The following is a 71,350-nucleotide window of genomic DNA, read 5'->3' as shown; positions in this document are numbered from 1 at the left end:
AATACAAGTGCAACTTAATTTATCATCCTCAGTCAAAAGATGGGTTTCAAAATCAAACAGAAACTGGCATTAGTTGTGTTCATATATCGATACAGATTCCATTGATCAATACTACTATAGGCTTATCAAATGTATGTGTATCAAATATATTCATATCAATCTTGTGGAATATGTGATCCTGCACACATTAAAACCTGCTGAGGATCAAAATCTATTTATCATGATAAATGTAAGATACGTCTGAGGCTTCATCCACAATATCTCAAAAATGATCAGACAATATCTCAGACAGCAACGTGAAGTGTGTGTCTGAATTCAGAGGTTTTTTTTTTTTTAAATCCATCTGATGACAACATTAAAAACAGATTTCATTTGTAATAATGTGAGTCTGAGGTAGAAATGAAGGAAACAAAATAGCAAACGAATTGAAGAGGAATTTCACATGGTCCTGTTTGGTTTTGTAACAGTGATTTCTCAACTCTGCTTAATTAATAGCTGATCATTTCCTGGACGTCTGTGTGGAGATGTCACATCACTGCAGGTTCTCATCATTTTCACAGAGCGGTTCAACCATTACAGCTATAAAGGGGATTCATTATAGCGCGTCCTAATTGCTGTATATTTCAAACGAGCTCTTGAATGTAGTGAGTACAGCGATAATGTTTCATGACGATTTTCATACGTCAAAGTCCTCTGTATTCTTTCCCTGCGTGTTTGTAGAGTGAAAAAAAGGGGGGCAGTTTGTTGTGGTGAACTGCTGTTACAAAACTGAAAGGCTTCAGACGAGTGTTAGACAGAGGAAGTCTTTGATAACAAAAGACACCTGCAACAGACACACACACCTTGTATAGTATAGAAAGGAAACAAGAACGAACCACAGATTTTGCTCTTTGTTTCCTATTTATTTTTAACCTGTAGAAAATTTGAAACAGAAAAGGTTGTGTTCCCTTTTCTTAAAGCTCCTATCAGAAGCTTTTAACTGGTTATGAAACAGATTAAAATTAGTTTGAAGCCTCTTTTCAAGCTGCAAAAGCAAACAAGGACATTTCAGTAAAGATTGAATATTTCTTGGTTGTTATTTTTAAATGTCTGAAAACCGTTGCTGGTTCCACCGTTGTAGGGGAGGAGTAGGTGTGAATAACAGCATCCTGCAGAAAGCATCCTGCAGAAAAAAAGCCTGTTAGGTGGGAGTTCTTTTTTGTAGTAGATGGACAATGATGAAAACGGAAACAGACCGCGTGGATCATCTGAGGATTTATTCAGCCGTGGTCAGACAACACAGAAAACACAACACACACGGCTGACAAAGTGCAGACCATCGCTGACCCATGCTGACCAAGATCTCACAATCATCGACAATCATGGGCAAAATGGCAAAATGGCAAAGTCTTCATCGCACAGTGTGGCTTATATTCTGCCTATCACTATAAAAGAATAAAGACGACATGACACTGATTTGTATACGTATCAGATGTAGACTCTCTGTCTAGCAAACAGTTGCTGACAACATATGGTTGGCTCCAATCCAAACATAGACCTGCTACAATTTAAATGTTTCACCATATAAGGTTACAGCTTCACAGACCCAAAAGAAGAATTACCCTAAGATGGTTGACACAATTTAAAGATACGTCCACAAAATGATCAAGATGAATGAATCCATGAAAATACGTACTAACAAAGCCCGTTTGTCATTTCCTACGGCAAAGATTCTCGTTAAGCGATGCATTTGACTGTTTGAATAAAGCAAGATGAGTCTTTTTGTTAAAAAAAACAACAACAAAAAAAAACAACTTACACATATACAGGACAATCAGCAAAGAGATAAAAAAAAAAAAAGGTGCCGCTTTGACCACAGAGGGCGCCAAAATCAACACAAACCCAAACCCAAAGGGTCCTCTCAGGAGCTTTAAAAAAAAACAACTCAACTACAACTACTTTGTTTTTTCTGTTCAAGAAAACCCGGGGGTTAAAGCAGAGGGAAGTGACGCAGTGAAACGTGGACGGCTAAACGGTAAAAAGGAGCGGTGGGAGTGTGACGGAGGACGCGACGAAGAGGAGAAGGAGAAAGAAACAGAGGAAGGTGTCAAGACCTTAGAGGAGACGAACATGTACCTGAGGACCCTGGATGGGTTTCTGATGGTTCTGTCCACAGATGGAGACATGATCTTCCTGTCCCACAATGTCAGCAATTACATGGGGTTGACACAGGTACACACACAAACACATACACACACACACACACACACACACACACATTTGTACATAAACACAATGATAGTGTATTCAGGAGTTTAAGGTGAACGTGTTTTTTATCTTCTCTGACAGACTGAGCTGATGGGGCACAATATTTTCGAGTTTACTCACCCTTGTGATCACGAAGAGATCACAAATAACCTACGCCTAACAACAGGTGTGTGTGTGTGTGTGTGTGTGTGTGTGTGTGTGTGTGTGTGTGTGTGTGTGTGTGTGTGTGTTGTGGGTGTGTGTGGGTGTGAGAGAGAGAGAGAGAGATTGTAGCACCATTGGTTGTACTTGTCTAGTTAAGTCTGGGTTGGTTTTTTTTTTCAAAGATCGTGCACAGGTTTATCCATGCAGCTTTCTAAATTATTTTTTTTATTTCTAGAGGAGATTTTGTTCGGTGGAAAGAGGGACTTTGTAATGAGGGTAAAAAGCGCTCTGACGCACAGAGGAAGAAGCACCAACCTGAAGTCAGCTACGTGGAAGGTTAGTAAGAAAGAGGACTTGAAACTAAAATTCACACTTTTCTTCGCCCCTCCTGCTGAACGTTCAGGACTTCATGACGCAGAAAAACCATCCTAATACATTATTCTGTTAACTTTATGTCCCCCACTTTCTCTCTCTCTCTCTCTCTCTCTCTCTCTCTCTCTCTGTCCAGGTTCTCCACTGTCAGGGCCAAGCGAAGGTGAGCCTGAACCCGTCTTCTGGTTCCTGCCTGCTGCTGACCTGCCAGCCTCTGCCGCTCTCACACAAACTCCTCAGCACACACACCTTCACCAGTCAGCACAGCATGGACATGAGGTTCACTTTCTGTGACCAGAGGTGATTCACACTTCACACACACTTCACACACATGCATACAAGGGAGATGTCGTTTATTACAGAATACAGACCACCCTGTATGTTTGCTTCAATTTCATATTAGGAGGAGCCTTTTTTAAAAATATTTTGCACTTTAAGAAGTTATGAAATCATAAAGAAGAAAATGTTGTTTCCATACTTTCTTATTCAGCTTATGCTTCTCTGTATTTTGTTCTGCTGGTTCAATGATAAAGAGTCAGTTTGACCTGCCTCCACACATTGTTCATGTACAGTAAATGCTTCAAATCAAATCCCCCTCTTTCTAGTGATGTACATGGAAGGAAAGCGTCTAATGCAACATTAAAGTTGGACTTGTGGAGTATGCATCCGCAAACTCAGAGTTTACTAAAAAGCACATAAAACAAACATAGAAATATGTTTTACTCACCTGGGAAAATGCTTTGTGCCACTTGTTTTGTTTTCTAGAACACAAGAAAATGATCCAAGTAAAAAAAGCTTTGTTATCTCGAGATTCATTTTCCCGATGTCAGCGGAAAATCAGTTTTGCTATCCAGAGAGTTTTCAAGAAAAAGACAGAAATGAATCCACTATCACATGAAAAGCAGAGTTTTTCTCTCAAGACAACTAGAGAAATGAATCAAGATCTCGAGAAAACTACTGAAAGAACTTATTTCAGGAAAATAGAGTATATAAAATGTATGCATGCTTGTCCGCTTAGGGCTTAGAGCTACTAAATCAGAAACAAAAAAAAAATCAAACGTTAAATTAGTGTTACAAGGATCACAGAAAAAAATGTAACTGCTCTTTTGTTCCTGTTTTTCCTTCCCCCTTTTTTATTTAATTTAAAACATGTGATTTCATTGTATCAGCAGACCTTAAAAGTGTTTGTGGTTGCTGCTGAATAAGTCAAATTGGCTAAATTGGTCGTCTTTGAAAAGAGCTTACTCTGCACTCAGCCTGTTTCATTCCAAAGTCAAATTCAGACTTTGTGTTTTTACAGAGTACTGTTGCTGTTAGGCTACGCCCCCGAAGAGCTGATGGGCCGCTCCATCTATGAACTGTGTCACACACTGGACGCAGGCTGTCTGACTAAAAATCACATGAACTGTAGGTATTTATGAACACACACACACATAATCACACACCTGTCAATAAGCAGCTTCATGTGTCTCTCTCTCTCTCTCTCTCTCTCTCTCTCTCTCTCCCTGCAGTGTGTATGAAGACTCAGTCCGTCAGCGGGAAGTACAGGATGCTGGTGAGAGGCGGAGGTTACGTCTGGGTGGAGACTCACAGCGCCGTCATCCCCAGCGTCAGACCCTCCAAGTCCAGACCTGGTGCCCACCACCCGCTCTGCATCCTCTGTGTTACCTATGTGCTCAGGTAAACGCCACATCTGATTTGAATCTTTCTGCAGACATGATAAACCATCCTTAGAAAGTTTGGTGGCCTTCTCTTGTGAATGGCTGTTCGGTCGATGAGTTCCCCCTAAAAGTCTCAACAACTGTGTATTTAAACGTATTTTACATAATATACAGTATAATAAAAAATACAGCGTACAGCTAAATAAAACTACATAACTCAACATATTTGACAACATACCAGAGGAATTGGTGACTCTAAATTGCACGTATAGGTGTGAATGTGAGTGTGACTGGTTGTCAGCCCTGAGGTTGACTGGCCACCAATCCAGGTTGTTGAGGTGTCTAAACGTTGGATTCAGACCCGCTGCAGTCCGTTGATTGGTTGAAAGAATCCCTTTATGTGTGACAGCGGTAATAAAGGACAAACACACAACATACCGTGTGAATTTGGAGAAAGCATTTTCAAGACTGTTCTTGATTTTTCCCACTCTTGTCAGCGTGACGCACAGTCCCATGGAACGACCTCGGAGATGCAGTAAGAATCATTGATCTTTGTTTACTGTGTCGCGTTCTTCTTCTTTGTTGAATTTATTTGCGGTCGACGCTGTGTTTCGCTGCTGTGATGTAGGGATGTGTAAGGGTAGGGTTGGCTGTGGAAACGCAAGCAAGATCAGTGTTCACCGTACCGAACCCTGTCGGCTTGATGGAAACGGGGCCTTATTGTTTTCGATATTGTTGATTAGGTGCTGGATTTCTTTGTTTAATAGCAGCTGGTAAAAATGTCTGAACAGAGGTAAATCACTCTTAAAATGTCCTACAAACTAACCTCAGAAAAGCAGTTTTGAGGCCTTTTGTAGACACATTACCTTTATCCACATAATGACATGTGAATAGCTGAATGTTGTATTGTTGTGTGTCTCACAGTGGTGTGGAGGAGCCGTCCCTGCAGCTCTCTGTGGACCAGACTGTCTCCAGATATCTGAGCTGAAACTGGAGTCCAAAAAAACACTGTCTGAAACAAACATCAATCCTCTCTACCTCTGTCTTTTCTTTGATTTGACTTTTATTAAAAAAATGTGATCTTCCAGATCTAGAAATTGTCTGTCTGTTTGTCATTCATCAACGTTTCTTCATTTCTAACTCGTCAAAAATGTCTACTCCGACCAAACCTCAGGGACATATTGTAGATTTTAAGAACAATTTTCATGAACAAAGTCAAGCAAGTATCACAACGTGGTATTTTAAATGTCTTACTTCACACGCGATCATGTTTGTTTTGCATTATGCTTGCAGCAGCATGACCTCCCTCTGTAAATGAAAGTGGAAGCTGTGAAGGTGTAGACGGTGGTTGACAGACGGTTGATGGGGAGTGGTGAGAGTAGAAAGGCAGTTTGACTTTTCTCTGACCTCTCAGAGCCTGACTTTACGTCCTGTGGGGTTTCCTTCTGAGACACCTGACACGAGGGGTTACATCTGACTGTCAATCCCAGACATGTACAAAACACAACACACACACACACACACACACACACACACACACACACACACACACACACTCTCTCTCTCTCTCTCTCTCTCTCTCTCTCTCTCTCTCTCTCTCTCTCTCTCTCTCACACACACACACACACACACACACACACACACACACACTCTCTCTCTCTCTCTCTCTCTCTCTCTCTCTCTCTCTGTCACACACACACACACACACACTCTCTCACACACACACACACACTCACAGTAAATATAGTTAGATGTGCATAGTGCTGATGAAGAGATGTGAGCAGACGCAAGTCAAAACCACAGCTTCCTGACGAGAGACACTCTACAGGAAAGTTCTCGTGGGAACTTGTTCAACTTTTTACCTCTTGGCCTCTTGACTCTCACACTGACACAAAGGAGAAAATATTTCTAGTTTCACTTCAACGGCCTTATCAAGTCAACAATCATCATGAAATTAGAAGACAATCTAAATGAAAGTCATGCAAAAAAAAAATCTAAACGAAAACAGGCAGTGTTGATCATTTATGAAGCTATCTTTAGAAGAACAGAAACATATTGTCTGCATCTGGATACAAAGGCAGAAATGTGTCTTTGATTTTCACTTGCACGCGTATATGTTTAAAACTCAAGGTAACATATTTAAAAGAGGAAGCACATTTAAAACAATTAAACACACTTAAAACACACATCATTTACATAATAAAAATCATTAAATCATTTTGAATAAATAATTCATTTTCTCCCACATGGAGAATTGTTTCCAAACTGTCACTTTCATGGTAAAAAAAAACATTTGGATCAATAGCATTATTTATAACTAGTTAAGAAAAAGAAGCCAAATATGTATTTGAAAACAAAACACTTGTTTCCTTTTGTACATTATTGAAAAATATATCAGTTCTTAAGCTTGTTTTGTTTAAGTGGTTAGTGCACCATGTGGGGAGACTGTGGTCCTCCAGGTGGACCCAGGTTCCAGTCCAACCTGTGGCTCCTTTCCCACATGTCATCTGTCTCTCTCTCTCTGTCTCTCTCTCTCCCATATTTCTGACTCCATCCACTGTCCTGTCTCTAAAACAAAACAAAAAATAGCCCCATCAAAAGAATCTTATTTGATGTTTTAACTCCTCTAACTTCATTAAAAAGGGCAGACATTGACGCTGGCATCAGGGCCTCCACTAGAGGGGGCTGTGAGGAGACAAATGGACAAATTCTGCTGACAGTTACAATAAATCATTTTACTGTTTGGTTTTATTCCTGTGTGAAAGTTTCTTTCTTTCTGTGTTGGTTTCTGTGTTTTTTGTGATGCATCCATGAGTCAAGTTTAACCGCAGTTCACTGATTCTCATTTAACCTCATTTTAACCTCTAAATTGGGATAATAAATTAAAATGTACCTGCACATGGCACAATATCTTCAAAATATTTAGAAAATTATCATGTCTTTAAAAAGTAGTTTGAACTGAACCTTTATTTACACTTTTCAATTTAATCAAGTCTCAGGTTCATAAACCGATCAGTTTCACAAAATCAATCAATCAATCAACAATCATTATTTATATCATTCGAAACAAATGTGAGCTCGAGGCGCTTAACAAAAGAGCAGGTACAAGACCCTGCCCGTATTTTTGTTACAAAAGAAAAATGGAACTGGGGAGATTGGATAAGACGCAGGAAGGGTTTCTCTTTTGTATTCCTCACGTTCCTGTTGTCCACATTTCCTTGCCGCTGAAGTGTAGGTCTCATTTGTCACAGACTTAACTGCACATGCATGTTTAGAATATAGGAGAATGTCTGCCCAGGTTGGTGAGAGAGGTGTGTTTGTATTCTCCAGTCATACTGTGCTACAGCATGGAGGGGGGAAAAAGACTCTTGCTCCATCTAGTGTTGAACTGCAGTCAGTGAAACAAAACAAACGGTGGCCATATTTCTTTTGAGCTTTGGACATGGCCTCATACTGTTTAAACAACCTTTAAAGACCTTCGTGTACATTTGGACTAGCAGAATGGGGAAATGTTTTCTTAGCAGATTGGTAATAGATTTGCTTTACCAGATATAAAACCACCTGTAAAAAAAAATGACTCTTTAATTGCAAATCTTTCTGATGCCCAGTGAAAAACAAAATAGTTCAACAAGCAACTCAGGTTTATCAGTAGAGGGCAAGAAACAGGTCTAAAAAAAAGGTACCTGATCTTAGTTGACTTGAAAACGTTTGAATCCCTAAGAGATCAGTACAGCGTGCCTACCGAGGAGTTCTGAGTCAGGCACTTTACCCTCACTTCTTCTGAGAATACAAACGAAGCATGAACATTTTGAATCAAGGTTTTATTCTGAGGATTTGAGCTTAGACAAACCTGAATCATGAAGAACATCATGGTGTGCACCGCTGAAGGTGACGATAGATGAAGACACATGGGGAGAAGTTCTGATGTTGTCCTCCAGGATGTCAAGATGTAAAAGATATAAGAAGATGCAACGCAATGGCTTCATATTTCTCCACATTCTTATCTTAATTTCACAAAAGGAGCTTCCCCAATTTGTCACAAATGAAAAAGCAATACTAGAACCACAATACGTTCTCTTTGGTAGTGTGAAAAAAAGCAATAATTTTGGATGGAAATATGTGGAAAACTAAAAATGGGGATAGGACAACAACCGCCTCTCAGCCCACTTTATGCACCACGAGTGAACCCTTTGAGGGGACATCATGTTGTACAGGAAGGCTATAATGATGAAGGGTTGGGAACTGTGGAAATCTCTGATATCTAATGTGGTCAGGAAGTTTTCATCTTTTTAAACCAAAATGAGAGAAACTTCAGAAGCTTCTAAATATGAAGTTCAGTTTGGCATCAAGATAACTGAATGAGCTTCAGGATTGTTTAGTTAATGTACAAGAACACTGTTTATCACGTATGCTGGCTTGATAAATGCAGAGGATGACTCCTGGACCGACTTTGCAATTAGTTTGTTAAAGTGTAAATTACACTCATAATTTGTTCAACAATTTTTAAGTTATTACAATAAATCCAAGTAAATAAAAAGTATGTTTATGCAAGTAAATGGTGACTATACTGACTTTCAGTAAAAACCTCACATCTAAGAGGTTAAATCGTAAAAAAAAAAAACCTCAAATATTTAATGACTGTCAACATGTGGTAACTCCTTGGATCATAATGTTGTTGTAAATAAAAATCCGATTTGAAAATCTCAAAGAAGAGATTCAAATCATAGCCTTGAACGAACCCAATCCCACAGAAAACAACGTGTTTGTTGCATTTATAAAAGCATTTATCTTCAACCTGTCTTCATTTCTGGGAGAGCACGTCGGTCCACTCTGCAGGATATTTACATTTCGCAACAGTGCCAATGTTGATAGAGCACTTTGAAGCACTTTATCTTCGGCTTGTTTTGCTGCTGCGGCTGATTTCCTTACAGATGAGAGTGCTTGATCTGTGGTGTTAGATCTGATCTGATCCTCCCCTTTTGTTTTATGTTTTTATGAGTGTTGTAAAGGCTGGATAGGATCTCTCTTGTTATTCTTCTTTAATGTATTAAGTCCTTTATGAATTAGCCACAGGCGCAGAGCCTATGGCTGGGCCCTTAAACTGTCTATAGGCTATATAGCATATGTTGTAGCCTATAGTAATATAGTATAGTATTCATGGTTCAGTATCTGTTGTATGGAGATGCAAGACAGGGCGAGACGAAGAGAAATGGTATTACAATGGGTGCTTTTAAAGTGACAGGGACTTTTCATTAAACAGTGAGTGACCTGTTGATATTTAAGCAGCACAAGTGCTGATATGTCTGCGCGCGTATTTGACCAATTATTAAGTAAAGCAGACTTAAAGACGGCAACAACAGTTTGACATTCAGTGAAGTTGGACGCCCATCCAGCCAAATGGACTATATAATAAAATCACACATAATCAACCCACACACGACAACAAATACGATAACCAAGCAGACACGGCGGTCTACAACACATGCAGCCACAAACAAAAGACTCTAAGTGTATGATGAAACAATTTACCAATGAAGTTTTCATCATAGACTGTAAATATTACAGTTTTGCAGGTTTTCATCAGCACTGTTGCTTTGGGGTGGAATCAATGACATTACAAACAGGCCACAGCACCCTGCTGGTGCTGTTTGCTGCCGAAGTTAAGAACCCCCTTGGCAGTGGAGGGGGGCCCCTCTCTGCTCTACAAAATACATTGTGTGTCTTGATTGCCCCAAAAGAAAATAGAGACTCAGACCAACTTCATTTGAAAATTCAACTAAATAACAAACTGCATGTTAAATTTGGCTCAAAGTGGACCCCTTGAGACAACAGTGGGCCCGGGGCGGCCGCACCTTCTGCCCCCACACTCGCTCCGCTACTGGTTAGCCATTCCCTTTTTTCCTCTCTTGGTGTTAAGTGAGCTCACTAACACAAACACCAATCAGTCATGTTGATTGGACGACTTCTTGAAGTTTAAATTATCATCTGTTATTAGACACTAGAACGACCAAGACAGTCATTTTGACTGTTTTTTAATTTTGCAATGTAATAACTTACTTAAAATAAAACCTATGTAACTACAGGACCATGACTTTTCCTAAATGTGTCTATATTTTACTCTAGCATTGTTAATTTATCAAAAACACAAAAGAGTTTTGAGTATTTCTACCTTGAAAGTCCATAGCGGTCATATTGACTGCATGCATTATAGCCAGTGTATCATTTCAGTATTCACTACTTTTTCCCGCTTTTGAAGGTGCGCATCGCCGTTGCCTAGCAACTATTGTTTATAACGCTCGAGCCAACGTGGAAAGAAAGCTTACCCGCCTAAAACCATATAGAAAGAATAGAAGACATACATTTGAATTAATCAACAATGAAAAGGCAGAATAGAGTAAATTAGGATCTGATTTAGAACAGAATAGAACGGAATGCCAGAAAGGAGGAGGATGACTGCCACAAAGGCTTTAGCCATGCTCCAGAGCCTTGATGAGGCAGAGTCTGATGGAGGCGCAGGTTCGGATACGGAAAGTGATGTCTCCTGGTCTCTCGAAACTTCATCTGACACCGGCTCTGAAACTGAACCTGAGAATGATACAGAGATCATTCCCATTCGCAAAAAACGCCGGCTGCTGTTTCCGTGGTTTTCAATAAACTATTAAAATTTCAAATTCATTCGAATTTAATGTTTGTGTTCCTGAAGTTTATTATACCTTTCACAACATTACAGATCCATTTATTCTTAAATTTGATAATGATTATTGAAATGATATGCAAATAATTTGTAAACAGTCAGAATGACCCCTATGGCCTTTCTAGTAGTGATAGAAAGCCGGTCGTTCTAGTGTTACAGTGACATTGTCCTGTAGGTTGAAGACACAGATTGGAGACATTTTTACAAGTCAGGACGATGAAGTTTGTAGATTAAAAGTCCGGTTAAGATGATTAACTAATGAAGTGCCACGCTTGTGTATGGAACACGATGATCCAGTGATAGATTTTTTTAGATACAAACCGCCAAAAATAGAGTTAGAAGTTTATATTTTTTTATTGAATAACTTGAATTTTTTCTTTGATCTTAAATGTAAAGTTCTTGCTAAATGTTAACTTTGTATTCTGTCTATTATTCTTTAAAGTAGATAAAGATTATTATTAATAATTGTAATTTGGAGTGGCAGTATAGCTCAGGTTGGCAGGGATTTGGATTTGGGTTGGGAACTGGAGGGTCACTGGTTCAAGTCCTGGTGCGGACCAAATCTGGAAATTGGTCTGGTAGCTGGAGAGGTTCCAGGTCACTTCCTGAGCACTGCCGTGGTGTCCTTGAGCGAACCCCCCTCCCACCAGCTCAGGAGCACTCTCCTTGGTCAGGCCCCTCACTCTGACATCTCTCCATTAGTGCATGTTCAAAGGATCCTGTTTGTGCATGAGTATGTATTTCAGCCTGTGTGAGTGTAGCATGTCAAACAACAGAGTGTAAAATGGAATTTCCCCGATATTCTAATAAAGTACATCTTCTTATCAGACCACGTGACCGTCTGCATTTTCATTCATTATTGAGTCACAGCCAAATTTAAGCCTTAACTCGGCCTCAGAAATCATTCACAAGGATTTCTAAATGACACACAAAATGCACTTTTGGACCTTTTTTTTGTTGTTCTCTGTATGCACAGTTGTACTTCATTAACTAGTCTTAAGGACGTTTTTTGAGCCGTCATGCCTTGTTATGTTGTGACCTTGTTGGTTTTCAAGGTGACCCTGGCAGTCATCTTGACATTCTGTGTCCCTGCATGTCCTTATCGCTCCAGTATGACCCACTCTGAGGCTCAGAGGGCGAAAAAGAAAGAGGTGGAAGAGGTCATGGGGGTTGATTCAGGGGTTTCATTTACTAGCATGAGTTCTCATAATTAAGGAGGAGACACAAAAAAAACAGGAAACGGACCCTGATCTTTCAAACTCAAACATGGCTTTCCAGTGAAAGCAACATGTGACCTGTCTGAACAGGCTGTTGTTAGTCCATCTTTACCCCCCCCCCCCCCCCCCCAAGTCACAACCCTCTGGTTGGGTGGGTGTTGTCAGGCGTTCAGCCAATGACTGGACGCTGCTCAGCATTTGAAACAGGACCGTGATAAATCAGTGTGTGTCAGTGCAAGGAGCAAAACACAGAGGGGAGAGGAGGAGGAGTGTGCGAGGGGGTAATATGATTAAAGATAAACAGAAGGCACACAAACAGGAAAACACCGGAATAGTGATTGAAGTCAATGAAGCGCTGGAGCTTTCATGCAGATGCTTTATTACAATTATTGTCTTTCATTGAGTAGAGTTTTATGGTGTAGTGAATAAGTGTTGGGGCTGTGACTTTGAAAGATTGGCTACACTTGAAAAAGAAAAAAGAAAGTTTAGTAAGCCAAAGCAACTTCAGAGAAGAAGTCAGCGGTTGTTGTTTTTTGCTGTTCCAGTTGTCGATTCATTCGTCGAAACTGTCAATATGACTGGAATCTCAATCACATCCTAATGGAGTTGTAGTTGAAACCCCAGAATGCTACATAAATGCTAAACTACTACTTTACAGTAATTACAGGAAGCTCACTGCCTTTACACTGAACTTAATATAGGGGGGGGGTTCTAGTTAAAGAAAGGAGGAAACTGGAACTGACCTCTGGTGCAGACTTCACAGTTCAAAGTACTTAATAGAATAGAATAGAATAGAATAGAATTACTTTATTGATCCCAAACTGGGAAATTGTGGTGAAACTGGATATTGTGTGAATATTGTGTGAATATTGTGTGTGTGTGTATGGGGGGGAGGAGGGGGGGGGTGTTTAAGAACAGCATAAAGAGCAACTTAATGCTTGTAAAATGCGATCAAGATACCGTCTCACCCTCTCTCTCTCTCTGTTTTTTCAAAGTTGTGCAGTCGCTTCATCTGAGCGTGTGATCAGGATATCAGCATGTAGACAATAAAGCTATATGGCCCTTTGGTTGATAATGGGGAGATAAGCCCTTCCAATACTGCATTAGCTATAGTGAAACAGAGCTTTGACTTTGTGCCAGTGGAAATGGACAACACAGATACTATTGATTCTGTTGTCCACCCTCAAACGGATAATGCAGGATGTTCAGAACATTTAGCTGCATCAAACCTGTATACTTGTTTATTTATTAGATGCTTTCTTTTCACATTGAGCAATCATGCGTTTGTACCTCTGTTTAAGCATGTATATGTGTACCTGCTCCCGGGGGAACTCATCTAATCTTATCTTCTGTACAGAGTCCACAGGTGTAATGCCGGTTCAGGGCCTTCATACAGACCTGCTCAGCACTAAGACTCCACGTCAATGTTCACACATACATGTTTGTGTGAAATACTCTGAACATGTGTTGGGCAAGTTCCCAGCTATCTTAGCTGTTGTCAGTGGACACTGATGTACTACCATATAAGCACAAAGATGGGAACTGCTGCATGAGAGTGTTGTGAATGCTCACCCGGGATATTCGAATAAAGATGAGTTTTGCTTTCAGCTTATGCACAGTGGCAGGTAATATAGCAGATATTGCTATTAATGTCCGTGAAATACAGTGAGCAAGTCAGAAGTCTTGGCATTATATTTTGGATCACCAATATGACAAGAACATTTTTTGGAGAATAATCTTGTAAAGTAATGAGTTCGAGACCAGCCTGCGCGAAAATGATGAAAGTAGAACTCCTAACATGTCTTTCCTTCAGCAGACAACTTTCTCCAAGTCAGTGTGGTTCTTTCTTCGGAAAAGCCACAGTTTCTTGCAGTATCTTCTCAGAGTCCTGATCTTTCAAAGACAATGTGACGATGATGATGTGCCAAAAGCATGTGTAGTTTCATATTTGCTAAAGTAAAGCCCCAACACAACTATCTGTGTCTGTTATCTGTACTTGTCTGCCTTGTTAAAGTGTCTCATGTGCAGAGTCAAGTTCTTGCAAGTTGAAGTGAAAAGTTCTCTTGAACTAACTGTTTACTGACTACACAAGGAAGTTGCCTATTATTAAAACCTTTACTAAAGCAACAAGAACAGGATTTGTGAAACAGGATGCTGCTGCTCTTCTGATATAGACTAAAGAAGAATACAGTCGTTATCACTCTATTCTTTAAATACTTTAAGAGTTCTACTTTCATTTTCGCGTAGGCTGGTCTCGAACTCGTTAATTTACAAGATTATTCTTGTAAATTTATGAGTTCAACCTCGTAAATTTAAGACTTTAACCTTGTAAATTTACGACTTTATTCTCGTAAATTTACGATTTTAATCTCGAAATTAAAAAAAAATAAAAAATGTAACATGGCCCTAATCGTCCGTCGTAGAATCCAGATAAATGTCGGGCATGGCGAAAGTTATTAGGATGCATCTTCTGTGGACAATTATTTTTTTCTGGAAAATATTGGTCTATTTCAACAAAACAGTTTAGATATGACACTGGATACAACAATATTTTAAACATTTTTTTTATGACAGACAGATAATCATGGGACCACTAGTCCTTTTGATTCATCCTGCGGGGACAATGAATATCAAGAAAGGATTTCATGCAAAGAAGTAAAATTTTAATATTTCTATCTGGACCAGGGCAATGCACTGATTGGTGCTCGGTGGCAAACCTTTGGCTGACCTGCTGAATAAACCCATGATACCTTGCTTCTATGTTGAGTCAAAATTCCTCTCTTCCTTCTCAGCTCAGTGGGACTGACTCACCCTCTTTCCCCTCCCCCATCTCCCACAACACACACACACACATATATCCCCCTACCTTGTCCCAGCTGTCTCTGAAATGCTTCCTACCAAACCCCCATTCACACATACAAACAGACACAAGCACACCATGAATGACCTGCTGACCTAAATTACACTGTGTCAATTGGAAACATATATACTGTAATTGCTTGTAAAATGTTCATTCACCCACATTTGTGCACCATAACACACACACAAACATCTACACTAACTAAGCAGCCTGTCCATGCAACACCACTTTTAGTTTCTATTTATAAATGTGTATCAAGAAAATATAATACATAATGTGAGGCCTTAGAAGTTGGTTTATTGATTTGATTTGAACATGAAAATTGTGATGTTCAAATCTATACAATTAAATGCACCTTCAAATTTCAAAAGGGCCCTCTGCAGAAATAATGTTTAGAAAGTCAGAACCAATTATTTTGAGAGAAAATTGTTTTTTTTTTTTTTTTTTAATGAAAATGTGATTTAAATAAGGTCCAGGCTGAAATACAACAACCACTGTTTACCATAAAAATGTATACTGATATTCATGGTTCACAGATCCCCTCACTTTTTGTCTAGAGGCACTTGCAGGTCAACTATAGAAAGAATATTTCTCTGGTAAAATTTGTCAACATCTATAAGGTTGATTAGGGCAACATTTGCGGAAGAATGAAAACATAATGCAAGTTCAAAGCAGAACACAACACTGTAGCAGATGCAGTGTGTGAATACGAAGGCGTAAAGCGCTGTGGAGGAAGGCGAAGTTGTTTGGAGATTGTTGTTTTCAATTGGATGGATTGTCACATTCATATGCACCTCAGAACGAATGTTAGTATTGATGATACCTTATTTTCTTTATCTAGTACTTTCATTAAGGTCAGATAGTCCAGGTCATTGGAAACAAATACCATTATACCTCTTCAGCACTTTGTGTTTAGTTTACCAAATGTTTGTCTAATCGAGTAAGTGAACATTTCAACCACATCAACACGTCGGTAATTTCATTGTTTAAATCTTGTACCGACAGCACGCCTCTTAAAGGCATTACTGTGGCAGTTATGGCTATATTTAGATGGAAGCTGTCAGTAGTAAGGTAAGCTATTTGTGCTCAAAAACACAAGCTGTACATCAACAGCTGATCCCCCTCATTAACAGTTGCTACCAATGATGGTGGTTAATGACTGATGCCAGCACAATGGGCCTTTTTACAACATCTCCCACCTGACTCTGTCTTTTCACTCATAGCTTTGCCATTCACTCGACAGATCTGAAAACTGCTGATGGCAGCACACCACACACAGATCCTTTGAACAAACCACAAAGTACAAAACGCCGTACAAAAGCTAATGAATGACTACACTGATGCACATCTGTCTTACGGTTTGGGCTATGTTTCTACAAACTGAATTATTTATTGACTAAACAAAGGCTACACCAGTTTTAAAGTAGGCTATTTCTCATGATCTGAAGATGTCTTTAATGCAATAGTTTGTTCACATTTTCATATTGCTGATAGGTGGTTGTTGGATCTTAAAAGTCATGCTTTCTTAATGTCCCAATATGGAGAGGTTAAGGTGTGTGTTTTTTTCTCAATTCATACTGCTCTAAGTCTTTATTGAGAATATGAAACTATAGCCCAGACCAGATATTTTATTTTAGCATAGCTTTGAAACAACTGGTAACCACAAAGTAGGTCTACTATACAACTTTTTTATGTCCATAAAAGAAACTAGAAGGTTTAATGTTTTGATTTTTGTGCAGTAGGCCGAAGGCCATTTGTACAGAGCCAGGCTAGCTGTTTCCATCCCCCCTTCATCATGCTATAGGCTAGGCTGGTTGCATGCTTCGGTTTACATAGGGACACTCGGATCTTTAACTCTAAATTTCATCTTGGGCAGGAATGCAAATCAGCATAGGCTATTTCTAAGAAATTATGAACTATTAATTAAGATTAGCATGTCTTTAGGCTAAATCTAATGTCCTTGTAAATTGAGGGCATCTCTATTAATTCTTAGCCTATAAATATATGTCAAATTCCTTATCAAACAATAGGCTAATCATTTTCTTATCATATTGAGGGTCTAACCATAGACTGTAAGGGTCTAACACAGGGGTGTCCAAAGTGCGGCCCGAGGGCCATTTGAGGCCCTTGAGGGGATTTCTTGCGGCCCCTGACTTCAAATGAAGAATCAGAAGATTTTGGCCCGAGGCCTTTATTAAGATTGGCACATTATCTTATTTTTCTTTTTCATGTTAACAAGGGCTGAACAATATTCCTAAAATAGAAAATGTTCAGTAACATGTATGTTGTTTTTTTTTTTTTTTTTAAATCTACAGCTTTTACTATTTTCCACATTTTTTTTGTAAACTATGAAAAAAAACGTATGCAAAGCTTTTTCAAACAAGCGGACTGTCGTTTAACCATTTAATGACCTGAGCTAAATGCAGAAAGCTTTTCCAAAAAAAAATGAACCAGAATATACCTAACAGAATATTTAAAAAAATTCTCGCAATTATTTTTTTAAATTAATTAATTTTAATTTTTAATTTTTTTTAATGTTCTATTTTAATGTTTATTTTCTTTCCTCTGTCATGATGCTTTTGATGTCTTGTGTGAAGCACTTTGAATTGCCTTGTTGTTGAAATGTGCTATATAATAAACTTGCCTTGCCTTGCAACAATGCAAACCACCATTTTGGTTTTGGTCCAGCTTTGACTATTTTGATTTTAAACTGACGCCACCGGAAGTTATTATTATTATTATTATTATTATTATTATTATTATTATTATTAATAATAACAATAATAATAATAATTATGCTAAATTATTCTTTAACCATATAAAAAAAACAACATTATTGGATACGTGAAAATAAACAAGTAGGCTAGTTAAGTTTTACTTTCATATTTTAAATTTTCTTGTGTTAAAAAAAAAAATAACGGCACAAACTCGGGAGCGCGCGCTGTCAGTAACTCGGAAGGAGCGCGAGCCTCGGCGGGTGGGTCCCTCCTCTTCCGCCGCGAGGTCCCGAGGAAGCCCCCGTAGTGCTGCCTTTTTAAAAGCAAACTTGACACAGCATGCCATTCCCCACTCGGCCAGAGGACGGGACACGGTGAGGAGTTATCTGTGTCGTTTCATTCTACCCCCCCCTCTTTTTCCTGTCGTCACCCCACCCCCCTCACATCGTCCGTGTTTCCGTGTTGCCTGTTTTTCATCACTTTGGTTTTCACGGTTAGACAGTGTCAGTCATGTATCGGTATTTCGGGGAGCTGCTGAGTCGCTCTGCGGGTTCTGCCCTGGCCTCCGGGTGCGTGGACTCCGCTCTCCCGGCGTCCTCGTCCCTGCTGCGGGTCCGCCACTATGCCGACGCCGCGGACAAGCCCGACGACCCCAACTTCTTCAAGATGGTCGAGGGTTTCTTCGACCGCGGCGCCTCCATCGTCGAGGACAAGCTGGTGGAGGACCTGAAAACCAGGGAGAGCGCCGAGCAGAAGAGGAACCGAGTGCGGGGAATCCTGCGCATCATCAAGCCCTGCAATCACGTCCTGAGCGTGTCGTTCCCCATCAGGAGGGATAACGGAGAGTGGGAGGTGATCGAGGGCTACCGCGCCCAGCACAGCCAGCACAGGACACCCTGCAAAGGGGGTAAGAAAAGAGCCAAACCCCCCCCCCCCCTTCCCCCTAGATGACAGCTAGCGTTAGCCAGCTACTTAGCTTTAGTTAGCAGTAACATTTAGCAAGTGAAAGACACAAAGTAGTTTCTTTCAACAGCTGCTGCTCGTGTATTAACTCGTTGATAATCACACAGTTGGCTGCATTATTGTTTTTGTTTTTTTATACGCTGTTCATTTTTTCCCTTTGGTTTCCTGTACGTCACAACTGCTCACAGGTGATTTCCAGTGACCTTCCTGCAGCTCACCTGTGCCTACAATGTTACTGTAGTTATTTAGCTTGCTTGCTTTCAAACTGCAATCTTCATATATCCATTTATATATTATTTGTTGCCAGCCCATAATACACTTTTTCATTGAATCCACTGGATTGATCTGGCTCTTAAACTGGATTTGTGCTGCATCCGTTATTTTCAAATGCTCTGGTTTCATTGATTCTTTTTTTTGTGTGTGTGTGTGTGTGTGTGTGTGTGTGTGTGTGTGTGTGGTAGCCCTGAAGATATCAGGTGTTATATCACTGAGCATTTCAAGCTTGCTCCATCTCCACATGAGCTACAAAAACACATGGTTTCACATAGAACACCTAATGAGTCCTGGACTTTTCTTCTGGATGATTCATGCACTCAGAACGGGCAGATAAACACAACATGGCTCTCAGTCACTCTTTGCATAGGGCCTACAAATTCACAGTTTGAACAAGCCATGCACTGAGTATAATATGACAGAGTGACATATGCTCTTCAGCTCAAAGTTCAAGGTTCAAAGAGAAGCCATTATGGGCTGCTGCAGCTGCAGTGCACTGTGGGTAGTTTTTTGAAAAAGAGGGGATGTGATGTATAGGAAGAAGACGGGAGCTGTTAGAGCTGAGGAGGGGGTGGTTTTATTTTCAGGCACTCCTATTTGTCAGCAGTGTGACAGGTGGGGGAGGGTGTCCCGGGTGGTGGAGAGGAGGCATTCTCAGTAGAAAAGAGTCATGCCATTCAGTCAGACGTTGGCGTGGTATTATCACTATGAAACCTTTCCACTGCATCTGCGTGTTGTTGAAAATGTAGACTTATTCTGGGGAGGTATATTTCTGCTAAAGACTCTCACATGTTACCACTCTGAATACACACTTAAAGAGATAGTAAGCTATGTACCATTTGTCAAACCCAGATAAACTATCAACCACATATTTTCACTCCTAACATCTTTACAGTATTGGATCCCTGCAAGTGTGCATGAATCCACAGGCCATTAAGATCTCTCAGCCAAGCTTTATGTGGAAAATCAATACCGAACAGGAGTAATTGCTTCTGTCCATCACATAAAAGCCTGAGGAGAGAAGATCCTCATCTTAATCCCAAGCTAAATCACTACCGAGCTTGGCATCAAAGGCCTCTACAGTTTACCAAATCCAAAGCACAGCTACCCAATATTCACAAAAGTAGTCCTACAAAGCAAAACAAAATTACCTTTTCGTTATAGGACAAAAAAGAAGTGGACACATTTTGTAGTGGCCAATAGAGGAAGTTTGTTAATTGGATGCCTAACTCCTGACTAAAAGGAGTTGTATAGGGGTAGGAGCGCTTATTTTTTAGTAGGTTTAATCATTGATGTAGTGCACAAACCCTTCGGTTGTGTTCGGATCAAACTTCAAAGTGCAAAGGCTGTTTTTGTGTGAGCCTGGGACGCTCATACACGCGCTTTCCCCCCCCCGCCATGAAAAGGAACAGCTGCACCACAGTGCTCTCTACTGACTACAAACTGAGGGTCTGCACCTCAGCTGAGTTAGTTAGTGTGTATGTGTTTAATGAATATCGGCAAACACCAGAAGAGAGTTTCTGGGAATAAATCATTATTTTTAACAGTTAAAATGTCTCAAGGTTTGTCGTCCTTGTTCTTTTGTGAGCAGAAGTGGAATGAATCTTTGATGTTTCTTATTACTACTGTCACATTGAAACCATAACAGCAGTATGCCAAAGTTGTATAGATACAGAGGTACAGGCAATACAAACACATGTGCAATCCGCCTGATAGAAAACTTTCTTGACAACTTCACAGACTATTTAAAAAGATTTGTCCATCATGAGGCAACACAAAGACATCAAGACTCTGCTTACAACTACAACGTTCATTGACAGCTATGCACAGTGTATATTCTGTGTCCTCTGTCATGTTGTGTAAGTCTCCTTACCTAGAGGAGCTGTGAATCCTTCTTTCCTTAAAAAAATGTATATTTTCAACATCCTTTTTGCCTCTGGAAGAAAATATTTAAATAATTTTTACCCTCCACATGGGTACAGCTTCTTAAAGCAGGGGAATATTTAATGAGGCACAAAAAAAAAAGATTTCTCTTTAAGGACTTAAAGTGTTGCAAGTGCTCTAAGAGAAGGAAATAAGAAGCAACAGTTATCAAGAGAAGTCATGCTTTTATCTCAGCTAGCATCTGTTCTCCTAAAATAAGTTAAAATGGTGCCGAAGGTCTTAAAGCCTGTCTGTAGACATTAAACAACCCTGACTTTGGCAGTTATGCATCATGTTTTAGCGTGGGCTCGGTTTGTTTCCATCTGCTTCCCCATTCAGAGGAATGTGTTTACAATTGTGATTTTGTCCGGTTGCCATGGAGAACTGTTTGTTGGGCGGATACATGACGTGGTTAGAGGGGGTTGGGGGAAGGGTCGGCAGCCAGGCTTTTCTTTTTTTCCTGTTTAATTTGATCAGTGAGCAAAACATTGTCCGTTATCAGCGTGCGGTAACTCAGCTGATCTCTGGATGAAAGGAATTAAAGACGGCGAGCAGCACTCGAGCAGCACTCTTGAAAGAAGCAGCTTTGTTTTGAGAGGCTTGGTCTTCTCCTGTGACTGCAATAACGCAAATGGAAAGAGGGCACAGAATCAAGTCGTGGCGCGGCACTTACAGATGATGTCATAGTGGGTGGGCTTTTACTCATGCGCCCAGCCGAACACATTAAAATAGACACTCCGAGCTTTTGTCCACGTATAGTATCTGCCTTCTCCTCTTTGTGCTTTTTGCCCTTGGGTTTCTGTGTGAAAGCTAACTGTGGACGAGCTATATTTGGAACTGCTGGACAGTCTCACACACACTCACAAACACACTGTGCCACAGATGTAAGATGGAGTAGTATGTCTTGGGCCGCCTGACTTTCTGATCTCATGTAACGCAGCACACAGTCTTTCTCACATGTGTTACTGTGCAGACGGTAGTAAGCCTCATACTACTGGAAGGATTGACTTCAGCTTGACAGCAGTGGAGAGAAAAGGAGAGCCAGGATTGGTTTATCTGGTCTCCACCCGTCCTTTTGTACTACAGTGATCTCTGACCTGTTCATGTGTTCCCTCTCGTGTGGTGGTAGAAAAAAAAAAGTGATTACTGCGTAAGCTATACATATAGTGGAGACAGTTTCAGAGTAGAATAATGATTTCTCCATGTTGCAGTCTGAACACTTAACACCACTGCCAAATACAAGCCGCATGAGCGCATAACCCAGCATATAAAGATGTAATAACACAGTACACACACATAAGTAAGCTCTGCCTCGGCTCTTCCCCCAGCGACTTGTAATAATATTTTCATTTTGTCAACTATTATATCTTAGTGTTCATTTTTGGGCCATCAGAAAATGGTTTGGATTATAAACAGCATTGGTAAACCTGCGTTTAATTACAGAGAAATACACAAATAAAAAGCCTTGAGAATTGTTTTTCCCCCTGATCAGGCAACAAGGTAGCCCCCTGTTAGCAACACTGCTAAGAGAAAAGAACAACATTGAGTGTGAATGTGCTCATTCAAGTCAGGGTGAGTAATGATGTAGTAACACACTGAGTCAGATTGGCAGGGAAAGCTGTTTCCTTTGTTGTAGAGGAGGACAGTGCATAGAGAAGGAAACCCGGGATGAGAGATTGGGAAATGACATGTGGCAAAGTGCCGAGTTGGACTTGAACCCTGACCACCTGCTTCAAGGACTTTAGCCTCTATAGATGGGGTGCACGATAAAACTGTAAAGGCTACTTGGGGCCCTATCTATTTTTATTCCACCCCTGCTCTGAACCTTTTGTTAAGGCAGATTCCATTAGCTTAAGCATGGCTCATAGTTGCTAACTAGCTAGCTGACTAACTAGCTATTGAAGAAAGGCGATACTAAAGTTGCATTGAAGAAGAGGGCCTTACGCACTCAAGTGCAGTGCATACACTATACACGGCCCTTTCCACTATTGCGAAGTTAATCTGGAATCTCTCTGCTGACTTCTGCAGCTATGCTTTTCATAGCTCACAGAGAAATCCATTTCCCGTAACATACCTGCCATACCTTGTCACATATATACATTACACACAAAAATAACCTCGTTAAAGAGAAATAAACTGTAAGGCTGAGAGAAGACCTAACAGGGCACAGGTGTCTTGTGTTTATTTTAAACAGACAAGATTCAGTTCCAGGCTGGAGACTGAGAATAGTTTTTTGTTTCTGCAACTTTTCCGATCAATGAAAACTCTTGAAATAGCGTAATGCTTTATTAAGTATTAAGTAATGTAGAAAAAAACGCAGAACATTTTACAAACATCCATTTGAACATGATATTGTGTTTGTATGACTACTGTATTATAATCTGCTCTGTGTTTGTGTTTGCGTTTCCCTCAGGTATCCGTTACAGTACAGATGTGTCTGTAGATGAGGTCAAGGCTCTGGCCTCTCTGATGACCTACAAGTGCGCTGTTGTTGGTGAGTATTGTAACTTAACCTTCCACAAAGCCTCCGGCTGGTTTTTTCAGTCATTCTTCTGCATGTTTAATGTTTAAAAGCTTCCAGGGGACTTTCTTTTATAACATCGTACATGATGTTCGGTTTTAAGCATCACTGCTAGAGAATTGTTTTCCATTCTTTGCCTCTTTTTCTTTAATTGCACATTAAAAAAAGAATCAATATGAATGTATGTGAAAATGTCATGTATTTGGTTCATGCATGCAAAGCTTCTTGTAGTTTATAAGCTGTATTTATTCTCCTCCAGATGTGCCATTTGGGGGAGCCAAAGCTGGAGTCAAGATCAACACCAAGAATTACTCTGTAAGCCTTCTAATGTCAATCCTCTTCAACCACGCTCTCATGCACATGGAGAAACCCAGACCGCTAAAACTGGGCTTTGATATGTATAGAAAACAACTCCAAAGTTATGTCAAGGGACAGCAGTTTCCCTGTGTCTCTCAGTTTCTATTTCTAATGTCAAAACAAACCCAGAAAATGAATAAACTGTGCTTTAATTTCAAAGGCAGAGCTGCTGGATCTTAACATCTAGTTTGTTTTGTTAGTTAGAATTGCTTTTTCATTTGAATGATTGCCCATTTCCTGCCTTTTTATTGCAAACTGTTCTCATGAGGTCCTGAGATTGTGCTGTTTTCCATTTTTCATTTTTTATTGTTGTTGCATCTGTACGGTGACCTTAAGTGTCCTGAATAGTGCTCTTAAATAAAATGTAGTATTATGAATAAAACAAAATATAAAAGAGGGAGCCTGAGCTCAACCTTTGCAGAAGAAAATCAAATACTGTATCTCTCGATTAAAGGGAACTATTTGGTCAAAGGCAGTCAGAATTATAAGAGCTTACTGTAGCTGTGTTTTGGTGTCTGCCCTGCTTTTTTTTTTATCTGATTATGTAGAGGAAATCTAGTCTGTCTATTGATGAATACTGTGAAATAATCAGACATGAAGGTCACTGGCTGTTGCCTCTAGGCTCTTAGTTTACTGGAAAATAAACCCCAGAACCAAAATCTCAGAGTTTGTTAAAATGCCAGAAGCATATTTTGGTGTATTAAACTAAAACTGTTGCTTTATACAGTTAGGCCCTGAACTGTGAATCCCTGTAGGAGTTGCACTCCTGCCTATTATTTGGTAGAAAACTTCCCCTTTATGAATATCTTTCTCTGCTGGACCCAAGCAACAGATCGTTTCCTGAAACTCTACTCTGTGTGTGTCTGTGGCAGGATAATGAGCTGGAGAAGATTACCAGGAGATTCACGATTGAGCTGGCCAAGAAGGGTTTCATTGGTGAGTGCTTTCAAATGTATGAATTTAAACCAATCACAGAAGTCATTTTTAAAAGCTTGTCGGAGTCTCCACAAGCTTTGTTACCCTCTTCTTTTGACTCAACGGCTGTGGTGGTGAGAGGTGAAAGTTTCCACCCCAGAGAGGTAAACATTTCCTGTCATCGAGTGCTGTTTGTTCAGGCTGGGTTAGCTCTGGGTGTGCCTGTGTCAAATGACAAGGAATACAATTAATCATGGTGAAAAAGAAGTCAAGGATAGAGATAAAAACTTGAACCAGATTTTTAAGGGAGCAGAACCCAGATAAGATACGCAATCTTAGTTTTTCAGTAGAAGTTGCAACTTTAACCCCCAAAAATACATTCTGGTTCGACCTCAAATACAGCTACTACCGACTTTACAGTAGACTGCAGTAGTTATGTAATGTGTTGGGGGTTTATACAAGACCCTTCACATTTGATTTATACACACTGGCGGCAAAGCTGCACACATCACTGCCCTGCTCTGTCAGTTTGACTGTAACATGCTCAAACTGCTCTCAGTACTCCTTCATCGCCTCCATGCATGTCTGCTTCTGTGTTTTCTCTCTTAACTTGTTCAAGGATATGAAGCCCTTTGAGGCATATGTATGACAAAGGCACAAAAGCATGGCATCCTGTCATTCAGATTATTAAGCCCTCTATCACCTGCAATTGGTCCAAAATGCTGCTGCTTTTGTTATTACTGCTTTAAGGAAATAAAATAATATAACAGATTCTGGACTCCTTGCGTTCACCTCCCTTTCATTTTCGTACTGATTGAAATATTGAATTGCTCACTTCCAAGGCTCTACATGAGCAAGCCCCTAGTTATATAGTATATCTACTAACCCATTATTTTTGAATGACTGAGGGCGATTGGCAGGTGGAATTCCCCACCTGCTGAAATCCAGTTTGCTGAATCTGTTACTGCTTTGTAATCTCAATCTAAAACATTTTAAGAAAGATGCTTTTATCTCTTTAATATTGTTATGCAATGTTTTTCTTTTTAATGTATTGTATTTCTGCACTTGGTAGCAGAAGTGGTTAAGAGTGTATTTCATAAATAAAAGTTATATATTGCCCTTTACAGGATTTGTATTCAAACTTTGAGGATGTCAGTACTCATACATTCTAGACAATGTGCAGGAGTTTGAACATTTTGGTAATTCAAAATAACCCAAAATTGGGTTCCTAGGACTTGTATTTTTGTTGCTGTAGTATTGATGTTGTTTGATTTTTACAGGTATCACATCCAAGTTAAAACTCTAGCCTTTTGACAACCACGATCAGCTGAAACAAATCTGAGTTAACCATCCCATATGTCTCCCACTTCTTCCCCTCTCCCTTCCTTTCCTCTGATCTCGTCTCCAGGACCCGGCATCGATGTCCCGGCCCCCGACATGAGCACAGGAGAGAGAGAAATGTCCTGGATTGCTGACACGTACGCCAACACCATCGCACACACTGTGAGTTTTCAGAAATCCTGGACCAGTCTGTGTGGATACTTGTTTAAAAACAGCATGAGTCATATGCAAACCATGTACGCTGCTTTCTGGCCGCTCCCTTCCCGGCAGACCACTGAAACGTTCCTCCCTTTAAGAAGCAGCTTCACACACTAAGGCCTGTGTGTGTGTGTTATTGTATGAAGTTAATCATTCTCTGATCAAAAGCTGTCAAACATTTGACTAGGGATGGAAAAATGTTCCTGTGTGTGTCCAACCCTTTGAAAACTGACCTTTCCTGGGCGGTTGTAAGCTGGGTGGGTGTTTTTTAACGTGGTCGTGTTTTAAAAGATCTTCAGAAAAACTATAGTTCCTGCAGACAACATCATTTATCAGCTGAAAACCTAGACTTCCATCTTTCCCATCACGGGGTTGCACATTGACATAATTCACGACATTACATGCGGTTAAAAAACACTGCTATTAACAGACAGATGGGCAGAAAACTTAACATCTTTACATGATCCTATGTAGATAGACCTCAACAAAACTGCAAAAGCTAGAGCAGGCTGCTGAATTATTGTGCAGGTCATAGGTCTATGATGAGATTGAAGATATGAAATCACAGTTAGCTAAACCACAAATGTTGCATTTGTTCATCTACTTCTTATATCACTACAACACCTCACGACATTTTTTCATTGTCCTAAAAAACAAAAAATCATTTTAAAAGTTTAAAGAGATTTTACATTTCTCAGATTCCATCTTCTTTAAGCTGAATATTTATTTTTCTTTTCCTCTACGATAGCGTTCTGTATATCTTTTGGTAGGCGACAAAACAAGACATTTAAAGACATCATCTTGAGTTTTTGGAATAATTGACATTTCTGACGTAGTACAGACCAAAGGAAGTTATCGAGTGCTGAGAAAGTAACTCATAAAGTTATTGACAAAAAAAGATTTGTTAGTTGCTCTCCTCGGTAAAGGTTGTCCAATATGGTCTCAGTATGGTCTGAAACTTGTTGAGTAGCTGTACTGTGACATCACAGTTTCACTGTTTTCTACATTCATTCATACAATTATACCAATTCAAACGTTCAGTTTAAATGACTAGTACTTCAGCCCCCAGACACACAGATATGTAACAATATCCCTTTTTTCTCTTATCTCTCGAGTGGAATCCGTTTGTTTTACTTCAATTTTTATTAACACATTCAAAAACATGAGCAGATATTTAATTTGCTAATTCCAGTTTGGCCTTAATGTTACATGAAGTGTTATGAGAGGCTTTCAGCAAACTGATGTAGAGTCAGCTTGTTTGTTCCTTGATGACGTCGGAGTTCGATTGCTCGGCTAACAACCCACAGAAAGTAAATGTATTCAGGTAGAAATGATAACACGGTTGTGATTAATGAATGCAGACATTGTGCACTTTTTTTGTATTTTCTTCCTAAAAGAAGTTCAAACTTAATTTGCTGTGTACTACCGTATTTATTGTATTTCTAAATCCTTCTGCTCTTCATGTCACTTATATCCTCTTCGTCCACCTCTCACCTTAACCTACAGTAGAGCTGTACAATCTTTCTCCACATACCTCTAGTGGGGCTCTGGAGTTGCAGACACATTCCTGCTCTGGGTATCTAAGGGTAGAGGATTATGGGTAGTGACTACTGAGATGCAGTCAGCTGTCACTTTGCCTGGTACTGTGGCACTACGCGACCTCTTACTGTGTGCGTGTGAAGCTGTAAACACCACAGGTGATGCAGTTAGAAAATAAATTCACTATTCAAAGGGTAGATTTCAGCCTCTCCTGTCTGATTCTCCACTCTTCCTAAACGTCATCCAAACTGAATAAGAAAATATGTTTATTAAAACCTCCTTAAATTCTATCATTAAAAATATTCCCTTTCACAAGGGAAGAAAAAAAAAAGTCCAGCCCTTTGGCAGTTTTTTTTTGTCCCTTTGAAACAGCCATTGCTTTGCACTGGACAGTGGTCTGATCACCTTTGTTTGTGTGTGTGTGTGTGTGTGTGTGTGTGTGTGTGTGTGTGTGTGTGTGTGTGTGTGTGTGTGTGTGTGTGTGTGTGTGTGTGTGTGTGTGTGTGTGTGTGTGTGTGTGTGTGTGTGTGTGTGTGTGTGTGTGTGTGTGTGTGTGTGTGTGTGTGTGTGTGTGTGTGTGTGTGTGTGTGTGTGTGTGTGTGTGTGTGTGTGTGTGTGTGTGTGTGTGTGTGTGTGTGTACGCAGGACATCAATGCCCACGCCTGTGTGACAGGAAAGCCCATCAGCCAGGGAGGAATCCACGGACGTATCTCAGCCACCGGTCGTGGAGTTTTCCACGGCATCGAGAACTTCATCAACGAGGCGTCCTACATGAGCATGCTGGGCCTGACACCAGGCTTCCAGGACAAGACCTTTGTCATCCAGGTACACACACACACACACACACACACACACACACACACACACACACACACACACACACACACACACACACACACTGGGTTTGATCATAGTAGGAGCATTATACTGGAGAGGAAAGATGAGACCCTGAATTTAGTCCCGATACTTGCTCACAGATCCTCACAGGATTTAACTTTTAATTTGAGATCACGATGAGGGCTTTTAGAGCTCAATCAGAGCCGAGCCATCTGCTTAAGTCTAACCCTGATCTCCTCATGCCAAGCAGACAGCAGAGAACTGACAGAGTCCTGACTTTGGTCATGAGAAATGTTGATTCAGTAAGAGAGAGGGTTTAATAGTCTTGCAATAGAAACTGTACATTCCCTCTGCTCCTCTAAAGCTGCTCCCCCCACCCCACCCCATATCATACAATCTCAGGGGTATTTCAAATATAAGCCTGGTCAGAACAGATTATCAGACCAAGTGAGAAGTTTTTAAAAACAGATTGATATTACTGACTTGGGGTGGAAAACACAAGGTAATTCACGATACGATATGATATGATGTGTGGTCTAGATAACAATAATACTCTGACACTGCGATACTTGACATAATGCAAGACATTAATATAAAGATACGTCATGATTTTTCTAAAGAATGCAAAGTCCCTCTGACAAGGTAAAGTGCAGGATTAATGTATTTATTCACTGCCATTTGGTGTCAGTTCAACATATTATCACGCTTCTCTAAACTTAATTCCACTGCATGCAGACATTATCTCTCTGTCTTATTATTTTTATCCTGCTGTAAGTTTCTTCTGTGGCCAAACAACATCCCTCCATGTAACCCTTTCTTGCGCTATAAGCGCCACCGTGAGGATTCATGAAGTAGTGTCACGGTCGGTGAGTTAATTTGTCAGGGAAATCTATTTATGGTCAAAAAAAACCAAACATGAAACATGAGTGAGAAACATCTGAGATTCGAATCATGCAAAGCCATTGTTTATTTCAGGAGACGTCTGATTTAAACTGTAATCTGAGAAGTAGGAGAGCAAAAGGTCAAAGAGCAGTTTATTCTCCTCAGCAGTTTCACTTCCATTCGTCACATGGTTGTCTTCCCGTGTCATGCAAACACACACACACACTCGCATACTCTACAGATGTACACGTTGCAGTCCCCCAGGTGCTGGCCTCAGTTTCTTTCCAGGAATACAGTCTATAATAATCACTTTGTAATGACAACAATGTTATGTTGTATTCTTGATTACAACAAAATATGTTTGGATGTAATTATATTTAAGACAAAGTCAATTTGCTCTTTTTTTTAATACACTTTCACAAATATGCCTTCTTAGACAGATTCTTTGTCTTTTCTTGCAGCACAAACACAAAGTACAAAAGGATGATGTTTGTTTAGTTTTTTTTTATACGCGAGGGAGGGAAGAGAAAAGCGTCAATGAGGAGGTGAAGACGTGGTCACAGCAGCTCGTTCATGACGTAGATGCTCAAAAAGCTTATCTGTGTGTGTGTGTGTGTGTGTGGAGATTATACTGTGCCGAGATGAGATTTTCTTAGAGATTTATTACAGAGTGAGGAGAGAACAGGCAGTATGGCATCGAGATCAAATCAGAAAGTGCTTGATGGACCATTCATAACGGGGATCCTGTCCCCTTAATCTCTCATTTTATTAGATTATAGTCGAGGACGTTCTAAATCACTGATTGGACTGTTTCGCAGGGGTTTTGCATGACTTGTGAATTTTCATTATATGCATTTGTATTTGAATTTTAGCAACAGAAAGATTTGACCCAACAGAATCACTACTGTCTATTCTTGTTTCCCCCTGTTTTATTTTGTTATTTTTATTTCTCAGCGACATTTACACGTTAATCAAACATACGGCATCTGTCTGGTGATTTATCTCAGGCCATGATGCAGTCAATGTTGGAGATGTTATAACCTAAATCAGCCACATGGGGGCACCAGAGTATGTAGTTGCAAGAGGCTGAATCACAATGTCTGACATGATTAAATGAATGAAGTTAGAAATATCAGTGGGGTTACACCTGATTGATTCTCACCTCTCTGGGACTTTCCACAGGGCTTTGGTAATGTGGGTCTCCACTCCATGAGGTATCTGCACAGGTTTGGGGCCAAGTGTGTGGGTATCGGTGAGATCGATGGATCCATCTACAACCCAGAGGGTATCGACCCCAAACAGCTGGAGGACTACAAACTGGTACGTGCACCGTCGCCCTTCCATCACTTCTCTGTCCTTTATATGATCCTTTGAAGTTGTTCTCCGTTCCCCTCTGCTTTCCCTTCCCAAAAGCACAAGAGGTTTGTTAGCAGAATTGTAAACTTTGATATGATATCGAAAAAAATTATAGTTTTGATAAGAAAGTCTTAGGTACCGGAAAATGGCTAATTTTTCTTTTTAACCATCAACTTGCACACAGTAGTTCTGGTACATAAAAATGCAGAGATCACAAAGTATAACATTTTTTATTTTCATAATAATGGAAGTTTTTTTTAACTACACATTGCTGCAGGGTTGTAAAGAAATACAGTTGTGTTTATTTGTACTTCAGAACATAACCGCTCTAGTAAACTGTGAGAAAATAATCTTTTATTTCTCTAACTCACTGCTTCCTTTTTAGATAACATTCAGAGTCTTTCTCCCTTTTTTGTTTTTCTTTGTTACTTTGAGATCCTATCCAAGTCAGCGGAACAACTCATTTTGTGTGTGTACTTTCTGCAGAACCACGGCACCATCGTGGGCTTCCCAGGAGCCAAACCTTACGACGGGAACATTTTGGAAGCAGACTGCCACATCCTGATCCCTGCAGCTGGAGAGAAGCAGCTCACACGTGTCAACGCCCCCAGGATCAAGGCCAAGGTAAATACTCAATTTGATGTACCCATGGTGCTTTGCTTTAAGTGGTCATTTAAATGCACTAGTTGGGAGAGGGTGGACACACTCACATGAGACGTGTATTTTGTCTCACACAGATCATCGCTGAGGGTGCCAACGGGCCCACCACCCCAGATGCTGACAAGGTGTTCCTGGAGAACAACGTCATGGTTATTCCTGTAAGCAAACACACAATGCACATACACACAGACGCAGAAGTATAGACATCAAAATGTAGTGGGAAAGTGGGAACCTCAGGTGTTGAAAAATTAAGCCAACACAAAGAAGTGCAGTACTTTGAGTTTCCACTTGAGGCAGGCTGCAAAAGCAAATAAATCATCATTATGGTCCGATATTAATATGTTGATTTTTACTAGCTCATTTTTTTATTGTAAAAAAGAAAAACTGTACTGGGATGATTTTTTTTTTTAACTCGTCTGTTTTGATAATATAATATTCATCCAAAGTTAAGTTGAGGTCAGCATTACCAACATGGCGACCACCATCATTGGCCTTCATAGTGTCTCTTCAGAAACCAGTGGGTGACGTCACTGAGACTACGCCCATCAGACAGCCTATGGTCATTTCATACATGTTTCTGCCTATGTTTTATAACAAACCTGTTATGTTGTATGTAAGTTAAATGTTGTTTTTTTTAAGAACTATTTAGGATTTTGCAACATTGCGCTCAAATCTGATGACATTTCATGGCATGCTTGTGAATTTTTGAAGGAATGTCAATGAAACCAAACCGGTCCAGCCCTGATACTGAAGATGAACTGAGCTTTAAATCTAACAATATACACTAGCTGAGGATTTTTTATTTAAGTGCTAAGAAATAGTAAAAACAAGTTAATTTTTTAGTCCTAACATTACTTGTAAAAAAAATCATTCCACAACTGTATTCATTTATAGTTTATTTCACACATTCCAAACATATAGTATAACAAAGCCAAATGAAGTTATCCCATCTTAAACACACAGAGGTTAAAACATTCAGATGATGTCTGTGTTTCTGATGTTTCTGTCTGCAGGACATGTACCTGAACGCTGGTGGTGTGACTGTTTCTTATTTCGAGTGGCTGAAGAATCTCAACCACGTCAGCTATGGGAGACTGACTTTCAAATATGAGAGAGACTCAAACTACCACCTGCTCAGTGAGTACAAGACCACTCTTTAACCTCCTCCATACTGCTGCAGACTTCTGGAGTCCAAAGACAATCAGAACCTTCAATTCAAGCGTCTTTGAGTTTCTAGAAAAGCGCTATATAAAACCAATTTATTGTTGTTATTATTATTATTATTATTATTATTATTATTGTTATATTGATTCATTTCCTTTTTAATGTTTATCACTTCACACACACACACACACACACACACAATTGGATATTACCAGAACCAGGCATTTAAAAAAAACGATCTATCAGATGTGAAAAAAAATTCAAATCAGAAAACAAACCCAGTTAACCCTGCTAAAAAAAGAGCAAATATTCTATAATAGTCCGGTATCTAGACACAATTTTGTTCATTTTTCTCCCTCAAATTGTTACTAGCTCTTTATTCCTCAACCTCAGTTGGGCTGGGCTGGTCTTGGGTTGTTTTGTCCTCGCCCTCAGTCTCATCAGCACCTGTGGTGGTCACATCGCCCTCAGTCCCATCAGCACCTCCACCATCATTTAAATTCACTCTCATGACTTCAAATCTTTCCACAAAGTCTCTCATTAGTTTTTTGCCGTACACGACAACACGTCCAGTGTCATACACACATATGGTGCCCTTTCTTGACTTGAGTTTGATCCATTTATGTTCAGTTACCTCTAGATCAGTGTATTCTTCCGTGATTGTATTCAGCCATGCATTTTTATTTGAATTGTTAAAGATCAGGTTTGTTCTTGTATCCTGACGCGTTGCATCATAGTAGAGCCTCTCTGGATGAGCTTCCAGTACCTTCTCCTTGAACACTTTTCTTTTTTTTTTGGTCTTTAACTCTGCAGGGTATTCAAAAGGAAGAGCCATCTGTGCCAAAACAATAAAACATATTGTTGTAAATGAACATGCTGCTGATAAACTCATTGTAAAGTCAGACTTGCTGTGATGTTTTACCTCGTACTTTTCTTCTTTTTTGATGCTCTTGGTTATTCTGCTTGGTGGTGGATACTGTGGTTCTTGCAGCTGCTTCCTGAAGAACAAGATAAAACTTTGGATCAGGAACTTAATCAGATGTGGGCATGAAAATCTCCACTTTCAGTTTGACCCTTTAGTTCTTGTTTTTTAATTCCTCTATATGTGCCATATTGATTCAACTTTTAACATCAACTGTTAGAAGTTCATGGAAAATAATTTGAAGGACAATAAAGAGAAGTTTTCTTACTGAAACTGTGTAGGGTCAGGCAGCCTCTGTGAGGGAAGATAATCTGTTGGTTGATGCCACTGTTGGTTGATGCCACTGTTGGGTGGGGGTTATTTCTGTATTAAATGGTCAATGATGAAATCGTGAAACAGACTGTGGATCATCTTAAATTTATTCAGCCATGATCAGACAACATAACAACAGAATACACATGGCTGATAAATCGCTGACCATTGCTGACCCATGCTGATCTTACAATCGCTGGCAATGTATTCATCTACACAGTGTTGCTTATATTCTGCTAGAAGGTACAGCCTACAAATTCCTTTCCATCTGGTTAGACTTCCAATAGGCTAGAAAGAAGACTTTAGCTTGACTCGTAAATGTTCAACATGTTCCTTTTCAGCTCACCACATACACTTGACTCCAATCCAAATATTACTATGCTCTTGCTCTATTGCTTGCTGCTATGAGGTCTCTTACAAGACCTAAAAGAAGAATTACTCTTAGATGGTTGACACAATTCAAAGATATATCCAAAAAAATTTCAAGATAAATAAATTCATGAAAATGCGGACTAACAGCTCCCCCGTTTATTTATTTAATCTGATCTTTTATTTATTTACAGGGAGAAGAGTTTGAAACATAATTTTAGTTTCTCTTTGAGGTGTTCACCAATCACCTTCTTTAAGTATATGGCCTCTGAGTTTCACCTTTAAGACATTAAGATCATTTAACACTGTCCTAAAAACATCAAAATGTTTCAAGAGTGGTTAGAAAATATAGGCAAAGATCATAGGTCACACACTTACCAAAAACTTAACAGAAAAGGCAGGAAACCTTTTATTGTTATATTGGGAAACTCTGATCATGTTTTGTTTCAGAGAATGAAATCTTAAGTTATTCTCAGTGGTGAATTTACAGAACATTTGAAAACCAAAACTGTTAAATTAATCAAAACTAATCTAAAACATTCTGTCAAACCAAAAACAAATACCTTATATCACATCCCACACTTTTTTATTTCAAATGTTTTTTATTATTTTTTATTTTTGCTAATTTTTTATAATAATAGATAATCTTTAGCAGATCTGCATTTTAGAAAAATAATCAATAAAATGGAAGCAATGACTTCAGGGTACTTCAAAATAACAAAGTCTCTGCTAACTAGAAATGAAAGAAATCTTATCTGATGTTTAAAATTAACACAATTCTAACCTTCCTGTCTCCCCAAAAAAACAGAAGAGAAAATGTTTGATTCAATCAAAAAAATAGAGAAATCTTTAAGCTTCCATGGAAAGATGTGGTAATTCTTATACTGTGTAGGATCAGGTTAAATTAGTTACTGAATTGGTAGATCTTAGAATCAGTACAGAAACAAAAAGAAAACGCATCATTAAAAAAAAACTATCATCATGATGGTCAAGAAAAATTCAGGATAATCCCAAAAATGCCCAAAAGTTTTCTTACCGAGTCTGTGTAGGGTCAGGCAGCGTCTGTGATGGAAGATAATCTGATCTGTGGTTGATGCCACTATTTATTGATGCCCCTGTTGTGTTGATGCCACTATTGGTTGACGCTGCTGTTGGTTGACTCCCCAACAGACGTGGCAGAAAGTTTTCAGGAGAAATGAAACTGAAACATATGCAATATATGAAACACACACACACACACACACACACACACACACACACACACACACACACACACACACACACACACACACACACACACACACACACACACACACACACATATACAGTGATATACAGTAAAGCGATGTCACCCTTTTTCTGGAGTTGAATCATATAAACAGTCTTTCACATTTAATACCAGAAAACATTCATCTCACTTCAGTAGATCTTCAAAGCACTACATTACATTTGAGTTTGGTCGTTGCTGGCATTTTGGTGTACAGTAAAGAGGTCTCTGGTGTCTCTTCAATATCTCTCTTTCCTGTTTTTTTTTCTTCTAGTGTCCGTGCAGGAAAGTTTAGAGAGGAAGTTTGGCAAGCAGGGAGGACCCATCCCCGTCGTTCCTACTGCTGATTTCCAGGCCAGAGTTGCTGTGAGTAGCATCTGCTGACACACACACACTCACACACAAACATGGAAATACACATTCTGTTCTACTGAGACTTTGAGTTATTGGTCCACACTGGTTTGCGATACCTGGACTGAGATAGCCTAGCATGTAAAGTTTTAAGCCTTCATGTCTGTTACATGACATCAAAACAGCAAGGGAAGCTATAGAGCAATAAACAGTGTTACAACGCCTTTCTGTGTCTAAGTTTTTATTGCTTTAAGCTCAGCAGGTGGTGGCTGGCCAACGATGCTATTCCATTAGACTCCCTAGTACTATTTTAGAGATGTATTTCTTGGGGCTTTTCAGTGCTTTATTTTAGAAATAGGACAGTGAAGTCAGAAACCAGGGAGAGAGAGGGAGTAGGGAACAACAGGAAAGGAACTATTTTACAAAAACATGGTAAAAGCTCACTATTCAATCATGATTGTAACTGTTTTTAATGGTATATTTTCTGCTGGAGAAATGATAAAACATCTGAGCAGCACTTTGCATATGTAATGTTTGGATTGATTGTGTGATATCCATTCATCGTCTGTTTCAGGGTGCCTCTGAGAAGGACATCGTTCACTCTGGGTTGGCCTACACCATGGAGAGATCTGCTCGGGTAAGTGATTGCAGGAGACATAATAAAGGTCATAATCATGCATTTAAAGCAAACTGTGATATATTGTTCCATAAATAAACCGTTTGCTCTTTTTTATGCATATAAAGAACTAAAAAAAAAAGGGAACTATTATCCATGCTCATACTAAATCCTACCAAATCCATGTCAGCCTTAGATTCCTTCAAAAAATCTAATGTAGTAGAATCTGCTGTCAGGGGATGTTATCAACTCATATATGCCATCTCAGAGAAGTCAGTATTGGCATATGTTTTATTTATATGCAGTTGTATATTAGTATTATTTTTAAAGAAGATTTAAAGTGGAAAGCAATGGTTGGTTGTTTCAGAAAAGGTTTTCATTGTATAGCATCGTTAACATTTCTCTCAGCACTGTGTACAGCACATGGAGCAGGCTGTGGTCCACGTAAGAGTTAAAAAGCCAACTCCTGAGTACCATTGCGTTTTCAAGATAGTAAGAAATGATGCACAATTTGCACAAAAAGGTCTGTTTTCATTCCAGCTCACTACATCAGCCAGTTATTGATTTTAGTTTCACCTTTTAAAATTGGTATGAATTGAAAAATGGCTCGACTTGTTAATCTTTAGTTGGATCTATGGTGACCATCTGATTGGTTGGATCTGTTGTTAGCCAACATGTATAAGTGTGTTTTGTTTTTCTACCTTTTCCAGCAAATTATGCGCACTGCAGCCAAGTACAATCTGGGTCTGGACCTTCGGACAGCTGCTTACGTCAACGCCATCGAGAAGGTCTTCAAAGTCTACAACGAGGCCGGGCTTACCTTCACATAAATGGCCAATCTTGTCCTCTCCCTCACTTCCACCCTCCTGCCTTTGATCCCTCCTGCCCCCCGACCTTTTAAACAGCCTTCAGAACATATCACTGTTTACCACTGCTCTTTGGCTCTTTTAAACACACACACACACACACACACACACACACACATACAGCGAAACATAGGCTTGCCTTGTACTTATCCTGTGATCTTTGCTCTGCCATGAGTAAATGTTGCCCTCTTGTTTTTGTTGCCTGGTTATATATTGAGATGAAAGCAGAAAGAGAGTAACATCTTGCCAGAACGAAAGACCCTGTTCATCCCTCATGTAAACGTTCATGATATTGTCGTGTGGCAGCCATGTTCAAAGCGCCATTATTGTGATCGCTGAATGCATGTGTGACCCTTATGTTGCGGTTATTCAGTAAACAGCACTACAGATGCCTTATTTGAGCAAGAGGTGTGCTCTTAAATAGAAATAGCCTCTTGAATTTAACTTTAATTTAAAGGGATTTAGATGTGAATAACAGAGAATAGTAATTTTATGCCCCCTCAGTTTCAACTTGAGCTTCAGGTGTTAAAGGGTAGTTAAGTCCCCAAGGTTTAGGATCCCCACAAGGATTATCTTCAGTCATAGTTTGTGTATTTACCTGCAGAGATTACCCCCGTCACCTCTTTTCTTCCCACCTTTCCCGTTGCTTTGACTTGAATATTAAAAGCAGCTTCTCCCCGACTCCTCCGCTGGCCAAGAAAGGGGAGCAGGGAGGAAGCTTGGTGTCACTGTGACCTCCCGTCCCGTTTGCAATTTTGCTCAGTTTTAATCGTCCAATTCCTCAACATTCAAAGTGTTTATGGAGGAAATTTTTATTTTTATTTTATTCTTTTTTTTGGAAAACCAATAAAATACTCTGAAAAAGAGGCAAAAGTGTGTCCCTTCATCTTCATTACACGATAGATAACTCTGAAAATACTGGAAACTGAAATGGAAAAACAACGAAAGGCATGATAGAAGGAAGCTTTCAGTAGAGAGAAGATCCTCTAACATCCCTACTGTCTTCATATTTATTTTCTCCGTTCACATACATATTTGGGAATCCATAATTAGTGTAGTCGCTGTTGGAATTTACTTGTAAAATTCCTCTTAGTCACTTAAGAGATACTTCACTTTAACAGATATCACTTGAATAAGTGATTTGCAAAAGATCTGTAACTAAGAGTGGACTTTCATCTGGATAAAGACCGCCTTCAAAAATAAAACCTTAATGGTAATTGGATTTAAGCATTTTTTTTGTTGGCAAAGCAAGTATGAATTGGAATCACAGTTTGCTACTGTGTCTTCGTCTGATCCCTGTTAACTTGAGGGGTCCTGTATTAAAAATCCAGCCAAGGGCACCAGTCGCCTAGTGGTTAGTGTACACTGCACTCCCCATGAACAAAGACTGTAGTCCTCCAAAATAAACATACAAAAAAAAAAACTAGCTGTAATAAATATTTCTGATTATATTTTTAATGTATCACAGATTAAAAGGCACAAACCAGCAAACTGTCTTAAGTCACCCCATGTGTTAAATATAAAGAAAGGAAAATACTGCATATATTATTTATACACAGATAACGTGTGCTGTACTGGATGGATACCTAAAGGAATAATATAACATGTTACACACATTTGCTTTTTTGCTGAGTCATTGTATGAGAAGGTGTTTTCTGTTTATTAAACTCAAGCTCGGTGGTGTTTATCTTAGCTTTGGATAAAGACTGGATGATGCTGTGCTAATAAATATTGAATTACTTTAAAAGTACAAAACAATAAATGTTTACAATAGTTGCTTAGTGACGATCTGGAGTCTCATTGTTATCACCAGGCAGATTAACATTTAACAGATATCACTTGAATAAGTGATTTGCAAAGATCTGTAACTAAGAGTAGACTTTCATCTGGATAAAGACCGCCTTCAAAAATAAAATAGTTAATAGTTAATAGTTAATAATTTACAATAGTTGCTTAGTGACGATCTGGAGTCTCATTGTTATCACCAGGCAGTTCAGCAGAAATGCTACATGGCTGGATATACCGGTACTTGTGAACTTGTGTCATTTCCATATGTAGGCCTGTGTGCATATTGGTATTACAAAATATGGGACTATAGAAGTTTGTTTGCTTCTTTTGCTTTGGATTGAGCTGTGCTAGTTATTTTCTTTTTTTAATTTGTTGCTTCTTTTAGTCTTTATGCTATATGCTAGGCTAGGCCAACCGTGACCCAGCTCTATCTGCACAGCACACACAGACTTGAAATGGCTTTTCAGTATTTTCTGTCTTACTCTTGGTACGAAACCAAAGAGGAAAAGTCATCAAGGGCTTATAGTTCACTTTAACACTATAGCAGGTAAATCTGACACAGTTTCACATCTTGTTCAAAACTCTTGACACAGGTGCTGGATTTCAACAAAATCTTTTATTTCACTGGTACTGTTTATAAAATCAGCAAATCTGCTTTGATGCCAACTTAAACATGGTGTGCGATTTGTCTTTGTGTGGGATTTTGTGATTTGGTGTAGAAGTGTGTGTTTAAGTTTAAGTGTGGTGTCGTGTAGAGTCTGTGTGTGTGTGTGAATGTCAGATTGCTTGATAAGGCAACATGCAGTCATCAGTTTCCATTGGCCTCAAAGTAAAAACACACAAACCTGATCCAGACACAAACAAACACACACACACACACACACACACACACACACTTTGCTGGCTTAACAGGTTCTATGTTACCACGCACATATATATATAACACACACATAAAGTGCTTACAGACACACACACTGATGCCGGGCAGACAAGCAGTGAGAGATGCGACAGGAGAAGGAAGTCCTCTGATTGGCTGACACAGTTGATAGGTGGGAGCTTCAGAACGGCGAGGCTTCAGACTAAGTAAAGTGAATTCAACTACCCTTAAAAAAACAACTACATATCCCAGAATTCAAGCTGGACACAGAACTACATATAAAGCTGATATATGCTGAAACCTAAACCTTCATTCTGCTCTCTAAGCGGACTGAATTGAGGTTTTTCATCACAGTAATCTAAACAACCTGCTCGTTTCTCTCGGTGGCATGCACACAAAGACTAAAAAGCAACAACACAATAACAAGAGGTATCTGTATCAGCTGCAAGCGTCTCATCCTTGATTTAAGCTTTTGAAACCTAGTTTTCCCTTTAAGTTCCATGCAAATAGCTTTGAATAAAAAAAAGACGACGTATTTCATCTTGTCAAACATAAACATATGCCATATGAGACCGTTTTAATTCCTCATTAACCCTTGACATTCCTGTATTCAAATACAGGATTTACTGTTCCTCATTTTAAAGTAATTTGAAGTATTTAACGTATATAACGTCAGAGATCCAGCATGATTTTCTTTGTATTATTTCAATTCTATATTTGATTTCGAAATACAGTTTTATTATTTGTAACAGAGGTTTACATGTTTTCCCTCAAGACAGCATGGGACATTTTTTTAATGCTCTCTACGCTAGGTGGGGGAAGACTTTCCATGAGCCAATCAGAATTTAGGAAACAATATCTTGTTGTTTGCAGGGGGGGGAGCTCCTGTCAATGAAATCTAACCAAAGCAATATTCATTGACTGTTTAACCCGATAATGCAAAGCTCACTTGTTCCGTTTACTCACTCTAAAAATATTGACTGTTACAGAGGCATTCTTTAAAAGTACAAGACTGCATAACACCACATGGAACAACTGCTCTTACCTTCTCGTGCATCACTAAACACAAACCATATTGTTGCTCAAACGGCTGAGAAAGATGAGCGCAGTGTATTGCTTCCTGGTTAATGACACTGTTATAACCCTGTTTCTAATAAATGCCGACGCCAAACACACACTAAGCTACACAAAGCTACACAAAACAGCCGCTACTCTATTGTTACAACACGAGACGAGTCATTCCACACACATGTGCATGCAGGCTATTGTAGCTTACTAACTACTGCACACACACAACAGAATGAGACCTGTCTTTAACGCCTCTGGAGATTTAGTTTATACGTCATCAGCTACACATGCACACACACCCACACACACACATACACACACACATACACTCAAATATATATATATATATAAGCTATCATGGAGAAAAGGCATAAAAAGAGAAGATTGCACACACCCTCACACACCCTGCCTCAGTCACACAGTGAGTCATTGTTGTGGTTGCCCAGTGTGTGCGTCTGTGCTGGCTTCAACTGTATGTACTGTATGTGTGGAATGAAGGTGTATCACTTTTTTGTGTGTGTGTGTGTGTGTTTGTGCGTGCACTGTGTGTTTGCGTGGGAGGAGTCCCTAAAGGTTGTTAGGCAAGTGGGGGGTGGGGGCGGTAACAACACAAGGACCACACTAACACACGGGTGAGGCAAGGGTGAGACAGGCAGTGAAAGAAAACAGCTACAGGCTGAAGAAAGGGGAGAGGATAGGTGATGGGAGGGAGCATCACGAAGGGTGAGGCAGAGTAGGTGCAGGTAGGAAGGCGGGGCTCAGGTGCGGCATCTGGAAGAGTCTGTTTGAGTTGATTTTGTTTCTGTAAAGTCACAAAAAAATATGTCGGACATCTGGAGTCTGGTACAGCGAGGCGAGGGGAGCGAGGGGCCGTCGGAGAGAACGGTAAGGGAGGTCCTGGAGATGACTAATAACCCTGTGTAGAAGGAAGAAAAAAACTTGATTAAAGTAGAATGACTTCTAAGGCCTTTAAGTGTTAAAATCATTTCCAACTTACTGGCAACATTGTGCAGGCAGCATGCAGGTAATGCCCTCTTTCTGTTTAAACCCAGAACAACCCTTGACCTATGAGCCCACAATGCTCTTTCCAATAGGCACCTCATATACAGGCTCCTCCTATCAGGGAAACACAGATCAGACACAAACAACAATACGTAAGACCAACAGCAGCACGTACCGACAAAACAAGACAGAAGCAAAGCATACAAAAAGCACAGTCAAAGTAAAGAATAAACACAGAAGACACAGAAAATCTGTTACGGAGCGATGAAGGGCATGACACAAACATTAGCCCAGATGACAGGCCATCTAACAGCAACAGATGATTATCAGGGGAGTTCATTCAAAGAGGAAAATATACCAGAAAATATAGCAGGCTTCATTTAAGAGTTTAAATCATGGACTGTATGCAATCTACAATATCCAGGATTGAAATGAATAACTGATTATCTAATTATAATTTTATATATTAAAACACCATAAAGTGCAAATAAGTAACAACAGCAGACATTACAAATACAGTGATGTGAATCAAGATTGTTTACCAACTGTACGAACTGGTAATAACAGTTAAACCTAAAAGACATCACTTTAAGCTCTAGGAAATTACTCTATTTCATTCATTCATTCATTACTCTATTTCATTCATCTACCTGCCTAGGGACAACAGATGGAAACTAGCACTTCTGCTATAATCTGGCATTTTTACATCTGTAATTGTTACAGCTGTTCATTAATATGCACTGTCTCTAACAAATAAATAATTAAATGAATAAAATGAATTTAAAGACCAAATAAATGGTTCCAAATAAACAAGAGCTGGCAAAGAAGAGCAGAAGGTGTGTTCATTTAAATGTTACACAAACTGTTTGATGTGGCAAGAGCTTGATCTAGTGGTCTAGTGGTTGACCTTCCACATTTTTTATTTCTTTTTTTTTATTTAAAAATTTCAGGCTCAACTTAAATAACTTTTACTGATTCTGCCAACTGTTGTGTTTTAAGGAAAAATTTTTAGCCATAAAAAATGACTATCATGGTTGTCTTTTGGTCTCCCTGTGGGAAGCTTAACTTAGCCCTTAACCCTTAGCCCTTCATCACTGTTGCCGTGGTAACTGACCTGGTTGACCATTCCGGTCGACGCGCCGACGTGTGCTGTACTGGATGGATACCTAAAGGAATAATATAACATGTTACACACATTTGCTTTTTTGCTGAGTCATTGTATGAGAAGGTGTTTTCTGTTGATTAAACTCAAGCTCGGTGGTGTTTAGCTTAGCTTTGGATAAAGACTGGATGATGCTGTGCTAATAAATATTGAATAACTTTAAAAGTACAAAACAATAAATGTTTACAATAGTTGCTTAGTGACGATCTGGAGTCTCATTGTTATCACCAGGCAGATTAACATTTAACAGATATCACTTGAATAAGTGATTTGCAAAGATCTGTAACTAAGAGTAGACTTTCATCTGGATAAAGACCGCCTTCAAAAATAAAATAGTTAATAGTTAATAGTTAATAATTTACAATAGTTGCTTAGTGACGATCTGGAGTCTCATTGTTATCACCAGGCAGTTCAGCAGAAATGCTACATGGCTGGATATACCGGTACTTGTGAACTTGTGTCGTTTCCATATGTAGGCCTGTGTGCATATTGGTATTACAAAATATGGGACTATAGAAGTTTGTTTGCTTCTTTTGCTTTGGATTGAGCTGTGCTAGTTATTTTCTTTTTTTAATTTGTTGCTTCTTTTAGTCTTTATGCTATATGCTAGGCTAGGCCAACCGTGACCCAGCTCTATCTGCACAGCACACACAGACTTGAAATGGCTTTTCAGTATTTTCTGTCTTACTCTTGGTATGAAACCAAAGAGGAAAAGTCATCAAGGGCTTATAGTTCACTTTAACACTATAGCAGGTAAATCTGACAGTTTCACATCTTGTTCAAAAATCTTGACACAGGTGCTGGATTTCAACAAAATCTTTTATTTCACTGGTACTGTTTATAAAATCAGCAAATCTGCTTTGATGCCAACTTAAACATGGTGTGCGATTTGTCTTTGTGTGGGATTTTGTGATTTGGTGTAGAAGTGTGTAGTAAGTAGTAAGTTCCATGCAAGTAGCTTTGAATAAAAAAAAGACGACGTATTTCATCTTGTCAAACATAAACATATGCCATATGAGACCGTTTTAATTCCTCATTAACCCTTGACATTCCTGTATTCAAATACATGATTTACTGTTCCTCATTTTAAAGTCATTTGAAGTATTTAACGTATATAACGTCAGAGATCCAGCATGATTTTCTTTGTATTATTTCAATTCTATATTTGATTTCGAAATACAGTTTTATTATTTGTAACAGAGGTTTACATGTTTTCCCTCAAGACAGCACAGGACATTTTTTTAATGCTCTCTACGCTAGGTGGGGGAAGACTTTCCATGAGCCAATCAGAATTTAGGAAACAATATCTTGTTGTTTGCAGGGGGGGGGGAGCTCCTGTCAATGAGCAACTCTTATCATTGGAGATTCAATCACCAGGAATGTCCGCTTCTTTAATGCCACCACACACTGTCTTCCCGGCGCCACTGTCCCCGTAGTCTTAGACAAACTCCTCAGTCTTCTGCCTTCACTCCCACTCTCAATTAAGAGAGTCGTTGTACACATGGGCACAAACGACTCTTCCCGGCGGCAATCTGAGTGCACCAAAAAGGATTTTAATCTCCTTTTTAACATTTTAAAGAACTGTGGAAAATCAGTTTTTATCTCTGGATCCATTCCAACCTTTGATCGTGGTCCTGAGCGTTTTAGCCGTATCCTCTCCCTGCACACCTGGCTCCAGCACGCTTGCAAATCACATAACCTAGATTTTATTGACAATTTTAACCTGTTCTGGAACCATGCTACACTTTTTAAAAGCGACGGGATTCATCCAAATCCGTTGGGCAGTCAAATGTTGTCCACTAATATCCAGCACGCTGTCCAGTCCTCAACACCTGTATGACATCCATCTGAGCAGAACACCCACTTCCAATCCCCTCTCACCTGTTTCACCTCAGAACAATCTACTCACAGCAAGCCCCTCCCCTACTCCTCACACCTGGTGTCACTCTTTTTCTCCTTCTTCTCTGTCCTCCAATAACTGTCATACACTCTCTACTGTCACAGAGTCATTGTATGAGAAGGTGTTTTCTGTTGATTAAACTCAAGCTCGGTGGTGTTTAGCTTAGCTTTGGATAAAGACTGGATGATGCTGTGCTAATAAATATTGAATAACTTTAAAAGTACAAAACAATAAATGTTTACAATAGTTGCTTAGTGACAATCTGGAGTCTCATTGTTATCACCAGGCAGTTCAGCAGAAATGTTACATGGCTGGATATACCGGTACTTGTGAACTTGTGTCGTTTCCGTATGTAGGCCTGTGTGCATATTGGTATTACAAAATATGGGACTATAGAAGTTTGTTTGCTTCTTTTGCTTTGGATTGAGCTGTGCTAGTTATTTTCTTTTTTTAATTTGTTGCTTCTTTTAGTCTTTATGCTATATGCTAGGCTAGGCCAACCGTGACCCAGCTCTATCTGCACAGCACACACAGACTTGAAATGGCTTTTCAGTATTTTCTGTCTTACTCTTGGTACGAAACCAAAGAGGAAAAGTCATCAAGGGCTTATAGTTCACTTTAACACTATAGCAGGTAAATCTGACACAGTTTCACATCTTGTTCAAAAATCTTGACACAGGTGCTGGATTTCAACAAAATCTTTTATTTCACTGGTACTGTTTATAAAATCAGCAAATCTGCTTTGATGCCAACTTAAACATGGTGTGCGATTTGTCTTTGTGTGGGATTTTGTGATTTGGTGTAGAAGTGTGTGTTTAAGTTTAAGTGTGGTGTCGTGTAGAGTCTGTGTGTGTGTGTGAATGTCAGATTGCTTGATAAGGCAACATGCAGTCATCAGTTTCCATTGGCCTCAAAGTAAAAACACACAAACCTGATCCAGACACAAACAAACACACACACACACACACACACTTTGCTGGCTTAACAGGTTCTATGTTACCACGCACATATATATATAACACACACATAAAGTGCTTACAGACACACACACTGATGCCGGGCAGACAAGCAGTGAGAGATGCGACAGGAGAAGGAAGTCCTCTGATTGGCTGACACAGTTGATAGGTGGGAGCTTCAGAACGGCGAGGCTTCAGACTAAGTAAAGTGAATTCAACTACCCTTAAAAAAACAACTACATATCCCAGAATTCAAGCTGGACACAGAACTACATATAAAGCTGATATATGCTGAAACCTAAACCTTCATTCTGCTCTCTAAGCGGACTGAATTGAGGTTTTCATCACAGTAATCTAAACAACCTGCTCGTTTCTCTCGGTGGCATGCACACAAAGACTAAAAAGCAACAACACAATAACAAGAGGTATCTGTATCAGCTGCAAGCGTCTCATCCTTGATTTAAGCTTTTGAAACCTAGTTTTCCCTTTAAGTTCCATGCAAATAGCTTTGAATAAAAAAAAGACGACGTATTTCATCTTGTCAAACATAAACATATGCCATATGAGACCGTTTTAATTCCTCATTAACCCTTGACATTCCTGTATTCAAATACAGGATTTACTGTTCCTCATTTTAAAAGTAATTTGAAGTATTTAACGTATATAACGTCAGAGATCCAGCATGATTTTCTTTGTATTATTTCAATTCTATATTTGATTTCGAAATACAGTTTTATTATTTGTAACAGAGGTTTACATGTTTTCCCTCAAGACAGCATGGGACATTTTTTTAATGCTCTCTACGCTAGGTGGGGGAAGACTTTCCATGAGCCAATCAGAATTTAGGAAACAATATCTTGTTGTTTGCAGGGGGGGGGAGCTCCTGTCAATGAAATCTAACCAAAGCAATATTCATTGACTGTTTAACCCGATAATGCAAAGCTCACTTGTTCCGTTTACTCACTCTAAAAATATTGACTGTTACAGAGGCATTCTTTAAAAGTACAAGACTGCATAACACCACATGGAACAACTGCTCTTACCTTCTCGTGCATCACTAAACACAAACCATATTGTTGCTCAAACGGCTGAGAAAGATGAGCGCAGTGTATTGCTTCCTGGTTAATGACACTGTTATAACCCTGTTTCTAATAAATGCCGACGCCAAACACACACTAAGCTACACAAAGCTACACAAAACAGCCGCTACTCTATTGTTACAACACGAGACGAGTCATTCCACACACATGTGCATGCAGGCTATTGTAGCTTACTAACTACTGCACACACACAACAGAATGAGACCTGTCTTTAACGCCTCTGGAGATTTAGTTTATACGTCATCAGCTACACATGCAAACACACGCACACACACGCACACACACTCACATACACACACACACGCACACACACACACACACACACATACACTCAAATATATATATATATATATATATATAAGCTATCATGGAGAAAAGGCATAAAAAGAGAAGATTGCACACACCCTCACACACCCTGCCTCAGTCACACAGTGAGTCATTGTTGTGGTTGCCCAGTGTGTGTGTCTGTGCTGGCTTCAACTGTATGTACTGTATGTGTGTGTTTAATGTATGTGTGGAATGAAGGTGTATCACTTTTTTGTGTGTGTGTGTGTGTGTGTTTGTGCGTGCACTGTGTGTTTGCGTGGGAGGAGTCCCTAAAGGTTGTTAGGCAAGTGGGGGGTGGGGGCGGTAACAACACAAGGACCACACTAACACACGGGTGAGGCAAGGGTGAGACAGGCAGTGAAAGAAAACAGAGCTACAGGCTGCAGAAAGGGGAGAGGATAGGTGATGGGAGGGAGCATCACGAAGGGTGAGGCAGAGTAGGTGCAGGTAGGAAGGCGGGGCTCAGGTGCGGCATCTGGAAGAGTCTGTTTGAGTTGATTTTGGTTCTGTAAAGTCACAAAAAAATATGTCGGACATCTGGAGTCTGGTACAGCGAGGCGAGGGGAGCGAGGGGCCGTCGGAGAGAACGGTAAGGGAGGTCCTGGAGATGACTAATAACCCTGTGTAGAAGGAAGAAAAAAACTTGATTAAAGTAGAATGACTTCTAAGGCCTTTAAGTGTTAAAATCGTTTCCAACTTTCAAAAAAAAAAACATTGACATAATCGTTTCACTTAACCAAAAGTTTCACAAAATAATTTGATTTGACTGAGGTGCTGCGGCTCTGATTTAACCTCAGCAGCACTCAAATGTGTTTCCTTACCTCTCCTCCCTCCCCACCCTGCTCCATCCCTCCATATTCTCCCTGCAGGAAGAACAAAATAAGAGAGAAAATGAATCCGACATTAAAGTGAGGTGGAGTTTTCTGAGAGGATGAAAGGATGGGGTAATAGCAGGGCAGAGGGCCTCAAGCACCAATGGCCATCTAGCGTTCGTTTTCCTCCGTCTCTGACATAATAAAGCAGTTAAGCCTACAAAGAACATGCTGTCCGGATGACTCCACTCTTATTATCATGCTTAAACTATTCCCTGCAGGATCAGTTAGAAGTTTAGAGATGTACAGCTTGTGAGAAGGAAATAGTAAAAACTTTAACTGCCTGTTTGAAGGTTCTCTGGACTCGTTCAGGCTGAGCGATGCATGACTCTACATCTATGCATGCCATCAATATACTCAAATTGCTTATCTGGCGTGCTGGAGATGTGGCTCTAAAGCTACAGAGGGGCTGCATGGTTAGAAATGTAGAGTTTTAGTATCACTATTGCTTAAATCAGTAAACGTCAGAGAGGTTAGAGGAAAAGGTTGGCTATATATATTCATAGTAGGATACTTAAAAATTGCTAACAAAGACGTAGCTTTAGGTTCGCAATTTTTTTATTTAATCAACACAGCTTCCATTTTTTCCTCCTTCTCTTGATGCTTACTACGTTGGTTAAGCTAATTAGCTAATTTACACTTTGTCACCAGTATGTTAGTTACACCTGTACTGTATATAATGTAATCCAACATTCCTGTAATAAGTCCAACCATAAGCATGACTGTACTGCAGGACTATTGCAGGTTCATTGGATCAGGTTGTACAGGTTTGTTTAATTTACTGGCAACATTGTGCAGGCAGCATGCAGGTAATGCCCTCTTTCTGTTTAAACCCAGAACAACCCTTGACCTATGAGCCCACAATGCTCTTTCCAATAGGCACCTCATATACAGGCTCCTCCTATCAGGGAAACACAGATCAGACACAAACAACAATACGTAAGACCAACAGCAGCACGTACCGACAAAACAAGACAGAAGCAAAGCGTACAAAAAGCACAGTCAAAGTAAAGAATAAACACAGAAGACACAGAAAATCTGTTACAGAGCGATGAAGGGCATGACACAAACATTAGCCCAGATGACAGGCCATCTAACAGCAACAGATGATTATCAGGGGAGTTCATTCAAAGAGGAAAATATACCAGAAAATATAGCAGGCTTCATTTAAGAGTTTAAATCATGGACTGTATGCAATCTACAATATCCAGGATTGAAATGAATAACTGATTATCTAATTATAATTTTATATATTAAAACACCATAAAGTGCAAATAAGTAACAACAGCAGACATTATAAATACAGTGATGTGAATCAAGATTGTTTACCAACTGTACGAACTGGTAATAACAGTTAAACCTAAAAGACATCACTTTAAGCTCTAGGAAATTACTCTATTTCATTCATTCATTCATTACTCTATTTCATTCATCTACCTGCCTAGGGACAACAGATGGAAACTAGCACTTCTGCTATAATCTGGCATTTTTTCATCTGTAATTGTTACAGCTGTTCATTAATATGCACTGTCTCTAACAAATAAATAATTAAATGAATAAAATGAATTTAAAGACCAAATAAATGGTTCCAAATAAACAAGAGCTGGCAAAGAAGAGCAGAAGGTGTGTTCATTTAAATGTTACACAAACTGTTTGATGTGGCAAATATGGGGAAAGAGCTCGATCTAGTGGTTGACCTTCCACATTTTTTATTTATTTTTTTTAATTTAAAAATTTCAGGCTCAACTTAAATAACTTTTACTGATTCTGCCAACTGTTGTGTTTTAAGGACAATTTTTTAGCCATAAAAAATGACTATCATGGTTGTCTTTTGGTCTCCCTGTGGGAAGCTTAACTTAGCCCTTAACCCTTAGCCCTTCATCACTGTTGCCGTGGTAACTGACCTGGTTGACCATTCCGGTCGACGCGCCGACATTCTCGAGCCCCTCTCCGGATGCTTGTGAAACTTCGTTGGCTGCACCCACCGCCGTGTCTCCGACGATGTTGGCCTGGTCCACGCCGGTCCTGTTGGCGACTGACGTGTAGAGTGAAGGACGGTTAGTGGCACTTTTACACACTCAAAAAAAACCCCACACACACATGTTGTCCTAATTGACAGATACGTTTGTACGACGTCATGTCCTCTTTGCGGATTTTATTTACTATGAATGTTCCAGAAGCAGTCCTTGACCAGTAGGTAGAAGCACTACTAAATTTAGACAACTTTAATTCCATATTTTTGCTATTCATTGTCTGTTTTTAGTTAAAGAGAAGCAATACAACCATTTTTGTGAGATAAGCTTCATTTAAACTACTTACAACCTGGAACACAACAGTTTTACTTCATAACAGCATTTGAGCTTCCCACACTAAACATGACCTCAGAGAGGAAAATACCCTCTGTGTGAATTTGATCAATTAAACCTAAACCACAACAATGTTTCTGTAGCCAGTTGTTTCATATATCCTCAAGGATTTAACTAAATGTTTTATGTCTTTTGCTTTTTTTTCTTCAGAGAATCAACACATGCAAACTTTTCTTTTTTTTAAATGTACACGTAAGAAAATGTATGCTCATTGATAAATCTCACATTTTGTCATTTGGAAGTACGTTTTCTTGATTAGTGTGGTGCCTCTTTTTTTGCAATTAGCCACAGTGTGCTTGCTCCCTGAGGCCCATGTGTTGAAATAATAATAATTTATACTTTATTAATCCTGTGAGGGGAAATTCATTTTTTACATGCTACACAAACATAGGCTGAAATACAAACACATGCACAAACAGGACGGACATGCACTAATGGAGAGGTCTCAGAGTGGGGGGGGGGCTGCGCACAGTGGGCTGGGCTGGTGAGAGGGTTGGGGGCCTTGCTCAGGGGCACCTCGGCAGTGCTCAGGAGGTGGACTGACACATCTCCAGCTACCAGGCCAATTTCTGGGCTTGGTCTGTGCTGGGACTTGAACTGGCAACCCTTTGATTCCCAAACCAAGTCCCTACAGACTGAGCTACTGCCGCCCCACCTACTTTTATTGGTGGGTGAGGAGAACCCATAGACTGTAAATAATAATCGACAGACCCTGAGTGAAGTCACCCATCGGTAACGCAAAGGGGCTGTCGACATGCTAGAAATGCTGTCTCATCCTAACTTTCAGTAAACCAACTGACAGGGCGGCAAGAGTTGGAGCTGAGGTGGGTCTTGAGGCTCCTTAGAAACAGCTACAACGTGCCCCCCCCCCCCCGTCAGTCAGGCCTGTTACGCGCCTCATTGTGAATAATGCTTAACCTCATCAAATATAAACGGATTAGTTATCAAAAAATTCACCCTCTGTACAGCGTGTGGTGATAAACACATGAGCTTATCATACCAATTTCATTTTTTTTTAACCTTCTTCCTTTAAATCAGGCTTTTTTGAATGGGTGTGTATGTGACTTCTGGTGCTTCTGCAGCCAGCCTCAATCGGACACTAGACGAACTGCGAGATTTTGCACTTCCGCTTTGGCTTCATTTCTCAACACCAGAGTTTGCGGCTTGGGAGAACCACTGTTGTAGTGGATTTTTTCTTTCTTCAGAAAAAACGTAATAAAAGAGTAGCCACCATATACTTTATGTACTGTCGATGAACATTTTTCCTGGCAAAAAGATGTGTCAGTATTCAGGAACAAAACACATGTGAGATCACCTTTCTTTCTTAAAATACAGACTACTGGTGGGAAATATTTACAAAAAAGAATTTTCCTGCGTCAAGTGTTGGCAAAAATGTTTACATGAGTGAAGCATGGGCGAGCAAAAAGCTTTTCTTACCTGTGTTTACTCCCTCCTTTGTCTTATTGCCTGAAAATCAAACAGAGATCACAATCAAATTCAATAATGAAAAATAAAATAATTATTGGATTTATTCCATTAAAAAAATCAGTTCAAGTGATGAAACATATATATATTCTTAGTTTTGATAACATTTCTTAGCAGCTGTTGAACCCATCACTAAGACTTAATATGCCTTCTGAGCATGTCAGGCTAGATATTCATTCATTGCTCTTCTAAAAATACATTTAAAGACTGATGTGTTTCCCTGCTGAATTTGCCCTTTTTCGTGTCATTGGGTTGCTTCATTTATGGTGATCTTTATCTTTCACTCTTGCAAACTAATTGTCTGTATGTATGATCTCTTGAAACCTCAGCTGAGTTGATATTCATGGTTTATGAACATACTTTTAATTAGAAACATGCTATGAACAGCAGCACCTTGCTATTTCCCCCTTTGCTCAGAAACACTGTGCTCATTTCAGTATGATCCCAAGCAGATTAAATTGTGGTTATATAATCTGGCAGATTGAGGGGATAGAAATAGAGAAATATCTGTCCTAAAAAGATGAATTGGAATAATGGTGGGAAGGTATAAACTAAGGGAGGAAAGGAAGAAAAAAAACCCGCAGAATCACACGAGCTCTTGCACATTAACTGTTCTCTTTTTGCTCATTGACACAGATGCTGCCCTCGTGCATCCAACCATCCCTGCTCTGTCTCCTGTTCTCCTCCATCTTTCTGCACGCTCCCTGTGCTACATGAGCCACGTGCCTGAGTACTGAGCAGTACTGCAGTACAGCCCAACACACACACACACACACACACACACACACACACACACACACACACACAATGCAATGACACAGCTTCTCTCTCCCAGTCAGCAGAGGGAGCCCCTGGGTGTCACTTACAATATCTGTACAGGAGCCGGTGCTTATCTGCCTCTGTCGACATCACACAGATAAAACCGTACCTATGAAAGTTTATTTTTCTGATTGATCTCTCAGCTTTGCTTTTAGATGTTAATTTAAAAAAGGATTTGTGCAGATGCAATTCCAGGTGTTGCACACGATGATGCCAAGCATTTAGAAGAAAAAAAAGAAGAAGCAATCTTTTAAAATAATCCTGTCCATAAATGATAGTCCAGATCCAAAGCTTGCCTCAATAAATCAAGGTTGTGTGGATTATAGTTTTTGAATGCCTTTTACTATTATAAATTAATAATAATTAAACATGCAAATAGGCTTTGGTCCCTTATTCTAGAGGAGGATTTGTGCTTTAGCACTTATTTAATGAAAAAATCATATCTATGAGGTTATTCGATGTGTTTGCAGCTACATGAAACATTTAAATAATGTACAAAAACATTATTGTGTGTGGACACGGACACACTATCTACAGCTGTGTAGGAGTGGTAAAAAGCAAAGATCTGTCTTATACACAAAGAATGATAATAAACTAAAGCTTTGTAAGTTATAACAGGATGAGAGGGACCAAAAGAGAACTGCCAAGCACACATCCTTTTTTAGGAAAACATGTAATGTTAATGCAGGTAATCATCTTTTCGATTAACTGTTTTAAGGGGCGTTTTCAGGCTCAAAATTCATTCACAAAAATTGTGCAGTTACATTTTCCAATCCTAATCAATCAATTCTAATAACCAGAAAAAATACCCCTGTAAAAAAACCCAGTGATGGAAATATACAACTATATTCTGTTAACTAAGCTGTTAAAATGAATCTTAAAATGTGTTATTTGGAGCTGTTTTGTTGCTGCTTTTGTCCAGTGACTGTGTTGTGTTTGTTATATTTTAATCCCAGATCACATCATGCTGTCTTTCCAGGCTTGACCTGTTGGTGAGAGTGGGCCTTCAGACCACCATATACCCACATTTACATCCTGACGTCTGCACTTTGCTGCAGGCAGATACAGTGTTTTATCAGAGCTATCGACCCTCCTCACTTCAGTGATCACATCCCCCTCTCCTTCCCATTCTCTACCTCCTCCTGTGCTGTACTCATTCTTTTTTCTCTCTTTCCCTTTTCTCTCTGTGTATCAGTCTACTTGTACCCCCTCCCCTCTCCTCTTTACCTGAGTCTTAACCCTCCATCTCCATCACCCCTCCATCACGTCAACTCTCTCTCCCTCTCTTTCTGTCCCTCCATCTGTTCATCCACAGGACCAGAAGCTCAAAGCCTTTACTGACATAACCTCCCCCCTTGTCTCTTCTTTCTCTGCCCCCCCCCCCCCCCCCCATGCATCCATCCATCCTTCCTCCTTTCTGGGATGGGTGGTGGGGGTGGTATTTTCATAACTGTAGGGGAGGAAGATGGTTAGTCATCAAAGCAGCACACACTGTCGGGCAAGATCCTGCACACGCACATCCACGTACTTGCCTGAACACAACGACAGGCTGAGGGTGAATAGGAGGGGGGTCTGATGATAGCAAATTGCTGCAATGCTCAAATGATCCTTGCTCCGTCTTCTTCACCTTCCTCCCCTCTTAGTCCCCCAGTCTCCTGATACTGACCCCTTGATTTTTTAAATACTAAATATCTCCTACAAGATAGAGATTTTCAAGCTGGACTGCTGGAAGGCAACGACAAGACTTCCACTTCGCTAACTCCTCACCCACCCTCCTTCTTTCATCCCCCCCCCCCCCCCCCCCTCCCCCTCCCCTTCCCTTTCTAGCGGCCCTAAAAGCCTGCTACTCGGGGTAACCTTGAGATGTGACGCATTAGCTGCTCCAGCTAACATAAGAGTACACAAAAGAACAGCATGTTCAAAAAGCCTCTAATGCATTTTTAAAATGTACAAATTCCTATTTTCTGGCTATTTTCAAAAGGTCTGTTCTCAATTTCTTATATTTGAATTGATGCATTATTTTTGAAGTATCTGTGAGAAGAATTAAATGGTGGTCCTGTAAATATAGGTCAGCTTCTTTATTTTTAAAAAGGTTGAGGACAATTTGGCTACATTGAGTCGATCCCAAGACGTCACTCTGCAAACTGCTACACGATGTGAAAAAATAGGCCAGGTGCTAAAATCATGGGGCTGCGCCATCACAAGATCCTGCAGAAATCTCCTCTCCTCCTCTTCTCTTCTCCTTTTTTATTACCAATGACAGATGAAATTTAACTTTTGCTTCTTCTGTCTACTCCTTCAATCTTTCAGACCCCCCACCCTCTGCCCTGCACCAGTCCTGCAGCAATACCCTTCCTCCCCCTCCTCTTCCTCTGCTTCTGTCACTTCTCACAAGGGTCCCAGACGTGGACACCCATGGGACCCCACCTCAAAAACAGATGATGCAAAAAAAAAAAACCCAGCTCCATCCAAACTAACCTTATTTTCTGCTACTCAGTGCAGCTCCATAAATAAGATGTTACATACCTACATACATCACCCCTTCCTTGGTCTTGGCTGCTGCCTCCTCCATGCCAGCTTTGGTCTTCTCTGCAGCGGCCACCACCCCCTCCTTGGCCATGGAGAACCCCTTCATCAGTACATCCATTTTGGGCGACGAATCTGCTCCCCTGCTCCAAACGGGCCTGGCTGACTGGCTTTGCTGGTGCTTACAGTGAGCGTGTGGAAGAGATGATGTGAGATGACTGTGCGTGTCCGTGTGAGTATGCGTGGGTGAAAGTGTGTGTGTGAGACGGTGGCTCCTCCTCCCTTTGGTGCTACAACAGAGGACTGAGAGAACCGCACAGCAGGGCTACAGCACGCAGACTGAGAGCAAGAGGGGGGGGAGGAAACAGCCGGTATGCACGAGATGGAGAGAAGGGGAGGAGGAGGAGGAGTGACGACCGGATGCTGCAGCATTTTCAAGTTATGCTGCAATCCCGCGCCTCGACCACGCCTCCATCCCTCATCCATCTTTCTCCAGATGATTCTCACTCATGCTCGACTCAGCCCTCTGGCTCGCGCCCTGCATATTTTGATTGACAGGCTGCTTTGGACACACCTTTCTGGATGCTGAGCTTGTGCTAGATGTTACATAATCAGTAGAGCATCAGAGCTTGAGCAAAAAGGATTTTTTTTCTGACATCATATGCCTTGTGAGATTTTTGCCACATAATCTCTGATCACAATACACAGTTAGCCCCGAAGATATGATTCATCCATGTTCAACAGTTTGTCCTTTACTATTTTCTATATATGTATGCAAAGTGTTGCTTTACGGAATCTAACTGGATTCAGAGAGACAAAGAGAGTCCCTGCAGCTATTTTTATTGTTTTGAGAGGAGACAAAATGCTTTGTCATCTCCACCTGGGTGAGTCACAACTTCCCCTCCCTCTGTTTCCTCATCATCGTCCCAATTCTTCTAGACATGCCGACTCAGCAGCACAGTAAATCTGTGGGTAGTTTTGATATGAAACCAGCTACATTTCCATTCTACCTTTTAACTAAAATGGAGGCAGGCAGAAATAAATGAATGGGGACAGAAAAGCTGCTTAAAATCTACAGTTATTGGTCCATATTCCTATAAAAGAAAGGATAGTAAAGCAATTTAATTGGAATAATGCTGTTTTGCAGAGCTGACCTGTCAGGCTTAGCAGATATCTGCTACCCTCTGGTGGTCATTAGAAGTGTGTGACAACATGACACAGCAGTACGGACATCTTTTACATACAAATGACTGTAATTGAAAAGATGTTATCTTGAAATGTATCATTTGCACAAAAATCTCAGGTTTGTCACAAGCTTTCTAAATCAAATTGCAAGTCAAGCTGCAACTCATTAAGCTTTCTGTATACTAATCATTTGAATGACACAGCATCCTGAACATCTTTGTTTTAAAGCAGTTAAAACAAGTCCTCATTGTGCCTGAATGTTTCTGCTTTTCACTTATAAGGCAAGACATAAGCAAACACATTTTCAGTCAAATCCTGATCTAAATTCTAAAAAAAATATTTTTATTTCCACCTTCACAAATCTTATTTTTATTATTATCATACTTGTACTTTTTGCTGCAACTTTGCTGTTTTGATTTTATTTCTCATTAGAGCCAGTGTGGGAGGCTATTTTAGCAAACAAACTCTACATGACCACTTTGTTTCCTACACAGCTCCCGGACAAAGTTAGCAACTAGCTTACTTCTGTACTACAATTTCATGAAGCAGACGCTTTTGTACAAAGCAGCTTAAATCTGAGAGGAAACTACAAACAAAAGTTTACATAAAAACCCGACTAAAGAACCTGCTATTTATCTAAGTATAGCATAAGAAATGTATAAACGGTCATTATGGTTGGTGTTTCAGGGATCTACTACAGAAATGCTGTTTCTCTACATTGCTTGATGTAGCTTAGCATGTTGCTGCCAGCTAAGAACGAACCTAAATATTCTGCGTAAAGCAATTAGCGTTCTCTTTCGGAATGATTCCACTAAAAAATGTCTGTCAATATCAAATGTGACACCATTCACACAAGGTTTTTTTTTTATTCACAAAATCCAGAGTGACACGTTAATTTCACTGAGCCGTCTGGTTTAAAGAAAACATTTATTCACATTGATATCAGTACATTTTTTGAGTGCATATTTAACATAATGTATTTGTGCATGTAGTTAAATCTCTGTGTTTGTCCTCGTGTGCCTTCTCACAAGCATGCATGTAATATTAAATTCCTCATGTTCTTAAATGAGGCGTATGTATTCTACTGCATGTAAGCCATGAAGGAAACATTATTCACTTCTGCATCTCACCTTGAAGTATTATTTTTTTTATACAAATTCCCTTTAATTTATGAGAGACAGAACCCAACAAACAGAAAAGAAAGAAAAGGAAAAACCCAAATGCATTATCAGGTCTTAGCAGCAGACATACATTTGACAGGTAATACTGAGCTAATGAACACATAGCATTCTCACACTAACATTTAGTATCTCACATTCTACTAATCTACACTACAACACTATCTCACATTCCCGTGGAGTTTCCTCCTCCTGCTCCTTTTTCCATTATAATGTATCCTCTCCCCTTAACTCCTGTGCTTTTGTCCATTTCCTCCTGAACATGTCCCCTCTTTCACTTTCTCTCCTGCTCCTCTTTACTCCTGGACATTGAGGATCTGTGAAGACAGCCCCTGGTGCCAATTCTTCAGCTTGGCAAAGCGGGGTCCTTTCACCTCCGACTCAAACCTCTCCCTAAAGATGTGGAAGTAAAGACAAGGCTTTCATTAGGTAATTACTCTTAATGCAATTCCAGAGGAACTATTCAACAGTGAGATAAATGAGAAGATTGATACCACTCATTTATGTTCAAGTAAAAGCTTCCATAAAGCTTGTTAGCTTAGCAGACTATTTTTCTCCCTAACCCCTTATACCTGGCCTGGCTGAAGGCAGGCTAGCTGTTCACTCCTGCTTCCTTTTGCAATGCTGAGCTTCATTTCACCTTGCTTTAGCTTTATATAAAGTGCAGAGACTAAGTTGAGAGTCATGTCAATCTTCTCATCTAACTTTCGGCATGAAAGAGTATTATCTTATTTGCCAAAATGTCAAGTATTTCTTCAAGAGACTAAGCTCAACGAGACTGATAACTGCTCTGTCTTTGTTCACACATTACCTCGACTTCTGCAGGGCTTCCTCATCTGGGTCTTGCACTGCATGGAGAGAAAAGAACAAGAGGATTTGGTACGGATGATCACTGAGTCTGAACAAGAAGTGAAGATCAGCAGAGATGAGTATCACAAAGATCAAGGGGTAGGAAAGAATAGAAAGGGGAATGAATATGTGAATGATTAATCTTTTGTACTGACTGTATTCAGTGCCAGTGATGTGGGCCAACATCCTGAAGCTCTTGGACTGCAGGTTTGCAGCACGACGAGCCCATTCAGACATATCCACACTTGCCTCTCCTGGCCTGATCACTGCCTGGTAAACCGGAGACGCGCAGTCTACCACAGGGTCCTTAACAGGCAGAGATCCACTGCAGGGCAGACAGTAATATTAGAGCTGTGTGAGTGTAGTGTGCACTGTATGTAAAGGCCCCAAATATAGAAGATGACCATAATGTACTAAATGCCCATGATGCATCAGAAAAGATGGTAAGACCTCAACACTCTCACACTTTGGCCAAAGTAAGTACTTATAAACACATCACTGAGTCCATCATGGCCTCCTGGTTAGTGGGTTTGTCCATCAAAACCTTAGTTTGACACATAAAACCTCAAAAACACACAATGTAACATGGAGAAATACATTTTTAGATTCCAAAATACGTTCAATGGGATATTAATGAACAAGACACATGGAGCGATGCACAAGCTGTCATAAAATCAGGAGACAGAGGAGACACATGAATGAGGAGAGGCGGGATGGAAAGGGAGCGCCGCTGTACTTACGCCAAGGGGGAGCCGGCTTCCTCACTGAGGTCACAACCAGGAGGGAAGGATGGGGAGGGATGGGTGGAGGACAGCACAGGTTGGTTGTTTGTTTGTGGATGGAATGAGGAGAGGAGAGTGGGTGAAAGGCACAGAGGAGTACGGGGAACGAACACAGACAACATGGAAAAGCCCGGGCATACGGTAAAAGGAGACATCAGAGTCGCAGCAGTTTAGGCTAAACGTAGACTTTTATGGTCCAAAGCTGCTAAGGGTTTGTTATTGAAACCCTTACTGTCCAACCGTTAGCCCCGCCAACATGTTGGAGAAGAGAGTGACCAGGCCACTAAGGGATGCTGTCATAATGGCGGCATTATGACAGCATCCCTTCTCATAGCAAGAGAACAATTCAAGGAACAGACTTTACCAAAACATGTAAATATTGGAATAAAATACTTCAGAGACATAAGAAACAAATCAACTTAGGGCTGCATCTCTGAATGGAGATCAGTCATAGAAACAGCTTCAATCGATTGGAACACTGAGGGAGGGGTTGGGGGGGGGGCGGTGTGCTGAAGGGAGAGCTTTGATACATGAATGATTTTGAGAGACTGGAGCTAAGGTGCAGCATTTACTGAACATCTACTCTGAAAGTTGCATATAATACCTTTAAGTGAAGCTCTTTGAATTGCCTTGCTGCTGAAATGTGCTGTATTCATAAACTTGCCTTTAACACCTAAAGAATAACAGTTGTTGTAATTTTCAGCTTCAAAGCAAACTGTTGACAAAGAGTTATTTGTCACAGAAGAATATTTTTTGTAAACCAGCAACTTGACTAAGGTTTCATCTTTTCAGATGACAAATTTAATGTCGCTGCAAAACAAACATTTCATTCGTTAGATACTGCTGGCAGTAACTGATGTGCATTTTGTTTTTATTTGGGTGAACCAACCCTTTAATGTCTTAATACTAAGGCCAGTTTGATTGGTGTGATGACAAGTGTGTGAGAGAAGGGAGTTTATTAAAGACTGCAGAGGGGAGGAGTCTGGCTGTGCTTGCTCACCCGTCGTGTCCCTTGGCCTGCGACTGCCCTGCAATGGCGTCCATGATGGCGTCCTGTGAGTACATGCTGATTGGTGTGTTGTACTGGGCGTGAACAATGGTGGCCTTTCCTCCCGGACCCTTCACCTCAATGGGCTTGTGGGTGCACATTGCAGAGTCTTTCAGAGCTATGGGGTTGAAGCTGGGAGTGTACTCCACACTGTCAGGGTCAGAGGTCAGCGGGTCGAAGAAGAGGTGGGGACACGGGGGGAGGGGGTCAGGTGCAGGGGTGAGGATGAGAGGTTGAGAGTCAGGGTGAGGCGGGAGGAAATTAGAGAGGAAAGAAATGAAGGGAAGGCACCACATTGAAAGGAGGAAAATACAACTCTGACCCTAATGAAGCAGTGTGCCAGTTCTAACCATGTTCTGATTTAAAGCATTTTCCTATAAGGTACGGTTTGAGTCAAAGAGTGAAAAAAAATCTCATTAACTCAAAATATATTATTGAGGAATAAAATCACAAGAAAAGGCGACATGAATAAATTGTTTAAATTTAAACTATTAAATAAAATACTATTTAAACTTTTTTTTAGTGCAAAACGAAACAAAAAAATTAAGGAAAAAGAAAATATAGTAAACTAACCATATGTTTACGAACTGCTTTCATTTGCTATAAAAGTAGGAACACTGCATGATTATCTAAAGGCTCTGTCCATTATGACTAAGAGCTAAATAACAAGCTAGATGAGTTAACATTTCACGCCAGGCCAGAGCAAACCAAACATGCTAATGTTCAAGAAAATCAGTTAGGACAGGTTGTCACCTGCAGGACTGAAACAATTAAAAAAATTAAACAAAACATATTCACACATGATGCTGGTGTTTTTTTCTCTCTGATACATACATGGATGTAAAAACACACTAAGTGTCACTTCCCATGCATTATTCTAAAACAGTGATATGATTTAATCTTCATAATGTCACTTAGTGTAAATGAAAGCTTAAGAGGACTAGCAGTGGAGGAAAGCAAGAAGAGATATTGTAATACGAGTTCAGTATGAAATGCTGAATTCAAAAAAATAACTTTCATTTTGTTGAAGAGTGGAAATGAGAAGGTTACCCTGTATATGTTAAAGTCAAACTATTCCTGATAATTCTTCTTATTTTTAAGTAGCATGGCTTCACAAGTCTTCACAAAGTATGTTCAGTACATTTTTAATTATATTGGTGCAAAATAAATGTAATCAAATGGAGAAAAAGTAGAACATGTCACATAATAAACTCTTGAAAAGTTGGGATATCGCTAAGCTGTGCTGAGGTAATGGATGTTAGTAGCTGTTCTTTTTGACATACCACTTCTGGGCTCCTGGGATTTGTTAAAAACACGTCTTTAACTGTGACGTGAATAACACACAGCACACAAATCCATAATGAACACAGCTTCACTCCACACCAAAATCACTAGTGACAGAACTATCTACCGCTGTCTCTACAGAAGCACACTTCATGCATGAAGCTCTGAAAAACATGACAGTACTGACTTTGCAGCTGTGTTGGCAATGACCTAAAACACACCGGAGACACAAAGAGAAGAGAATGATAATGAATCACCACACAGATATTTGAGTGGTTACAATGGCATCGTGTGTGTTTGTAGGAAACTATCCAGATCCTCTGATTTACTGTAATCCCATGTACAGGTCAGAATAGCAGCCATTCTCATCACCGGGATATTTCCCAGCTTCCCCTGCACCATTAGGAGTGACTGACAAGAGCAGCAGTGTCTCAATCACATGACACAGGACCAGGACACATTTAGCACAGAACAGCCACGAATACACACAGCGACACAAACACAACACCTGATCAACTTGAGTCAGGACTCCAGGAGTCACAGACGAGACGGCGTAGTTGAGTTTCACTGAGGTCCCACAGAACGATACGTAATGCTTCAATGTAAGGTTTTTAAAACAACACCTTCAACACAAGTTTTATGAGCTGAACAGACATGAAACATTTTCAGAGCTGTTCTGTTAATAAACAATAAACTAAAGCCTTTGGGGGGAAATACAAGATAAACACTCGACACCTCTGCTCATTAAAGAAAAAGGCTTTTTTTAGTGTTCAAATTTTTTGCCCCATTTATTGTTGCCAGCAAAGATCATGGACAAATAAGGAGTGTTGATCAGTCGTTCACACCCTGATCTGTTTGTACAGGACTGCCTCTAAAAGTTGATTTTTTTTTTCTCCCAAGTTGAATCTCTGCCAATTGCATATTTGTAGGTGCTTGGTTTGTATTTTGTTTGGATTCCTTGAATGTTTTACACCCTTAACAAAGTTTGTTCTGGACACAGAATTAACAGGAAGCATCGCCTCATATCCTAATCAAACAGAGCAGGTTATAAAAAAAAAGCAGTAAAAACCCAGAAAAACATTCTGACGCTAAACAAAAGTCAAAATATTAATATAAATATAATATAAATATATAAAAATATAAATTAATATAATATTATAAATGTATGGACTGATTCTTTTGACGTGTTTTTGAGTAGCAGATCTATTATTAAATAATGCTGCTTTTTTTCTTATTTATTTTATTTTTTTATGACAATGAATATTGGAGTTGAATAATTTTAAGAAACGATAATGAATTTGTATTTTTTTGGTGTGTTGACACAAAAACCTAGCCTGAAATAGATCGAAGGCTAAAACTTCTAAAACTGCAGTCAACCCCACATAAAACCTGCAGGATTCTATTGGACCAAAAGGAGAAGCGGATACTGGGTGAAAATATGCCAAATAGCTGATGTGTGACTTTTTCTAGTGATTGTTTCACAGAAATGATAGTGTATGTTTTGTACAAAAAATACCTCTTTTGATTTAACGCCACAAGAGTTTGCAGAAACAATCATTTGGCTTTGGATTGCAGCCCATTTCTGAGACTTTACAGTTGTATCATTTTGTAAATAACCCTGAAATTAAATAGTAGAAACATTTACACAAACTGCCTTGGTCTGTCAGACTGCTATTTACCTGAACTTCTTTGCTTTTCAGTATCAGTCTGAGTTTGTTCGGGTGAGGGATACCGGCTTGAGAATTTGCAACACATAAATCAGACGGTGGGTTTGTCCATACAGTACGTGATGCGTTCAGGGTACAGTATGCTAACGTGCTGGGAAGAGACCTCACACGTGATACATCTCCCCAAAGAGAGGGGGAGCTATCTCAGGTTTGGTATCTCGGGGATTCGGTATGATGGTGTGTAACCAGAGCGGAACATTCCATGACCACGTTCAACAGCTGCTCTCTCCTGTGTGTGTGTGTGTGTGTGTGTGTGTGTGTGTGTGTGTGTGTGTGTGTGTGTGTGTGTGTGTGTGTGTGTGTGTGTGTGTGTGTGTGTGTGTGTGTGCGCGTGTGTGTTTGTTGGCTTGTGTTAGAGCCAGTGGAATCAGAGTCTACATGAACTGGGTGAGGTGAGGCCGCTGGCATGATACTGCCGTCATCGCTCTGCCGTCGGCCTGGAGCACGTTTGCTGCCTCCTGACTTACCGTTAGCTGTCGCTGTAAAGCCGCTCGGCTCCAGAGGGGAAACACATTAGTGGAGGCTGATACCTGGATGTGATATGTCAGAGGCCAAGCAGATTGTGACCTTAATTAACTTGTGAAAGTATTCCATGGCTGAGGCTTCACCCAAGCTCATGCCAACTCGCTGAGGAGATTTCCATCAATGTGGCCACAACCGAACTTTTGTCGATGTAGTCAAGACAACCTAAGCCTAAATGTTTAAACCTGTATTATAAAAATGACTTGGTGAAAACTCAAGAAAACTAAGTGGTTAGTTTGCGCGCCAAATGTACGGATGCTGTAGTCCTCAAAGCGGGTTTGAATCCAACATGTGGCTCCTTTCCTGCATGTTATACCCCACTCTCTCGCTTTCCCTGATTTCAGACTCTTTCCACTGCCCTGCCCCTTTTGTCCCCAAAGGCACAAAAATAAATCTTAAAATAATCGATAACACCTGATTGTCACAGTGTTCTACTAAGGAAATTGTAAATATAAAAGACACAAAATGCAATGCGATCGATGAACTGGTGCTTAAATGGGGCGCCAGTTAGCCTAAGTCCTCATTGCAGCGGAAATAGGTCCGAAGCTGATCTCTGCCCTTTGCTGCATGTCATCCCCCCCTCTCTCTCCTCCCGACATTTCCTGTCTCTCTTCAGCTGTCCATATCCAATAAAGGAAGAAATGTCCCAAAAATATACCTTCAAAAGAAAAAACTAACTGAAATTAATTTAAAATATTTATTTTTAATGATAAAGAACTAAGGTAACCCACAATGTGTTTTTAGGAACACATGTTTTAGGCGCAAGAAATTGTAACCTCCTTGAAACCTCACCAGAAATTTAAAACCACCAAAAAAGCTTAACAAGCAAGTTTCCGGGCGTTAAAGGATTAAAACTCTGCTTTAGGATTTGCATTCGTCACGGCATTAGGGAAAAGAAGGAGCTGTATTTGCCTGAAGAAAAAAGCATCAAAGAGGGAAATCCGGGAGCTGAAGCATCAAAAAAAGAAAAAGATTCTTTGATAAGGTTTTCTTTTTACATCATCATTTCCCTGGTTTCATCTTTTTTTTTTTTTTGAGCCTGCACCATTCAAAATGTCTTCTGTCCACATGAATCATATTTAAGTTTGATTTTGAAAACTTTCAGATGTCATCTGAGGGTTCAGAATGGGGCACTGAGTGCTCGACCTTTCGTTAAGTGTCTCAGAACTGCCTGTAATGAAAATCCTGAGAAGACCCTGCACCCTGATCTCCTGCTATTCTGTTACCTGGAGGCCAGCCAGGTATGTTTGTGTGTACCATCCCGATATAGTGCCAGTGTGGGATAGAGATGGAAAATTCAGAGTATATTTTCTCACCATGGTGATGTTAAAATGGGAGGGGTTTGTGTGCATTTTGATTCATTCCTTCAGGGAGCAAATCATTGTTATTGATTGTTTTGTAAGTTTACTAAGTGTGTGTGTGTGTGTGGGGGGGGGGGGGGGGGTAAAACCTTCTCTATGTGTGTCATAACTGGAGGTTGTTTAAAGACAGATACTAGCTGCAAAAAATGATCCTTACTTGATCTGCCTTGTCCTGTACTAGTGTAATATCTCAGACAGCTTGGTGGAGATGCAGCCGATGGTTTGAGGGAATGAGAAGCAGAATGTTTTGTCTTAATTAATTAAAGACAGTGTGAATATATGACACTAAGGGGCAGCAGAACACTGTCTGTTGGTATCTTTTAAGCCCAGTAATGCTGAGAACCTCATTAACACAGGACAAGACTACAAAACACAGACATGCAAACAATCACACAAACATGTGTATGTATGCACATTTACTTATTGTGTTTGCACGTGTAGTTGGTGTTCTTTTGTTTCCATCTATTGATTTGCCCTTTATTGATATGGGTGTGTTCATACCTTCTGGTGGGGGATCATTTGCATGGGTGAGTCCATTCTTTGAGTTGTTGTGGCAACTAGTGCAGGACGTCTTGATCTATAGAGAAAACAACAAATAACCTTATTCCCAAACTCCCAAAACGTATTTTGGCATTTCCCTCATCTAACATTTTTGAGTGTTTTGGTGTGAGTGCCGCTGGTTGTTTACTTCTGCATGGTGAGTGACAGTTTGTGGACTGCAGACTTGATCTTGTTCTGGGCCTCCAGGTGCGTCATCCCCTCAGTGCTGACCCCATCGATGGCTGAGATGATGTCTCCCTGGGCCAGGCTGCCTCCCACTGCCTTGCTGCCCGGAGTTATCTATGGAGGGGTCAAAAGAGCAGGTCATACTGGGACCACTGACACGGATTCCACAGGGAAGCACACCAGCAAGTCCAAAACATATGCAGTTACATGTTACTTATCGGAGGGATATTTTGGACGTATAAATTATCACCCAGGGTGGCTGTTGAAAAAAATAAATGAAGAGCTTTTAATTTTTCCCCTGGTCTGAATAACATTATATGTGAATGGATGCTAATGAATGCGTTGTGCATAGCAGGTCAGTAAATAAGCCCTAAAAGTAGAGAAGCTGACAAAGCAAAATAAAGGGATCCAGTAGAAGTAGAAACTTCTGTTTTTATTTGATCAATGGAGTGGAAGTGCATTTTAACCTCAGAAGCTTTAAATAGAGCTAAAATAGAAAAAACAGACAAAAGTAGCAGGATTTTGTTGTTTTAAGGACAGAAGTGTTGTATCCATAGATTGTATATAAAAACAGGACTAAGCTCTGGTTACCAAAGCTAGGTTAAGGCGCCTTAAATCTGCATTCTTTCTAACAGCCACAAGGGGGCACTGCAATGGCAATAAGAAACCAGATGAGAAATTAGATTTAGCTCTCTATTACTAGTTTCAAGGCTAATACAATACATCCTAATGTTTAGTAAATGATTGATTATCTAGTCAAACCGATAATAAACAGGATATTCCTGATTTGATGCTACAAGGGTGACCTGACAATCAGGAAAGGGACGTGACACCCTGGATTTCAAATACTGTCACTTATGGTTTAAGAAAACAAACAACAGGTGACTATGGCCACAATGCCAAATGCAGGCTTCAATGGAGAGTGCAGTGAAACCTTGTGTGACATCATGGTGGCTTGGTCTGCTTCTATTATATACAGTAAGTGTGAACTTTAATGTTATGTTTTTGTCATGAATGAGTCCAGTAGTAGTTGAATGTATTTTTTATAATGGTTAAAACCAATAAAAATTAGCTTTTCTTTTGCAGGTAATATTAACCTTTTTTTCCGTTCACATTTTTTTTGTGTGTGTGTTTGATTTGCAAAGAAGCACATGTTCAATAGTCAGCTATTTATTGACCTTGAGATAAATCCTCATTCTCCCGGCTCAGTCTGCCACAAAGCCTGACTTAAACTCCACAGAGAGGAGGTTTAAATGAGCTCAGAGGCCTGCAGGCACATACAGTATCGGGTCTAAGCTTACAGCCGACTCGTTAAAGAGTTAAAAATAAGCAATGCTGTTGATGCCGGCCTGGCTTCGCTGTGATTGACTCTGTTCAGCCCCTCCCAAACACGCACACACACATACACACATACACACAAACAGACATACACTAACACACACACTATACCCCTCCCACACACCTGCTACTGACAGTTACACAAGACTTCCTCAATTCTCTCCTACTTCTTGCGTTAACGTCTTAAATCCACAACTTTTGTCCACATCATCATCATCATAATGTCCCCTCCTGTTACCTTTCTCCTTTTCCGCCTGCTCTTTTGCGTTTTCCACCCCTTTGTATTTCATTTATGACGCCTACCAGAGAACCAGGAGCCTTCAGTATGCAGGACGATATTAGGCAGAGAAGATGTTTTCTGCACGGCTTCCTTAGTGTAATCAAACACACATGTAGACACACAACACTGCCGACCACTCCGTCATGCATGTTTTTATAAGCATCAAACAGGAAGTGGATATGAATGCTGAGGCCTTGATAATTGAATGTTAATGAAAGAGCAACACTGGTTGGATTTCTGAGTGTTTGTCTTCTTCCATCAACAAGTCAGCTGATCACAGAAGAGCTGTTTTTATTATGTATGTAAATAAACTAAGTGTCTTGAATGACACATCTTGAGGCACCTATTTCAGGCTTATTTCATAGTTTTAAATCAAACCCTACTAAATTCATACACAATGACAAAACGGGAGTTTAAAAAATGTTGGTGTGTCATATATTTAATGGTCAGTTCTTCAGCTTGGCTAACAAGACTTAAGAAAAATGTTTATCCTCATTCCTCTTTCCTTTCTTAGTTCTTAGCAAGAGCAGGCCGAAATCCAAACCCTGGCAGTGCTACGTCAAACTGTAACGGCAACCTGAGGTGTCACGTCAAGCTGAAGTGTTTTATAATAACCTGCCAGAGCCAGACACGACCAGAGGATGAACACAAATCCACAGTCACAGGAGACGTGGATCAAAGCTGCCCCCCTATTGTCTATTGTCTGTCTTGCAACTCGTGTGTGAAGCTGTGGATCAATAAAACACACAAGCTGATCACCAACTAAGCATCAATCTGGACTGACGAATGAGGAGCTGAAGGTAGGGAAACAGAACTCATGTTTCGCGTTGTTCTACCTGTCTTCCTCTGAATCCAACAAATGAATCCCTTTACAACATCACGCTCCAACAGATGAAATTAAAGCTATCAGCGGGGAATGAAAGCTTACTAAAGGTAACACTAGCACCATTAGCTTCCCCTCTCTCTCCTTGCTTCTTTCCTGCCCTCTTCCCCTGCCCAAGCCCTCTCCATCCATCTCCATCCAACTCTCCTCGAGTGCTATTTAAAGGAAATGCTGTAAATACACCAACAGTCCTGCCAAAGAGAGAGAGTGACCCCATATCTCTGCTGCTGAAGTTTTTGTTTTCTGTAAACTCCATTTCTCCTGAAACTTGGCTTATTTTAGACAAACGATTATCTCTACCGATTGTTGAGATTTTAAAGATTATAAAATTGTTCATTTGCTGCCCTTGTTGTGATGTAGTTTCTTTACTAAATCACATTGTCAAAGGTTGGAAAATGGTCTTCAACGTTGACATGAAGTGTAATTTTGAAATGACATCTAATATGCAAAATATGTGACTGACAGAATCAGTCTAATTGACAGAATCAGTCATCCTTAATCAAATATCTTACTGCTACAAACTAACATGTTACTCCACTACGCTGATGATACATCGATGTTCTGACAAGCTGAATGCTTTTACACTTTGATGCAATCAAAAGGTTAGGGTTTTTTTTTATTTTTTAAAAGCTTTATAAGTTGACTAACACAGCAGCGCCTCCACTCCAGTCAAACTATTCCAGTCTTTCCACTGTCGCTCTATTCTAGAAATCTCTCTGGAGATATCATCTGAGCCCCCCTGTCATCATCACATACAGTACAGCAACATTACATAACGGCTACAACCTTTGCTCTAACACTGAAATACGTACACTTTTGCACAAACAGAATGAATCTGAATGTACATTTGAATCATTTTGAACATGCACCATGTTTGTGTCCAACCAGGGGATATCTAGGTGAAGAGGTTGAGAAGTAGTTTCAATTTGGGGTTGGCTTCACTTATAGACATTTAAATGTCCGAAAATAAGTAAGTGTAATCCTTCCATCAAAAAAAAACGTAGCGCTTCGACCTTATAACTTTTTTCTGCTGTGATAGTGTCACATATTTTTACCTGCATACCACCATTATTTGCTCAGGAATGTGTTTACATTATCATGTAATTCTTTTATTTGTGAGCAGATCAAGTCACAGTTCATCAGTGCACTGCAGTCTGCGGGGACCATCTGTAGTTTGAGTTTTGAATCCTGAGCTATTTTGTCATAATACATCATAATGTTACTCTGCTTTGTTTGTCACAGTGGATAATCAGTTTCAATGTCACATTGCTTATTTCTTTTGGCTTTATTTATGAGTTGCTTTGTCACAACAAATCTCACTCTTTTACAGGGCGACTCTGTCCTTACCCTAGAGATGGTTAGTGGCATGTTGAAGTCCTTTCCTCCCTGTAGTCTGAAGCCCCATGGAGCGGGGCCATTCAGAGTCACTGTGTACGCACTCATCTTCGGTTAGATGTCAACACTCCTCCTTTAGACAACTCCTGCTGGCTGTGGCTTCTCCTCCTGCTCGGTGTGCCCTTGTTCTCCTCGTCCTCCTCCTGCTATCCTTTTTTTGTCCCTGACGGCGCCGCGGTGCTTGCTTCTTCTCCGTAAGCCCTCAGTTCTCTTTACCGTCTCTCCCCGTCTGCACCCAGCGTTCAGGACAAACACCCTGTGGTTGTGGGTGGTGGTGGTGGGTGGGTGGGTCAGGTGCTGTTGAACCTCTGTGACACACACACACACACACACACACACACACACAAATACACACACATATAGATGAACACACTCAGTGAAATGACACAGCTGCTGCAGGAGGACAGCCACAAAAAAAAAAAAGTTCTTACCCAGAAATCAAAACGTTTAGAGAATTACAAACTTTAAAAAGTCAACTTTGATGTTAATGTTAAAGGAGAAGAGTTTCTTGCCTGCAGAGTTGCTGAGGGTGAGGGGACACACAGCCTAAGAATAGCTGAGGTGAGCTGAGACACGGGGGCCCTGGTCCCTTATAAGGCCAGTAACATGAAGCCCCAGAATGCTTCACTGCCGATTCACATGGCCAATATAGACCCCTCTTACTGCAACACATTCTCTCTCTCTGCTTCTCCCTCTCTTTGCCCCTCTCATATAGTGCTATCACTTCTTGCTTCTAGCACCTTATTATCAGTAATAAGCCTCTGTGCACAAAAGTCAGCCGCTCTGCAGCCTCGCAGTCTTTGCTCGGGGAAGGAAACAACAAATTACTCAGTGTTGATGCCCTAGAAACAACCCCACCAAGCGTCCAGCCCTCTGTCTGTGTGTGTGTGTCAAAGTAATTCAATTAGCAGCAAACCACAGCTGTTAAGGTTAAGTGAAGCAAAACAAGAGATTGTGACATAGGCGGTGAAAGACTTGTATTTTTTTCTTAAACCATGTC

The 71,350-nt window shown here is 40.1% G+C and overlaps 4 protein-coding genes and 2 long non-coding RNA genes across 8 annotated transcripts in view; 2 read left to right on the top strand and 4 right to left on the bottom strand.

Annotated features, from left to right (window-relative positions):
• epas1a (endothelial PAS domain protein 1a) overlaps positions 1-5,513 on the top strand; it is an 8,509-nt gene extending 2,996 nt beyond the window's left edge. Inside the window, exons 3-9 of the mRNA XM_020646258.3 lie at positions 1,958-2,211; positions 2,329-2,413; positions 2,627-2,727; positions 2,900-3,063; positions 4,064-4,170; positions 4,275-4,443; positions 5,349-5,513. Coding sequence (XP_020501914.1) covers positions 1,958-2,211; positions 2,329-2,413; positions 2,627-2,727; positions 2,900-3,063; positions 4,064-4,170; positions 4,275-4,443; positions 5,349-5,412 — 944 coding nt within the window. The 3' untranslated portion in view covers positions 5,413-5,513. The remainder of the gene's footprint in view (positions 1-1,957; positions 2,212-2,328; positions 2,414-2,626; positions 2,728-2,899; positions 3,064-4,063; positions 4,171-4,274; positions 4,444-5,348) is intronic.
• Positions 5,514-18,313: 12,800 nt separating this feature from the next.
• Positions 18,314-38,417, top strand: glud1b (glutamate dehydrogenase 1b). Its single transcript, XM_020646248.3, has 13 exons — positions 18,314-18,819; positions 23,485-23,565; positions 23,852-23,907; positions 24,822-24,885; positions 26,273-26,367; positions 28,588-28,767; positions 30,844-30,981; positions 31,504-31,641; positions 31,755-31,835; positions 32,691-32,814; positions 35,986-36,077; positions 36,637-36,699; positions 37,389-38,417. Exons 1-13 carry the CDS (start codon positions 18,423-18,425, stop codon positions 37,506-37,508), a joined length of 1,629 nt encoding a protein of 542 aa, XP_020501904.1. The 5' UTR covers positions 18,314-18,422; the 3' UTR covers positions 37,509-38,417.
• Positions 33,272-36,030, bottom strand: LOC114920950 (uncharacterized). The gene is made up of 5 exons (XR_003809238.2): positions 35,892-36,030; positions 35,481-35,645; positions 34,032-34,126; positions 33,764-33,839; positions 33,272-33,676 (listed from the first exon to the last, which is right to left on the bottom strand). It is a non-coding gene; the product is annotated as an uncharacterized lncRNA (long non-coding RNA).
• Positions 38,418-39,929: 1,512 nt separating the features above from the next.
• LOC136177267 (uncharacterized) lies at positions 39,930-43,387 on the bottom strand. The gene is made up of 2 exons (XR_010664894.1): positions 42,275-43,387; positions 39,930-42,193 (listed from the first exon to the last, which is right to left on the bottom strand). It is a non-coding gene; the product is annotated as an uncharacterized lncRNA (long non-coding RNA).
• Positions 43,388-46,024: 2,637 nt separating this feature from the next.
• On the bottom strand, positions 46,025-56,160 carry sncgb (synuclein, gamma b (breast cancer-specific protein 1)). 2 transcript variants are annotated; one of them, XM_065949396.1, is made up of 6 exons: positions 55,793-56,160; positions 52,400-52,429; positions 50,501-50,631; positions 49,480-49,497; positions 48,546-48,587; positions 46,025-48,344 (listed from the first exon to the last, which is right to left on the bottom strand). In XM_065949396.1, the coding sequence occupies exons 1-6, from the start codon at positions 55,911-55,913 to the stop codon at positions 48,336-48,338; spliced, it is 351 nt and encodes a 116-aa protein (XP_065805468.1). In that variant the 5' UTR covers positions 55,914-56,160; the 3' UTR covers positions 46,025-48,335. The 2 variants fall into 2 exon arrangements, with proteins under 2 accessions (XP_065805468.1, XP_020501905.1); XM_020646249.2 differs by lacking the exon at positions 49,480-49,497 and having other exon boundaries at positions 55,793-56,151.
• Positions 56,161-57,872: 1,712 nt separating this feature from the next.
• Positions 57,873-70,651, bottom strand: ldb3b (LIM domain binding 3b). 2 transcript variants are annotated; one of them, XM_020646233.3, is made up of 9 exons: positions 70,303-70,649; positions 66,417-66,568; positions 66,230-66,305; positions 62,306-62,328; positions 60,787-60,984; positions 59,745-59,768; positions 59,160-59,329; positions 58,967-59,003; positions 57,873-58,548 (listed from the first exon to the last, which is right to left on the bottom strand). In XM_020646233.3, the coding sequence occupies exons 1-9, from the start codon at positions 70,396-70,398 to the stop codon at positions 58,452-58,454; spliced, it is 873 nt and encodes a 290-aa protein (XP_020501889.2). In that variant the 5' UTR covers positions 70,399-70,649; the 3' UTR covers positions 57,873-58,451. The 2 variants fall into 2 exon arrangements, with proteins under 2 accessions (XP_020501889.2, XP_020501890.2); XM_020646234.3 differs by lacking the exon at positions 59,745-59,768 and having other exon boundaries at positions 70,303-70,651.
• Between the last annotated feature and the right edge of the window lie 699 nt (positions 70,652-71,350).

The sequence above is a fragment of the Labrus bergylta genome, chromosome 21 (genome assembly GCF_963930695.1).
Source record: "Labrus bergylta chromosome 21, fLabBer1.1, whole genome shotgun sequence".
Taxonomy (NCBI): domain Eukaryota; kingdom Metazoa; phylum Chordata; class Actinopteri; order Labriformes; family Labridae; genus Labrus; species Labrus bergylta.
This window is presented reverse-complemented; position numbering and strand designations above follow the sequence as displayed.

Bases quoted from the DNA above. Each gene is read 5' to 3' on its own strand.
- ldb3b (XM_020646233.3), bottom strand. From the start codon at position 70,398: ATGAGTGCGTACACAGTGACTCTGAATGGCCCCGCTCCATGGGGCTTC. The intron at 62,329-66,229 runs GTATGAACACAC...GGTGTGTTTTAG, and splicing joins AAATGATCCCCCACCAGAAG to GTCATTGCCAACACAGCTGC. The intron at 59,330-59,744 runs GTAAGTACAGCG...TCTGCCCTGCAG, and splicing joins GAAGCCGGCTCCCCCTTGGC to TGGATCTCTGCCTGTTAAGG.
- sncgb (XM_065949396.1), bottom strand. From the start codon at position 55,913: ATGGATGTACTGATGAAGGGGTTCTCCATGGCCAAGGAGGGGGTGGTG. The intron at 52,430-55,792 runs GTATGTAACATC...TTTGATTTTCAG, and splicing joins GGAAGGGGTGATGTATGTAG to GCAATAAGACAAAGGAGGGA. The intron at 50,632-52,399 runs GTAAGAAAAGCT...TCTACACGTCAG, and splicing joins AAAGGAGGGAGTAAACACAG to TCGCCAACAGGACCGGCGTG.
- glud1b (XM_020646248.3), top strand. From the start codon at position 18,423: ATGTATCGGTATTTCGGGGAGCTGCTGAGTCGCTCTGCGGGTTCTGCC. The intron at 32,815-35,985 runs GTGAGTACAAGA...TTTTTCTTCTAG, and splicing joins CTCAAACTACCACCTGCTCA to TGTCCGTGCAGGAAAGTTTA. The intron at 36,700-37,388 runs GTAAGTGATTGC...TACCTTTTCCAG, and splicing joins CCATGGAGAGATCTGCTCGG to CAAATTATGCGCACTGCAGC.